The following is a 72,089-nucleotide window of genomic DNA, read 5'->3' as shown; positions in this document are numbered from 1 at the left end:
CTTTGATTGTGCTTCATCAGACACTTGTATGGCATTTTGATTCTTAATATTATTCTAACCCTTTCTACTTTGTGTTCTAATATTTTTAATCTCTAACACTCTTTTTATGAAATAACTTTATGTACCCTAAGATTTTGTTTTAACTTGAAAAATAATTTTACTGATATGATGAATTTAAAAAATAATTGAATTGAATTCTCTTGCTAAATAATTAATTGAAAGATTTAATTATTTAGTCTTAACAAAAAATAATTTATTTTATGTTGATTCAGACTCTTAATATTAGTTCATCTCTTATTTTGAATATTTAATCGTAATATAATTTTATCCACCAAATTTTTTATTTTTAAAGAGTAAAAAGATCAATATGATATTCCACTTTTAGATCTTTATGCTTGTAGAATCATAAGTGGTATTAACTCTTACCAACCTTTTTCTTTATCTTTCTCACACATCTATATTCTTAAGTATTTTCTTACTTGTTCTTTAATAATTGTGTATACTTGTAATATTACATAAAAAATTGGTTAAAAATATTATTTGAATAGGAAAGCAGTTCAAATATAATTTAAAAATATATTATTGTGGGGATATATTTTTCTCTCAATTTCAACTGTTTATGTAGTCCATTTAACATTACTTTTATTTTTTCTTAGTTTGGATATTATGGAGTGGTAATGTATTGCTAATACAGAGGATTCTTATAAAATTGATTTTTATTAAACCTTCCTACATATTTTTAATAAGAATTTTATAGATAAAATTTTATTAATTTTAAAATCTTAAATATTAAAAAAAACTAACATCAAAAGGTATTTAGTCCAAAATATAGGTTATTACAATTAGTCCTTTTTCTATGAGTTCTTTTGTTTAACGTTTTAAAGCTATTTTGGTCTATCAATATTGTATCCGTGCTTATACATTCTCAAATTAAATTAGTAATAGGACAATACAATAATTTCAAATTAAATTAGTAATAGGAAGTAGTATATCCAAAAAGTAATAGGATTACACGGCTAAACATATGTCTCTATCCCGAAAGTAATTATATTAATAGAAAATGTAACGTATTCCTAAAGGTATTATGTTTATACGCTAACATATATTATATGTCTGCGCCCGAAGGTAATTATATCCTTTCAGCATTTGGCTATCTTGAAGAGTTTGTGGGGATAGTATTTTATAAAATATAGAAAAAGAATAAAAAACAATGGTATGAACCCCTATTCAAGTTGAGACATTAGCGAACGATTTCCTGTGCAAACGATGATTCCTCAACCACACTTTATTTTAGACTTGAAATCTCACTTAATTTCAAATTCTAAAATTTTAGCTTTTGGCAATTTTATCCAACGTAGAGTTATTTATCGGAAGATATCTTAAGGATATTTTGGTCTACTAACATTGTATTCGTAGATGTTGCATTGGAACCTTGTCATGTATGATTCCTAACGTATACTATTATGTCCTAAAACTAATAGGATTACAAGGCTAATGTCTAGAATCTCGGTTATATCGTTTTATTGTGAATTATTATGCTTAATATTATAAGATTATTTTTGTAAACCAATATTGTATTCATGCTTTTATAATAATACTAGTCTCTTTGTTCACGTGTTGCACAAGAAATGCATACTGACAGTAATAAACTTTCAATTGCATATACTATTGAACCTGTACACAATACGAAATTAGTTTCTTAAAATAAATATAAAAAAATGCAATATATCATACAAATCAAGTTATGAATAATGTTTTGACATAATATAGGAGGACAAATTGAAGCTAAATATTCCGGAATCACATAGTTATGTGACTAAAGTTGTAAAATAACTTAAAGAATACACTATTATTTATTATGTTATCTGATGTTATGATTAATTTTAGTTAAGCCTTAAGGTATATGAAGTCTAATATATATCTTAAGATAAAGATATATTGATAATGGAGAAAATAAAGATTAAAAGCCATTTAGTCAATAATGTCTTTTATCGAACTTTTTTTAGTCGGACGTTATTTTATTTCAAGTATTACACATTTTTATGTCTAAACATTTTAATTTCTTAGCCACACATTGAAAACACATTTGTGTGATTATACAGAAGAAATCATATTATACAAAACTTATCGCCAGAAAATTATTCAATTCAAATTCTTATTAATCCATCTCTTAGAAAGCACGTGGGTCATCATGTGTCTATAGAATAATATACTTGCTCATATCAAAATTGTTTAGTATGTCCAAATCAATTATCACAGAGAATATTGCGATTGTAACGACTCGGCCGGTCGTTTTGAGCTCTAGCCCGTCATTCAGCGGTTTGAGATACTGAGTAGCTTTACTTCAGGTATTATGACTTGTACGCGTGGTCGGAATTTAATTTCGGGAAGTTCGGAGTTGATTTGGAAAGAAAAATTCTAATTTCGGAATCTTTAAGTTGGAGAAATTGACTATAGGGTGATTTTTAAGTAAATAACCTCGGAATCGAGATTTGAAGGTTCTAACAGGTTCGTATGATTATTTTGGACTTAGGCGTATGTCCGGATCGGGTTTTGGATGACCCGGGAGCGTTTCAGCTCCTATTGTAGAAGTTGGTTCTTGAAATTTTTTGAAGTTCTTTAAATTTGGTTTGGAGCGGTTTTTGGTGTTATCGAGGTCCAAACGGAATTCCGAGACTAGAAATAGTTCTGTAATGTCATTTAATACTTGCACGCAAAATTTGGTGTCAATCCGAGTAGTCTAAGTACGTTTCGGCGAATTTTGAGTAAATAGAAGAACTTGAAGTTCATAAGTGTGAGTCAATTGGTTTTGGGGTGCGATTCTTAGGCTAAATATTATTTCGGGCGTTCCGAGAGTTCGAGCGAGTCCGCTATATAATTCTAAACTTGTTGGTATTTTCGGGCGGGGGCCCAGGGGCCCCGAGTGTCAATAGGACGAGGCTCGGACCAAGTCGGAAGCTTGGAGTAACAGCTGAAGCTCCCAGATCTGTCATAATCGCACATGCGCTTGGCCAGCCGCAGAAGCGAGAAATGGAGGGCAGCCCAGAATCCGCAGATGCGGAAGATTGGGTGCACCTGCGTGAGCGCAGGTGCGAGGAGACATGGTCGCAGGTGCGGCACGCAGGTGCGAGGAGACATGGTCGCAGGTGCGGCTAGGCTCGCAGAAGTGGCCCTCCTTGTCCGCAAATGCGGAGCTCGGCCAGGTGAGGGAAAGGCGCACCTACGAGGCATTTGCCACAGGTGCGGGACCGCAGATGTGGCCTAAAGCACCGCAGGTGCGAAAGTCGTTGGGCAATGAGGGTTCATTTAATATGAAACTTAGGCTATTTTTATCATATTTTCATTCACTCTTGGGCGATTTGAGAGCTTTCAAGGAAGGAGTTTCGACCTAGCTTTGTGACGTAAGTAATTTCTACTTAATGTGAGTTTAATACATAGATTATGGGTAGATTCTAACATGAAATTTGATAGAAATTGTGAAATTTTGATAGAAAACCTAGAAATTAGTATTTTTGGATTTTGACCACGAATTTGGACATGGAATTGGAAATAAATTATATAGTTGAGTTCGTGAGGTTATCTTCAAAAATTTTCGAAATTCGGGCACGTGGGCCGGAGGTTTACTTTATTGATTTTTCGAGCGGAGTTGAAAATTATTATAAATTGATTAATTATGAGTATTGGAGTATATTTTGATTGGGTTGCATCTTAATTGACTAGTTTGGAGTGACGGACACCAGTTTGAGGTGTTAGAGAGGCTTTGGAGCCGGTTATGGAATTTTAAAGCGAGGTAACTCTCATGTCTTATTCTGTGAGGGAAAAACTACCACTAGGTGTTGTAATTAATATTTGCTACTTGTTGCGGGGGCTACGTATGCACGAGGTGATGAGAGTTCGTACGTAGCTATATTCATGTTATTGTCCGGGTAGACTCAGGTTTATGCCATGCCATAAATGTACTATTTGAGTTATCTCTTGCCTATTAGGTTCCTTATAACATGTTAAAATTTGAGACTAGACTTGTGTAGAGCAGTAGACTTGTTATTGTAGAGATCGGGTGAACTTTATGAATTTTCCCGGAATAATTGTACTCCTCTTACGAATTTCCCTCGCGTTACGCGTTCTCATCGAAGGGCTTTCCCCAAAGCTTTCCTACAACTCACTTGTCCTTTCATGACTGGGGTCAAGGACCCGTCAAAGCTTTCTTATTCTAATGGGAGCATATCGTTCGCCTCGGCAGGATAGATACATCTATGGTTCGTGCCGTTCGACCCTCGGTAGTGCGCACACTTTATGGGATCGGGCCGTTCGCCTCAGCAGGATTATGTACCACACTCTCATGGGAGCGGGCCGTTCGCCTCAGAAATATATGTAATAGATGTATCTATGGTTATATACCAGATTATGATGAGATCGGGCCGTACGCCTCGGCATTTTCTGTAAAAATCCTTCTAGGGAATCGTGCGTATTAATTATACAAAGGGTTAGTGAGTTTTCCTGATTTGAATTATGGCGACCCATCTGGTGAGGTCCATTTTATATATATATATATATATATATATATATATATATATATATATATATATATATATATATATATATATATATGTGTGTGTGTGTGTGTGTGTGTGTGTGTGTGTGTGTGTGTGTGTGTGTGTGTGTGTGTGTGTGTGTGTGTGAGGAGGTGACTGTTAATCGAGAGTTGAGTTTATTGTTGAGAGGAAGATTGTATCACATATTTATATTTGTTTAATTTGTGTATTTATTCTGCCCCATATCTGTTTTACTTCTTACTGTATTTTCCTTATAGGACCACTAGTAAACGTCGATGTCGACCCCTCATTACTACTTCTCTGGGGTTAAGCTAGATACTTACTGGGTACACGTTGCTTATATACTCATACCACACTTGCTACACATTTTTGTGCAGGTACATATATGTCTTGAGGCCATGTGAGGGCAGAGGCGTGTATACATGCGGGGTCCTAGGTGAGCTGCATTCCATTTGTCGACCCGCAGCCAGCAGAGTCTCCTTCAGAGTATTTACATTTTTTCTGTCCAATTTGTATTCTTTACAGCTGCTGTATTTTATTTTATATTCCTAATTAATGCTCATGCACTTGTGACACCGGATTTTGGGATGATTATGTGTTGTTCTGTATTGAATTTGTTAAAAGTGTTATTATTTACTCTATAAATCCCATTCTTTACTATGTATATTAAAGGAAAAATATGATTTCAAAAGTAATAAAAACACCTAGTCTCTACAACTAGGTAAGCCTAACACTTTGAGGATTAATGAAATAAAAATATAAATTTAACCAACTATTCAAAAATAAACAACAATCCCCAAAACCCGGAATATCGTGAATCACAAACTACAGAAGGAAAAGTCTAGTGTCTCTATACATCAGAATCTAACAAGGAAGATACAGAAAATAATGGACATGAGGAAGAGTAGAAGGGGACTCCGTGGTCTGCGGACGCGGCAGATATACCTTGAAATCTCCAAAGCTGTCCCGGCTCACTGATAGTGCGGCTGATAAGATACACCTAGATCTGCACACCAAAGACATGTGCAGAGAGTAGCATGAGTACACCACAATGGTACCCAGTAAGTGCCAAGCCTAATCTCGGTCGAGTAGTGACGAGGTCAGGTCAAGACCTTACCGAAATAAATATAATAAATTAAACAGTAAAAGATATAAGTAAGTTTTACGGTAAACAGTTAAAGAAAATTTTTAAAAATTTAACAGTCAAGGGAACCCTCGGCTCAGAACAAGGTATACACAATGTGAAATCTCCCGGGATACCGTCCCGTAGTCCCGAATGAATATGCAGTACAGGGGATCTCCCGAAATACGTCCGTAGTCCCAAAGTAAATATGCAGTACAGGGGAATCTCCTGGAATACGTCCGTAGTCCCAATTTAAATATGCAGTACAGGGGGATCTCCCGAAATACGTCCGTAGTCCCAATTTAAATATACAAGACAGGGAGATATCCCGGAATACATCCGTAGTCCCAATTTAAATATGCAAGACAGGGGGATCTTCCGAAATACCGTTCCGTAGTACCAAAGTAAATATGCAGCGCGAATGATTGAAATACAACTACATCACGAAATTCTTACAATTTAGGCTAGGTACAAGTCAGGGAAGGAGCAGGAAATTCACTAAGCATGCCGCACAGAATTCACACAAACAATTAAGATACGTAGACATGTTGTATTAGACTAAACATGATAGCTACACATATTGGAATAACTCAATTACGAATGAAAATAGATTTGTACTCATAAAAATGGTATAAATCAAAATAACAGGAAAACATGTTGCTGCTCATTAAGAAAATTAGATTTTACCACAACTAGCCCGTGTACGTACTCGTCACATCACGTACACGGCGTTCATATATCACAATAGTTTCAAATATTAAGGGAATTTCCCCCACACAATGTTAGGTAAGCCACTTACCTCGAGTGAAGCTCAATTAATCGGTCACAATACCTTTCCCACGAATATCCGGCTCTGAATGGCCCAAATCTAGCCAAAAGTAATGACATATCATAAATACAACCATAATAGACTCATCTAATTAATGAAATCAACATTTTAAACAAAAATTTCGAAATTCGTCCTAAAAAGTCGAACCGAGCTCACGTATCGGAATCGTGTAAAAATCACAAATTACGAACACTCATTCATTCACGAGTCCAACCATACCAAAATTATCAAAATCCGACTTCGAATCGATATTCAACTCTCAAAACCCATTTTATGAAATTTCTACTATTTTCTCCAATTTTCACCCCAAAGTACTAATCAAATGATGAAATAAGTGATATAATCATGTATTTTAGCCAAAACTGAATTAGAATCACTTACCCCGTTGGTTTTCTTGAAAATCCCTCAAAACATTGTCAAAACCTGAGTTCTCTAGGTCAAAATATGAAAATAAAACCCCAAATCTCGTAATTATAGTGCACCCTCGGATACATATTTCATTGACCGCGAAATTCTCACCGCCCCCGCGAACCTTACCGCGGTCCACGAAAATCCACCGCGGCCGCGAACCTCATTCCGCGGTCCGTGTAATTCCCACCGCGACCGCGAAGGGCATTTCACTGATCGCGGAAAAATTTCGCCCCCACGGAATTCCACTGCTGTCCGCGGAATTTTTGCCGCGGTCCGCGTTCCAAACTTCAGAGACCAATACCTGAACACTAGCAGATCTTTCTAACAGTTGAAGTCACCTTTTCACTATTCGAAACATACCCGAGGCCCTCGGGACCTCAACTAAGCATACCAACCAATCCTAAGACACCATACTAACTTAGTCGAGCCCTCAAACCACATTAAACAAAGCTAAAAATCACAATTCATCCTCCGATTCAAACTTAAAGAACTTGAAACTTCTAAATTCGACAACCGATGCCGAAACTAACCAAACCACGTCCGATTGACCCCAAATTTTGCACACAAGTCATATTAAATATTACAGACCTACTCCAACTTTCGGAATCGGATTCCGACCCCGATATCAAATTTTTCACTACCGGTCCAAAATTCCAAAAATTCGACTTTCGCCAATTCAAGCCTAAATAAGCTACAGACCTCCAAAACATAATCCGGACACGCCCCTAAGTCCAAAATCACTTAACGGAGCTAACAGAATCGACAAAAATTCCATTCTGGGACCTTCTTCACACTGTTCCGACTACGGTCCAAATTCTAAGACTTAAGTTCTCATTTAGGGACTAAGTGTCCCAAAACACTCCGAAACTCAAAATCAATCATCCCGGCAGGTCACAATAACATAAATAGATATGGAGAAAGCAGTTAATAGGGGTTCAGGGCTCTAACTCTCAAAACGACCGGCCAGGTCGTTACAACTATTTAAATTGAAGGAAAATATGATTTCAAAAATAATAAAATGAGAACACAATTAAGTAATTATTGTTGGCTTGCCTGACAGTGATGTACGGCGCCATCACGACCCTTATGGATTTTGGCACATAGAACATTGCGATGTAATTTAGTATATATATGTTTGAAAGTAATTAATTTATTATGTGTAATCATCAATTGAGATTTAGCGTTTCTGAGTTGCAAATTAGTGTATATATTAAAACATCTTTGAAAGTAATTGATTTATTATGAGTAGTCATCAATTGAGATTTAGCGTTCTGAGTTGCAAATTATTGTATACATTAAAAGATCATCATACCTACCAAATCAAATGTTATATCCCAAATTATATTTTTTTTTTGATGAAATTTTGAAGGGTTTACAAAATTGGTCAATATTTGAATTAGAAGGACCCATCTTTGGGTAAAAAGGAAATAATTTCCTAATCATAACAATTTACCCTTATTTATTTACTCCTACATAAATTTATAGATTATTTTGGTATAATAAAAAATCAAATCCTATTTAAAAATTACCTCTAATTTTGAAGCTAAAACAAGATAGGCTGCTAAATATATGTTTTACACGTTTAAGCTTACTCTAACTTTTTATTTCTTTTAGGTATTCTTTCATGTATTTAAACAAGGAATTAGAGTGACATTGGAATATTACGTTATGTTGTGGCTTAAGAAATTCTCCTTCGTGTTTTCCAATGACAAGTGGCTTTAAGAATTTCTATTATTAGTTGGTAACTAATTCCTTTATTTTAGGCACTATAACTTGATTCACGTTATTTTATGATTTTAAAATTTTCTAGTATTAGTAGGTTTCAAGCTCCTATATTTTAGGTACTAAATGCTACAATTTTATCCCAAATTCTATTATTTCTTTTGAAGAAATAATTCAATTTTTAAGGGTATAAAAGTCGATCAATATTTCAGAGATATTTTTGTCGTTCAATATTTACCGATCCAACATTCGTACTTTTATAATAATATAGATATAGATATAGATAGTTAGATAGATAGATAGATATAGATGTAATTATAGATAGATAGATTTATAATAATATAGATATATAAATAGAAATAGATAGTTGTAGATATGAATATATACGTTCTCAATCAAGGAAAAGCCAATTAATTAATCTATCATGGGATCCCCACTATATATTTTTAATTATATCCAAAGTAGAATTCCTCCACTATGTTAGGAGTGGCTAACATTTGTAAAGTGGAGATTGATATACATTCACATATTCTCACGTTTAGAGATTATTGAGAATTACATAACATCTAGCAAATATTATCCTTTTGGGGATTTTGATATTGATTCATCTTGTTCATTTATCAATCATTCTCTACTCAATTAGGGTTTGTATTCATTCCCTTTTACAATTAATATTCAATATATCCCTACTTATTTTTTTAATTTGTGCCGAGTTATTCCACGTATCCTTAGAAATACGTATAAATTCAACACTATGCATTTTTCGGGTAAACAGTTTGGCGCCCACCGTGGGGCTAAGGATAACAGTGGTTATTTGGTACGAATCTCTGCAAAATATACCATTTTACACTTGCTCTTGGAAGTGTCTTTGATTTCAGGTTAAAAACGACGAACTCTCAATTAATGGCCCTACCTATCGACAACGAAGTTGGCCTTCAATATGAGAACAACAACCTGATGACCAGGGACGAAAGGCCACTTGTCGATCCCGTTGGAGCTCGGGCGGTAGATCCAATTGATGTTAATTCACATGTGGCCATCGAGGGGAACCAATATTTTGCCCCCGAAAACAGCATTCATGGTGGAACTCGATCTGCAGTTCGAAATACCCAAAATGTTGGAGAAGACGGGATCAGCCTGCGTATGATTTTCGAAATGTTGCAAGCTCAACAGGTAGCAATAACTCAGTTGCAGAGCCAAACCGAGGCACCGAGCAGGGCCGAGCATGGACCACCCCGAGAAGTAACCCACAAAACGGGGCCAGTTATAGTAAGATCAAATGAACAAGAATCGGGGACTAATCCCAAAATTATTAGAATGCTCGAAGAACTGACAAAACGAATTGAGTCAGGAGAAAAGGGGATTAAAGCAAACGATAAAAAAGTAGAAACTTATAACTCCGGGGTTGATCATATACCGGGGGCACCACTGGTATTGAAAGGCTTAGATTCCAAAAAATTCGTACAAAAGCCTTTCCCCCCGAGCGCGGCTCCCAAACTGATCCCCAAGAAGTTTCGGATTACCGAAATTCCTAAATATAATGGGACGACTGACCCCAATAAACATGTCACCTCTTACACATATGCCATTAAAGAGAACGATCTAGAAGACGACGAGATCGAATCTGTATTATTGAAGAAGTTCGGGGAAACCCTGTCAAAGGGGGCAATGATATGGTATCATAATTTACCGCCTAACTCTATCGATTCTTTTGCTATGCTTGCAGATTCTTTCGTAAAAGCACATGCTGGAGCCATAAAGGTCGAGACCAGGAAGTCAAACCTTTTCAGGATAAGGCAAAAAGATAACGAGATGCTAAGAGAGTTCGTATCTCGTTTCCAAATGGAACGAATGGATCTACCACCGGTCACAGACGATTGGGCTGTTCAAGCTTTTACTCAAGGACTGAACGAACGAAGCTCGATGGCTTCACGACAGTTGAAGCAGAACTTGATCGAGTACCCGGCTGTTACCTGGGCCGGTGTACACAATCGATATCAATCAAAGATTAGAGTCGAAGACGACCAGTTGGGTTCTGGGTCCGTTATTAAAAGGGACATCGACCGAGAACCAAGGTCGAGCAAGGACCGATATCGGCCGTATAACGGGGATCGTAGAGGTAGCGAACCTGTACGCAACTCCGTACGAGGCAAAAGGAGAAGTGATCGAGGCCAAGGGTCTTGGGGCTGATGAACAAGAATGGGTTTGACAGGCATACCGAACCTAAGGAAGCACCACGATTATCAGAATATAACTTCAACATCGATGCATCCGCCATCGTGTCGGCTATCGGAGGCATCAAAGATACTAAGTGGCCTCGACCTCTGCAGTCCAATCCAGCCCAGAGAAATCCCAATCAAACGTGCAAGTATCATGGCATCCATGGCCATAGAACTGAAGACTGCAGGCAGCTGAGAGAGGAGGTGGCCTGGTTATTCAATGAAGGGCACCTTCGAGAATTTTTAAGTGACCGGGCCAAAAACCATTTCAAAAACAGAGATTTCAATAGACAAAACGAACAAGAAGAGCCACAACACATCATCCACATGATTATCGGAGGGATCGATGTGCCTTAGGGGCCGGTGCTTAAACTCACTAAGATGTCGATTGTAAGAGAGAAGTGATCTCGGACTCAGGATTACACACCAAAAGAAATCTTGTCCTTTAGTGACGAAGACGCGGAAGGAATAATGCAACCCCATAACGATGCACTAGTAATATCTGTACTTATGAGTAAAATTTAAGTTAAGCATGTGTTAATTGATCCAGGTAGTTCGACCAACATCATTCGATCAAGAGTCGTAGAGCAACTCGGTCTACAGGACCAGGTCGTGCCCACAACCCTGGTACTAAACGGATTCAATATGGCGTGTAAAACTACTAAGGGCGAGATAATTTTGCCAGTAAACGTGGTCAGGACCATCCAAGAAATGAAGTTCCACGTGATCGAGGGCGATATGAGATATAATGCCCTATTCGGGAGGCCATGGATCCACAACATGAGAGCAGTGCCCTCGACCCTTCACCAGGTTCTGAAATTCCCAACATCGGAGGGAATCAAAATGGTATACGGGGAGAAATCGGCCGCAAAGAAAATGTTTGCTGTTGATGAAGTGATTCCGATATCTTCACTATTATCGACAAAGGGATCAGATTTGAAGGAGGAACGGGATACCAAATAGCAATCAAAAATGTCAGCCTTGACCCAACTAGAGAATCAGAAGACTGACGAAGATGATGACTATGGGATCCCTCGATCCTTCGTAGTCCCAGAAGATTCTGACGCTACCAAATCAACGGTCGAAGAACTAGAGCAAATCACGCTAATTGAACATCTGCCCGAGCGAAAGGTATCCCTGGGCATGGGGTTAGATCCCGAGCTCAGGAAAAATCTTATTCAATTTCTTATAGCTAACATGAACTGTTTCGCTTAGTCCCATCTTGACATGACAAGGATCCCACTAGAAATAATCACTCATAGACTGAGCTTGGATCCGAAATTCCATCTGGTAAAGCAAAAAAGAAGGCCCTAGTCCGAGGTCAAACATGCCTTCATAAAGGACGAGGTAACCAAACTTCTTAAAATAGGATCCATTCGAGAAGTAAAATACCCCGAATGGCTAGCAAATGTGGTGGTAGTCCCTAAGAAGGGAAACAAACTTAGAATATGTATAGATTATAAAGACCTGAACAAAGCATGCCCTAAGGATTCTTTTCCTTTGCCAAATATCGATCGTATGATCGATGCCACGGCCGGCCACGAGACTCTCAGTTTTTTCGATGCCTACTCTGGGTACAACCAGATACAGATGAACCTGGAGGATCAGGAAAAGACCTCGTTTATCACTAAGTACGGTACCTACTGTTATAACGTAATGCCATTCGGTCTAAAAAATGCGGGTGCAACTTATAAACGCCTAGTAAATCGAATGTTCGAAAAAGAAATAGGAAAATCAACATAAGTTTATATTGATGACATGTTAGTTAAATCCCTGCGAGCAGAGGACCATTTAAAACATTTGCAAAAAAAATTCGACATACTGAGGGAGTACAATATGAAGCTCAACCCCGAAAACTGTGCATTTGGGGTTGGCTCGGGCAAGTTTCTTGGTTTCATGGTGTCCAATCGAGGAATCAAGATCAATCCCGATAAAATCAAAGCTATCGAGGATATCACAGTAGTAGAAAATGTAAAGTCCGTGCAGAGACTAACGGGACGGATAGCCGCCCTAGGACGATTTATTTCGAGATCCTCAGATAGGAGCCACCGATTTTTCTCACTACTTAAGAAGAAAGGCAACTTTGCATGGATTCCGGAATGCCAGCACGCTTTAGAAGAACTAAAGCGGTATTTATCGAGCCCGCCGCTGCTTCATGCCCCGAAAATGAACGAACAACTTTACTTGTACTTAGCTATCTCGGAGATAGTGGTAAGTGGAGTTCTGGTTTAAGAAGAACAAGGTACGCAATTCCCTATTTATTATGTCAGTCGGACCTTAGGCGAGGCCGAAACTAGATATCCACACGTAGAAAAATTAGCGCTTGCTTTAATAAGCGCCTCTAGGAAACTAAAACCATATTTCTAGTTTCATCCGATACATGTTGTAACAATTTATCCTCTTCAAAATATTTTGCACAAACTCGATCTTTCGGGTCGATTGACCAAATGGGCCATAGAAATCGGCGGGTATGATATTGAGTATCGACCCCGAACCGCTATCAAATCTCAAATCTTGGCGGACTTCGTGGCTGACTTTATACCGGCCTTCGTACCCGAGATTGAAAAAGAACTACTGATAAAATCGGGTACCTCTTCGGGATTCTAGACCCTCTTTACGGACGGTGCCTCGAACGCGAAGGGGTCCGGACTAGGCATCGTACTAAAATTACCCATAGGTAATGTAGTTAGATAGTCTAGCAGAATTACAAAATTGACTAACAATGAGGCCGAGTGTGAGGCCATGATTACAGGTCTCGAACTAGCTAGGAGCTTGGGAGCGGAAGTCGTAGAGGTTAAGTGTGATTCCCTCCTCGTGGTAAACCAAGTTAATGGGACTTTCGAAGTCCGAGAAGATCGAATGCAGAGGTACTTGGATAAACTCCAGGTGACTCTACATCGATTTAAGGAACGGACTTTGCAACATGTACCCCGAGAACAAAATAGCGAGGCTGACGCTCTTACAAACTTAGGTTCATCAGTCGAAGATGACGAACTCAACTCGGGGATTGTCGTACAAATCATGAGATCGGTAATCGAAGAAGGTCACACCAAGATAAACTCCACAAGTTTAACCTGGGATTGGAGAAACAAATATATAGAGTACTTCAAGAACAGGAAGCTTCCATCAGATCCAAAGGAATCGAGAGCCCTGCACATGAAGGCAGCACGGTTCACCTTGTCCGAAGATGGAACGTTGTTTAGAAGGACGTTCGATGGACCATTGGCAATATGTTTGGGACTAGGAGATACCGATTACATTCTATGGGAAATTCATGAGGGTACTTGTGGAAACCATTTTGATGTCGATTCGCTAGTCCACAAAGTAATCAGAACAGGGCATTATTGGACCGATATGGGCAAGGATGCAGGGGAGTTCATTCGAAAATAGGACAAAATGCCAAAGACATGCTCCCATGATTCATCAACCCGAGGAACTACTCCACTCAGTCCTATCTTCATGGCCTTTCATGAAATAGGGAATAAACATCGTTGGCCCCCTCCCATCGGCCCCAGGAAAGGCTCAGTTTATTTTGTTTATGACATATTATTTCTCTAAATGGGTTAAAGCACATACTTTTGAGAAAGTGAGATAAAAAGAAGTGATAGACTTTATTTGGGACCACATCATATGTCGATTCGGGATGCCATCTGAGATTGTATGTGATAATGGAAAATAATTCATCGGCAGCAAAATAACTAAATTTCTCAAGGATCACAAGATCAAAAGGATCCTATCAATACCGTATCATCCCAGCGGGAACGGACAAGCCGAATCGACCAACAAACCATAATCCAAAATCTTAAGAAGAGGTTGACCGATGCCAAAGGAAAATGGAGAGAAATACTACTCGAGGTCCTATAGGCATACCGCACAACATCGAAATCCAGTACCGGAGCAACACCATTCTCGTTGGTTTATGGCGTCGAAGCCCTGATCACGGCCGAGGTCAGAGAACCTAGCATCAGGTTTCGATATGCAATAGAGGAGTCGAATAACGAGACCATGAATACGAGCCTAGAATTGTTGGACTAAAGACGAGAAGCCGCTCTCGTCCGATTGGCTGCCCAAAAACATCGAATCGAGAGGTACTACAATCGAAGAACCAATCTTTGGCATATTAAAATCGGGGACTTGGTGCTAAGAAAAGTCACCCTCAACATCTGAAATCCGAATGAATGGAAACTGGAAAAGACCGTATCAGGTTCTCTGAGTCGTCGGAAAGGGATCCTACAAGCTCGGTAAGATAAACGGCAAATGACTACCGAGTAATTGGAACGTATCGCACCTAAAACGATACTACTGCTAAGGTACGACCCTCCCATGTTCATTTGTATTTCGAAACTAACCCTTGCAGGTGTTCGATCAGAAACAAAGATGGATTCTTCAACATGAAGCCTTTAGATTTGAAAGCACGCATTGCACTCTTTTTCCCTTGGACCGGTTTTGTCCCTAATGGGTTTTCCGGCGAGGTTTTTAATGAGGCAACCATTGATCGTGCTAACTTAGAACAATTCAACAGTATCCGAGGCCTCTTTACAATCAACCTAGAATACTGTGGGGCATTGCCCTAGAATATATCACGTTCGATGCAAGGAAATTACTTCATGGCAATAGGTTCTCGATAGGAAACATTTGTAAGGGCCAAATGGTCAAAATGAACCATGCCCGCATAGTTTGATCGAGCCCTGGCTCAAAACATGTACGTATGTATAATGACTTATAAAGAGAAATTCTTTCTTTACCGATATCTTATACCTCAGAAAGTTTCTTCTACTTGCGTTATGCAAACAGGCTTAAGGACCGATCATGACCGGAGTTCAAATGATTACCCCCACAAATCGGGGACTACCGTCCGAAAAATCAATGAGATCAAATTATATAAACTCCGAAGATCATAAGCCCAAGAAGGAAATCCCGAACTAAAGAAGGATTTTTATAGGCCACGGCCACCCCCACTCAGGGACTGATACTTCGGGCAAGCTCGAAGTAAAATGGGAAAATAAGCCCAAGACGCAAATCCCGGACTAAAGAGGCTACGACCGAATTAACACGATCGAAGACATCCAAATTCAGTAACAAAACAGGGTCAGAAAGGCTACCCCCCGGCAAAATCATAAAAGGCTTCGATAATATCAAGCCTCAAAAACTCTAATGAGTACAAAATTGTTCGAACTCTCGAACAAGTCCCTATTTCATGCTAAGCATTACAAGTTTCGCAAATACGAATGATAAGAAACTCTTTCAAGCCGGAAAGGGGACAAGGCCATAAACAATCCTTTTTACAAAAACCTAAGGTTTACTTTACTTCGAGTTTGAGCAAACACTCACTCGACCATAAGGCCTAAGGGCTATTTTTTACTTCGAGTTCGAGCAAACACTCACTCGACCATAAGGCCTAAGGGCTGCTTTTTACTTCGAGTTCGAGCAAACACTCACTCGACCATAAAGCCTAAGGGCTATTTTTTTACTTCGATTTCGGGAAAACACTCACTCGACCATAAGGCCTAAGGGCTGTTTTTTACTTCGGGTTCGAGCAAACACTCACTCGACTAAAAAGCCTAAGGGCTGTTTTTTACTTCGAGTTCGAACAAACACTCACTCGACCATAAAACCTAAGGGTTGTTTTTTGCTTTGAGTTTGAGAGACTGTCCTCGCTTAACTAAAAACCAAGGGTTACTTTACTTCGAGTTTGAGCAACAACTCACTCGATCAAAAAACCTAAGTGCTACACTAGTTTGGTTTTGATCAAATTATCTGAACCCCGACCTTAGAATACAACTTCACAATTCTATAAGGCAGAAAGTTTTTTATACATGTCAAAAATCATTTACGAGGGCAGCATGGCCCGATCAAATTTCTCTAGAAAGACAAAAACGGTCTTATAAGAAACATAAAAAATACTAAAGGACTTAGTCCTCTCCGGGAGCAGCATCTTTGCCCTCGAGGCCCCCTTCACTTTTAGATCCTCTCGTACTCCCGGTATCATCATCATCGGGAAAGGCCAACACTCTGGTTTTGGTTTCAAGCTCCTTAGCTTTCTCAATATCGGCTGTAAGATCAAAGCCACGAGCATGGATCTCTTCGAGAGTCTCCTTTCGAGACTACATTTAGCATGCTCGGCAACCCAGTTTGCTTGAGCTTGAGCAGCCTCAGCAACCTCCTTTGCTCTAACCTGAGCAGCTTCGGCATCAAATCGATAAATGGCCACTATTGCATCAGCATTGGCCATGGTTTTCTCGACCTCCAATTTGGCCGCTACAAGTTCTGTGGCCAATATCTCTCGATCAGAATTTGTTGAGCTAAATCGAGACTGGAACTCCTCGATTTTCTTGGCTTGCACCAAGGCTTTCTCTTTGAAGCTACGGAGTTGGGCCTCAGCCGAAGCCAATTGACTTCGGGCAGTCTCCTTTTCTGAGGCGAGGCGATCCATGTTCTTCTTCCATTCCTCGACCTCCGATTTCAATCTACGTCCACTTAAACACGAAGATGCCTGATCACATCGAACTTTTGCTCGACATGCAGGACCGAACTGTTAGCCATCACTCCCGAGTCAATATCATTAAATTCAAAGATTCTTTTTACCTGTTCGGCCAGCTCAGCTTGTTCTTTCCGAGATGCTTTGTGATGACCTGATAGGTCATCTCATGTTTTGAAACCTAATAATGTGATCCGAAGCCTTAAAAATCATATTTTAGTCTTCCTTGATTTACGTACGCAGTCCGGGCTTTTTTCCGAAAAGCTTTTATGTTAAAAACTTGAATTGAGAAAATATGAAATTTTTGCCTTAAAATCTATTTGAGTTGACTTGGGGAGGGAGATTCTTCGCATTTGCGATTATTGGGTCGCCTTTGCGGTCAAGTCAGTGTTCGCATTTGCGAACTTTTCATCGCAAATGCGATGATTGCAGAGGTGTGTCTGTCTTTTCAGTTGTTTTTACCGTTTTATTCGTTCAAACAGTTGTACTTCTTTCAGACATTTACTTGTAGTAAATCCTAAAAGTTTGTGAATTGTGACTCTAGATCCGGGTGGTAGTAATCAATGAAGTTCTTATATTATTCCGCGCTCGCTATATTTTATTTTAGCTTATTTGTTATTATTTACTAAATTGAATATGGATTGGCTTAATAATTCTCTAACGTCGGCTTGCCTAGCAAGTGGAATGCTAGGCGCTATCACGGTCCCGACGGTGGGAATTCCGGGTCGTGACAAGTTGGTATCAGAGCATTAGGTTGCCTAGGTCTCATGATTCACGAGCAGGCTTAGTAGAGTCTGGAGGATCGGTACGGAGATGTCTGTACTTATCTTCCAGAGGCTACGGAGTTTAGGAACAATTTCGCTTCTATTCTTCTCTGTCATGTGATTTTGTTCTCTCATTGCTAATCAAACTCTTCTACTCTTGTTCTCTCGCAGATGGCGAGAACACATACCGCATCCTCAACTGAGCAGTAGCCAGAGCCCCCAGTGGCAGCTCCTAGAGGGGTAGAGGTCGAGGCCAAGGCCGTGCCAGGGGATGAGGCAGGGGCAGGGCTCAGCCCAGAGCTCAAGTAGCAGCACCAACAGAAGAGCCTCAGGTGGTGTTTGATGAGGAAGCTCCAGCCCATACTGTTCCAGCAGGACCAGCTCAGGTCCCGGAGAGGTTCATCGCCACCCTAGTGCTTCAGGATGCTTTGGTCCATTTGGTGGGCCTTATGGAGAGTGTAGCCCAGACTGGCACATTTCCCATAGCACCAACCGTCTCTCAGGCTGGGGGAGGAGCACAAACTCCCACTACTCCTGCTCTGGAGCAGATGGCTCTCCAGTATCAGGCTCCAGCAGCCCCGCCAGTTGGAAAAGTTCAGCCGGTTATTGCGGCAAAGGTCGGTGATAGACCAGCTATGTCTTCTGAGGGCTTATTGAGGTTGGACAAGTTCACCAAGCTCTTTCCAGTTCACTTCAGTGGTGCACCTTCTGAGGACTCACAGGATTATCTTGACCGTTGCCATGAGGTATTGAGGAACATGGGTATAGTTAAGACCAATGGGGTCGATTTTGCTGTGTTTCAGATGAAGGGTTCCGCCAAGAGATGGTGGAAGGATTTTGAATTGACCAGACCAGCGGGGTTACCTGCTCTTACTTGGGACCAGTTCTCTTAGATATTTCTTGAGAAGTTCCTTCCTGTCACACTGAGAGAGGATTTTTGCAGGCAGTTCGAGTGTCTCCAGCAGGGCAGTATGTCCGTCACTCAGTACGAGACCCATTTTGTAGATATGGCCCGTCATGCTATTCTTCTGCTTCCTACAGAGAGATAGAGGGTGAAGAGGTTTATTGAGGGACTCACTCACCCTATCAGGCTACAGATGGCCAGGGAGACCAGAAGTGAGATTACCTTTCAGGCAGCTGCTAATGTTGCGAGGAGGATCGAGATGGTTCTTGCACATGGGCAGAGGTCAGGGGTCTGACAAGAGGCCTCGTTAATCCGGTGGGTTTAGCGGTGCCTCGTCTGGACGTAGGGGTACTTTTGGTAGAGTCCATCCTCCCAGGCCATTTCATTCATCACTCCAGGCATCCCACGGTGCTTCAGGTGGACGTTGCCCTCATATGCCTTATTTCGACCAGCTAGCCTACAGTGCACCACCAGCTCCTATTAGTGCACCTCCGCTCCAGAGTTTTCAGGGTGGCTACTCAGGTCGACAGGGTCAGTTTCAGGGTCAGCAGTTACAGCAGCCGAGGTCCTGTTATACTTATGGTGATCCGAGGCACATTGCTAGATTTTGCCCTCGTGCATCGAGCAATTCACAACATCAGGGTTCTCGTGCCATGGTCCCGGCACCGGGTGCTTCACCGCCCGCTCAGCCAGCTAGAGGTAGGGGTCAGGAAGCTAGAGGTGGTGGTCAGGCCATTAGAGATGGAGGTCAGGCCGCTAGAGGTGGAGGCCAGCCCATAAGAGGTCGTCTTAGAGATGTAGTCCAGAGTGGTGGGGCCCAACCCCGATGTTATGCTTTTCCAGCCAGACCCGAGGCTGAGTCATCTGACGTTGTTATCACAGGTATTGTTTCAGTTGCACTAGAGATGCTTCAGTTCTATTTGATCCGGGTTCTACTTAGTCCTATGTGTCATCCTATTTTGCTTCATATTTGGTTGTGCCTCGTGATTCTTTGAGTGCTCTTGTGTATGTGTCCATACATGTGGGAGATGCTATCATTATAGACCGCATTTATCATTCGTGTGTGGTCACCATTGGGAATCTTGACACTAGTGTAGATCTTCTACTTCTCGATATGGTAGATTTCGATGTTATCTTGGGTATGGATTGGTTGTTACCTTATCACGCTATATTGGATTGTCACGCTAAGACAGTGACCTTAGCCTTGCCGGAGTTTCCTCGATTAGAGTGGAGAGGGACTCTTGTCCATTATACCAGCAGGGTTATCTCTTATATGAAGGCTCGGGGTATGGTCGAGAAGAGGTGTCTAGCTTATTTAGCTTATGTCTATGATTCTAGTAAGGTTTCTACCATGGATTCAATACCAGTTGTCCGTAAGTTTCCAGAGGCATTTCCTGCAGACCTGACGGGGATGCCACCCGTTAGGGATATCGAGTCCTGTATTGACTTAGTTCCGGGCACTCAGACCATTTCTATTCCGCCATATCATATGGCTCCGCCAGAGTTGAAAGAATTGAAGGAGCAGTTGCAAGATTTGCTTGATAAGGGCTTCATTAGACCTAGTGTCTCGCCCTGGAGTACGCCCGTGTTATTTGTAAAGAAGAAAGATGGATCGATGAGGATGTGCATAGATTACCGGCAGTTGAACAAAGTCACCATTGCTGAGGATTGATGACCGATTTGATCAGCTTCAGGGTGCCAAGGTATTTTCGAAGATTGATTTTGAGGTCGGGCTACCATCAGTTGAGGATTAGGGCATCCGATGTCCCTAAGACAGCTTTTCGGACTCGGTACGGGCATTATGAGTTTCTAGTGATGTTCTTTGGGTTGACAAATGCCCCAGCAATATTTATGGATTTGATGAACCAAGTGTTCAAGCCTTACTTGGACTCCTTTGTGATTGTGTTTATTGATGATATCTTGATCTACTCCTGCACTCGAGGGGAGCACGAGCAGCATTTTTGGATTGTACTTCAGACTCTAAGAGACAGCCAGTTATATGCTAAGTTTTCAAAGTGCGAGTTTTGATTGGATTCGGTAGCTTTATTGGGGAACGTTGTATCAGCAGAGGGCATTCAGGTAGACCCTAAGAAGATTGAGGCAGTTCAGAACTGGCCTAGACCCACTTCAGCCATGGAGATCCGGAGTTTTTTGGGATTGACAGGTTATTACCGTCGGTTTGTGGAGGGGTTCTCATCTATAGCAGCCCCGTTGACCAGGTTGACCCAAAAGGGTGCCCCGTTTAGATGGTCAGACGAGTGTGAGGCGAGCTTTCAGAAGCTCAAAACTGCTTTGACTACAGCACCGGTGTTGGTGTTGCCCACAGGTTTAGGATTTTATACGGTATATTGTGATGTATCCCGTGTTGGGCTCAGTACAGTATTGATGCAGGATGGTAGGGTGATTGCATATGCGTCGCGGCAGTTGAAGGTTTATGAGAAGAATTACACTGTCCATGACTTAGAGTTGGCAGCCATTGTTCATGCGCTGAAGATTTGGAGGCACTATCTTTACGACGTGGCGTGTGAGGTTTTCACTGATCATCGGAGCATACAGTATTTGTTCAAGCAAAAGGAGCTCAATTTGAGGCAGAGAAGGTGGTTGGAGCTATTAAAAGACTATGATATCACCATCTTGTACCATCCCGGGAAGGCCAATGTGGTAGCCGATGCCTTGAGTAGAAAGTCAGTGAGTATGGGTAGCCTTCCGTACATTCCAGTCAGTGAGATACCTCTTGCATTATATGTTCAGGCCTTGGCCAATCAGTTAGTGAGATTGGATGTTTCTGAGCCCAGTCGTGTTCTAACTTATACAGTCGCTCGGTCTTCCTTATTTGAGCGCATCAGGGAGCGACAGTATGACGACCCTCATTTGCTTGTCCTTAAGGACATAGTACGGCACGGTGGTACCAAGCAGGTTACTGTTGGAGATGATAGAGTTTTGAGGACGTAGGGTCGTGTTTGTGTGCCTAATATGGAAGGACTTCATGAGTTGATTCTTGAGGAGGCCCATAGTTCCCGGTATTCTATTCATCTGGGCGCCGCCAAGATGTATCACGACTTGCAGCAGTATTATTGGTAGAGGAGGATGAAGAAGGATATAGTTGCATATGTAGCTCGGTATCTAAACTGTCAGCAGGTAAAGTGTGAGAATCAGAGACCTCGTGGTTTGCTTCAGAAGTTAGAGATTCCTAAGTGGAAGTAGGAGCGTATCACTATGGATTTCATTATTGGACTCCCACGGACTCAGAGGAAGTTTGATGCAGTTTGGGTCATTGTGGACAGGCTTACCAAGTCAGCGCACTTCATCCTTGTGGAAGTTACCTATTCTTCAGAGCGGTTGGCAGAGATTTACATCCGCGAGATCGTCCGTCTTCACGGTGTTCCCGTGTCTATCATTTCTGATCGAGGTAAGTAGTTCACCTCACACTTTTGTATGGCAGTACAGTGTGAGTTGGGCACGCAGGTGGAGCTGAGCACAGCATTTCATCCTCAGACGGACGGACAGTCCGAGTCCATTATTCAGATATTGGAGGATATGTTTCGCGCTTGTGTTATAAACTTCGGAGGTTCTTGGGATCAGTTCTTGCAGCTTGTGGAGTTTGCCTACAACAACAGCTACCAGTCGAGCATTCAGATGGCTCCCTATGAGGCATTATACGGTAGGCGGTGCCGATCATAAGTTGGATGGTTCAAGCCAGGGAGGCTCGGTTATTGGGTACAGATTTAGTACAGGATATCTTGGATAAGGTCAAGATTATTCAGGATCGACTTCGCACAGCTCAGTCCAGGCAGAAGAGTTATGCCGACCGTAGAGTTAGTGATGTTCCATTCATGGTCGGAGAGAGAGTATTGCTTCGTGTATCACCCCTGAATGGTGTGATAAAATTCGGAAAGAAGGGAAAGTTGAGCCCTAGGTATATCGGGCCTTTTGAGATTCTTGAGAAAGTGGGAGAGGTGGCTTACAGAATTGCATTGCCACCGGCTTTATCAGCAGTTCATCAGGTATTCCATGTGTCCATGCTCCGAAAGTATCATAGCGATCCATCCCACGTGTTAGATTTCAACTCTGTCCAGTTGGACAAGGATTTGACTTATGAGGAGGAGTCAGTGGCTATTCTAGCCCGGCAGGTCCGTCAGTTGAGATCGAAGAGTTATTCTTCAGTTCGGGTGCAGTGGAGAGGTCAGCTCGTTGAGGCAGCTACCTGGGAGTCCGAGTCGGATATGCGGAGTAGATATTCCCACCTTTTCACTAGTCCAGGTACTTTTCTACGTCCGTTCGAGGACGAACGGTTATTTTAGAAGTGGAGAATGTGATGACCCGATAGGTCATCTCATGTTTTGAAACCTAATTCTGTAATCCAAAGTCTTAAAAATTATGTTTTAGCCTTCCTCGATTTGCATGCGTAGTCCGGGTGTTTTTTCGGAAAGCTTTTATGTTCAAAAAAAAATTGAATTGAGAAAATATGAAATTTTTGCCTTAAAATCTATTTGAGTTGACTTTGGTCAATGTTTTGAGCAAATGGACTCGAATTCATGTTTTGATAGTCTCGGTGGATCCGTATCGTGATTTGGGACTTGGGCGTATGCCCGGAATCGAATTCGGAAGTCCCTCACTCGAGTTAACGCACTTTGTTAAAATTTGAAAGTTGAAGACTTAATGACTTTGAAATGTTTGACCAATATTTGACCTTTTGGATATCGGGTTCGTATTTTGGTTCCGGAACCCGGTATAGGTCCAATACTATATTTATGACTTATCTGTCAAATTTGGTGAGAAACGGAGTTGGTTTGACGTGATTCGGACGTCCAGTTGTGAAATTATAAGTTCATGAGTTTTCTTGAAGATTTCCTTTGATTTGATGCTCAATTCGTAGTTCTAGGTGTTATATTGGCGATTTGATCACGCGAGCAAGTTCGTATGATATTTTTAGACTTGTGTGCATAATTAGTTTAGAGACCCGAGGGCTTGGATGAGTTTCGGATAGGCTACGAAGTGAATTGGACTTAGAACATATGCTGGTGTCTGCAATTTCTAGGAACCGGCCTCTGATCTCGCAAATGCAAGATCAAAGTTCGTATTTGCAAACATTCCCAACTTCTGTCAGGCTCGCATTTGCGAGCCATTCCTTAGCATTTGCAAAGAGTGCCTGGGTTAGCCTAGGTACGCATTTGAGATCATGTGGTCGCATTTGCAGAAGACCAGTATCCGCATTTGCAAGAAAAGCTTCACATTTGCGATGGGAGCTGGGGAGGGAGATTCTTCGCATTTGCTATCATTGGGTCGCCTTTGCGGTCAAGTCAGTGTTCGCATTTGCAAACTTTTCATCGCAAATGCAATGATTGCAGAGGTGTGAGAGTCTTTGCAAATGAGATGGATTTCTTGCATTTGCGGGCTTCGCATTTGCGAAGCCCAGGTCGCAAATGCGACATCTGCAGCTGAACAAAATATGACTTAGACTAGATTTTTGGTCCATTCTTCAAATTTTCAAAACCTAGAACCTTAGAGGCGATTTTTCTAAGACTCCTTCTTCCCCAAATCGTTGGTAAGTGATTCTAACCTATTTCCTTTCAATCTTTCACTACATTTCACAAGTTTTCAACCTAAAATCTAGAGTTTTCATGGTGGAATTGGGGGGTTTGGGTAGAAATTAGGGATTTGGTAAATTGGGAATTTAAACCTCAAATTGAGGTCGGATTCCAAAACAAATCACATAACCAGGCTCGGGGGTGAATGGGTAATCGAGTTTTGGTCCGAATGTTAGGTTTGTACCAAGCGGGCTCGGGTGTTAACTTTTGTTGACTTTTTTAATAATAGCCTAAATTGAATTCTTTACAATCGTGGGTAGTTCATAAGGCTTAATTTGAATCGTTTGGTTGGTAAATTGCTAGATTATATTGGTTCGGAGGCTTGTTTGAAAGAAAAAGTCGTGGTTGAGCTTTGAGTTTGGTCTTCAGAGCGAGGTAAGTGTCGTGGTTAACCTTGACTTGAGGGAATATGACTTGTTTGTCTATTTGCTACATATTTAAATGTTGGGGAACAATGTATATGTGAGGTGGCGAGTACTTATGCGTTGTAGTCGGGTTAAAGCATGCGGGCGGGGCTTGGTTTCTTGCAATTATAGCTTCCTTTGTTCATGTTATCCATGTTTAGACTAGTATTGTTAAATTGATCGTTCTTATCATGTTTACGGATCTTCTGATGATAATTGAGTATTGATTCCGAAGTTGAGGTTGATATTGTGGAACCAAATATTGAAGTAAGGCTTGTACTTGTTATTCTATCTCCCTGTTATTATTTGTTCATTGCATTATGGTAAGGGAGAGTGTTAATGCACGAAGGGTGATGTCGTGCCATATTGTGAGTGTTAATGCACGAAGGGTGATGCAGTGCCATATTGTGAGTATTAATGCTCGAAGGGTGATGCCGTGCCATATTGTGAGTGTTAATGCACGAAGGGTGATGCCGTGCCATATTGTGAGTGTTAATGCACGAAGGGTGATGTCGTGCCATGATATGAGAGTTAATGCACGAAGGGCGATGCCGTGTCTTTTCTATTGATTTTATGGTGAGGTTGAGCGTAAAACCACGAAGGGTGATGCCGTGCATTTTTCTTTTATTGTGTTTACTTGTTCTTATTGGTTCATAGTATATTGGTTGTTCTACCATTCTGTTGTAGTTCTCTATCTCGTATTCCCCTCAGCATGTTCCCCATCCCAATAGTACATGTTTAGCTGTTATTTGTACATATACTATTAAATTACACAGGTTTGTTATGTAGGTATCTTGTCATAGCCTCGTCACTACTTCGTCGAGGTTAGTCTCGACACTTACTAGTACATGGAGTCGGTTGTACTGATACTACACTCTGCACTTCTTGTGCACATTATGGTATTGGTCCCAGCTGATCGAGAGGCGTAGCAGCTCGGACTGGTTCATCGGAGACTCAAGGTAGATCTATTGGCGTTCGCAGACCTTGAAGTTCCCGTCTATCTTTTTAGTTTTTTACTGTTTCTTTCGTTCAAACAGTTGTATTTCTTTCAGACTTTTACTTGTAGTAAATATTAGAAATTCGTGAATTGTGAATCCAGATCCGGGTGGTAGTGATTAATGAAGTTTTTATATTATTCCGCACTCGCTGCATTTCATTTTAGCTTATTTGTTGTTATTTACTGAATTGAATAAGGATTGGCTTAATAATTCTCTAACGTCGGCTTGCCTAGCAAGTGGATTGTTAGGCGCCATCACGGTCCCGACGGTGAGAATTCCGGGTCGTGACATGCTTCTAGCTCATCCCGAAGTCCTTTTACTTCTCCTTCTCTCTACTCACTGAGAAGCTTGAAGGCATCTTTCTCCTCAGTAAACCTTCGAACTTCGGCTTTGTACCGGATCAGCTCCCCTCGGGATTGGACAAACGCATCGTGATGAAGCAGAAAAGCCTACAAAAATAAAAATAAGGGATTATACAAGGAAAGAAAAACACAAGTATGAAAATTGGCAAAGAAAGTATGAACTTACCCGATTCAGGGCCTATTGGGCTTTGTTGAAAAGGCAAGGCGCTCCCACCTCGCTCGAGCTCTTCTTCGGAGCCTCCAAGTCACTCGGACCGGTGACATCTTCTACCCCGATAAAATAACCACGAAAATGGTCCTCCTCTCCATGGGCTCCCTCCCCGTGACAAGTCTCCACAGCTTGAGCGTCACGTATCATCGACTGGGAAACTGAAGGGAAAGAGAGAGGGAATCCTCGATCTCTATTGCCCCGAGTAGGTCTTTTTAGGCGCCGCCTTCGTCTTAGGGAGCCTCAAGCTTGGTTTGCACACCGGCATCCACAGCTTATTCGACGGTCTCTTTGCCCCAAGGTAAAACATCCTCGGTCCCCCTCGGCTCGGTAAATTAGGTCAAAGTCTCCTCCTCGACCTCATCAAGCCTGGATGGAGCAGTATTAACTCCCACCAATACCGAAGTATTTTGAGTATCGGGGCCAACCCGTGCACGGGCCACCAGCCTAGAATCACTTTCTTCTTCTTCTTCTTCTTCTTCTTCATCCCTTGGACTCAGGACCAACTCCATAGTCAAAGGTATTACGTTCACTTTAGGTTTACGGGCCGCCCTCTTCCTGGGCTTTTGGCCCTCCGAGTCCGAGGCCCTTTTTCTCTTAATCACCTTCTCCGGTTTTGAGATAGGCGGTAAAGCTTCTTCATCACCTGATGGGGGTCTCATAACCGCATTTTTTTCGAGGCCTACAAAGAAAGAAAAATAAGTAAAACTTATGCCTGAAAAAATGCTTGAACGGTAAGTAAATCGGTGAGCCAAGAAGAAGGTTTACCATGAGTACGAGCCTCCCACCGGCCCTTTAACAAATCACGCCATGGGCGCTCAACGTATGTTGACGTCGAAACCAGGCTCCTAACCCAGTTCTCGAGATGGGGAACCGCACCCGGTATCCAAGCAACGGTTATGTCAAGAAAAACACTAATAAGAAAGGATGAAGAAGTAAACACAACAAAAACTAAAAACGGGATCACACTAACGGTTCATATTCCATTTCTTGGGAAATGGCATACTCTCATCCGGGATTAGGTCCGAGGTTTTTACTCGAACGAACCGGTCCATCCAACCTCGATCTTTGTCTTCATCTATGCTCGAGGAGAACGCCTTGGTGGCCCAGCGTTGAAGCTTTATCAACCCACCTCGGTAAAGTCGAGGGCTATATAATCTTACGAGGTGGTCGAGGGTGAAGGGAAGCCCGTCGATTTTGCTCACAAAGAAACGAAGCAGTATCACAATCCTCCAGAAAGAAGGGTGAATTTGACTGAGGGTTACCTGGTATTTCTTGCAAAAATCGACGATGACTGAATCGAGGGGACCCAGCATGAAAGGATAAGTGTAAACACTCAGGTATGCTTCCACATGGGTAGTGATTGCCTCCTCCGGTGCCGGTATCACAACCTCTTTATTTTCCCAATGGCAGTTTTTTTTAACCAGGTCAAGAAGGCTTTTTGGTATCGAGCATATATATCTCGATACCGGCTCGCATCGACCAGCAACCGAGGAGGGTTTCTTGACCTTAAAATGGGAATCAATAACGCACCCCCCGGGAACAAGCTCTTCAAGGCGTGGCTCCACCACTATTTTCTCGCCGGCCGGTCGAGATGAGGAAGCAGTCTTTTTCTATGGAACAATTTTAGATATTTTTGCTATCTAAATTTTTATGAACAAAGAAGAAGGGAGAGTGAAGTATTTGGTATTTTGAGAAGAACAAGCGAAGAAATTCCAAAACCTGGAAATAGAGTGCTTTGGGGAAGGCGAAGAACTGTGAAGATTGGAATGAAAAGAGATTTGAAGGTAAAAGTTTGAAATAATGAAGAAGGGGGCTATTTATAGATTTCACGGTGACGGTTCAAAATTGGCAGTGGCCGACCATCGACTGACGAGTATTTAATGCCTTGGTAACTGGATCGACGGGATATTTGTCACATACGTCACAATCGAGCTTGTCGCAGATGTCAGTATGTATTTAGTCAGAGGTTGAAAAATCATATTGTTTCTCACCACCTTCTTTCCGAGAAACGATGAGACTATTTGTATACAGTCAAAATCGAGTTTGTCCTTCGTGCGACTAATCAAGATTGGAGCATGATGGACCAAGGTTCGTCATTATAATATCGAGTTGTGATGTGAAGTTGGAAGGTCGAGCTCGAGACCCAGAGACCGATCAAATACCGAGATCGAGTCAAGGTCGAGCTCGAGATCCAGAGACCGATCAAATACCGAGATCAAGTCAAGGTCGAGCTCGAGACCCAGAGACCGACCAAGATCGAGACCGGGCCAAGGAACAACAAAGCCGTTATAGCCGCATTTGGAGAGAGAATCTAAATTGAAATCACGGCTCGAATCAAGGAAAAGCCAATTAATTAATCTATCATGGGATCCCCACTATGTATTTTTAATTATATCCAAAGTAGGATTCCTCCACTATATTAGGAGTGGCTAACATTTGTAAAGGGGAGATTGATATACATTCACACATTCTCACATTTAGAGATTATTGAGATTTACATAACATCTAGCAAATATTATCCTTTTTGGGCTTTTGATATTGATTCATCTTGTTCATTTATCAATCACTGTCTTATTCAATTAGGGTTTATATTCATTCCTTTTTACAGTCAATATTCAATATATCCCTACTTATTTTTCTAATTTGTGTCGAGTTATACCACGTATCCTTAGAACTACGTATAAATTCAACTTTATCCGTTTTTCGAGTAAACAATCATATATCCTCTCCCATCAGGATTCATAAACAAAATTTCCAATTACAATTGAACAACATGCCTGAATCATGCCCAAAAATTACATTTTTCATAAAAAGGAGACATAAGAAAATAGATCTAATTAAATTGATGATTTAATATCAAGATTCAGTTGACATATTCTTTATTAAAAAAAAAAAAAAAGAAGAAGAGATGTATGAGAGAGGAGCCGACAACAGAATTATAACGGGGCCTTAATACTTTGAAATTAGTGGAAGTAGATGTCCCCATAGTAATATAATTACTCCATATGTCATATGTGATGGGGACACTTTGGTTTGGCCACCCACGTCCATTGCATTTAATGAACGGCCAAAATTCTCAATCTTTGTCGCTCTCAAAAAATCTCTGTGTGGAACGGTTTCTAATAGAGTATTCCACGCATTTTGTCTAAGGCATAATGATTCTCTTTAACCCTTTCTTCAGTTTGTAGGACCAAATGTAGAAAAGCCAACTTGCCAAGACGAGCCTTTAGTCAAAGTTTATTTGGAGCCACTGTTACATGATTTTGAAAACTATACATGTTCTCCACTTGGAAGGAAGAACTAACAGTTTAATCTTTATATATGCTAACAGTGTACCTTTTTTTTTTTTACTTGTGTTGGACTTAACGGGTCAGTGCAAAAATTGAGGTAGCTTATCTTCAGTTGCTCCATAATCTACTATCGGAAATGGATCTAAATTTAACTCAATCCAACTTGGAGTTTAACTGTGTTTGGTAAAATTGGATGGTAATCAAAATTTCAACCAATCCTTGTATGAAAAATTTGCTAGTTAAAAAAGGCTTTGCATCGGAATATCGTATATAACATTAGTAATTTTTATTTTATTAGTAATTTTGGTGGTGGTTGGTGGGGTTGGTTGGTGTTTGGGTTGTGGTGAGGAAAGGAAAAGTCTTAGTGAAGATCGAACCTCATACCTCAAGGATTGATGTGAGGTAACTCTAGTGATAAACTATATATAGTTAATTTAATATAGTAACCATTTTTTAATTTTTGTATTATAATTATGAATTTAGCCTGTTTACTTGGACGAATGCAAATTGAAGATCTAAAGGATCTTTGTTTGCGCAGGTATTTTGTACTTTGTCATATAATATAGTCAATTGGGCATATATAGTGCTGCTCTCTGTGTAAATGCACTACAATTTGCTGCTATTCAGACGTATCCTTATATATCATGCTTTCTATTATGAATTTGAACTCGTAAGTTCAGCTATTAATCCAACTTCGCCTGAATAAACATTGTAACGATTCCTCGTATATCGTATGTGCTATCATTATCATGATAGTACATTTTCATAAAGTTGTTCCATTCAGTGGCAACAACCCCAGTTTCTGGTTTTAACCTGTACTGAAAACTCCATCAGAAAAGCTACCATGTTTCAGCAACTTGCTGTATTTATACACTTCTTAATTAGCTACATGTTTTAATCCCTGCTGGTAAGACTGCATTAAGATAAAAGGCAAGTTATTTGAAAGATGGAGCTAGACTTCAAAGTTCCAATTCAAGTTATATATGAAAGTGATCAAAGATTGACATTGGTTCAGATTTCCAACTTCATGAATTGATCATCAGATGCCTTGAACGTGTAAGACATTGATCTCTGTATAACTAGAAGTGGTGTCTTACGAATCAAAAAGGAAATATAACAAACGATAGTATCATCTTATGTGAGTTATGCTTGAAACTTGTCACATGTCAGAGCCCTTATCAAGATTGGTATATACAATATACAGTATACTGTAATAATCTCTTCAATACAATGCACGTATGTGAGAAAGGAACGGATTCTTTTGTCGGTAGAGTGTGAAAAGTACAGCATTTGACAGTAATAGGATCTACCATCAACTGTGGATTGATGGCAGCATTACTGGAAATGGGAAATCCAAGTGTTTTTTTTAATGTGAGCATTCAATTAATAAATCAGTCAGACTTTTGCATACCTGTCTAGTTGCTCCTTTTGTAGTTGCTAGTTCTTGATGTGGACAATGCTAACCTGCATTGTGATCCATGATACTGGAACAGGATCATTCTTATCTCAAGCCTTTACTACAGTTACTCTAACAAATAGCACTCCGGTTTTAGTAAAGCATATAATAATATAATCTCTGGTAGTACTTAGTAGGCATGATCACAAAATGAATGAATTCAAAGAGGAAACAAGGGAGAATTAAGATTAGGGCAGAAAAGTTTCAGGAAAAAGCCAAGCAAACATATCTTATGCACTCGAGCTAATAATCTCAAGTATAGGATCGAAGACAATGCCAAGAACCATTTATCTAAGAATCATATGAGATAGAAACTGATTTTACCAATCTGCAAGCTGTAAATATTTCCTCTGCTAGTGTCTCCAAAAAGAATCATAGAATAGAGCCATAACATTTGAAGGATTTCACAAAACTGTGTCTCTGTAATTCAATCAACGAAAGTCCAGTTACTTGACATACTAGACACAATTTGCTTTTCTTTCAACTAGTAACACTGTTAGTAGCGAATCTCCTATGATCCTATCCATCCTAGTGCCAGGAAGACATGTTATCTAAACTTTATGGTTAGCTTCTCGTTCGTTCTAAATTTTTATGCCTGACAGGGCACATTAATCCTGGTCTTGGAAGCCTTCCATACTATTGTGAAAAGTAAAACTAAATGAAAATCCACACGATAGCAACTGCATAAGCGCATAGAAGTGAGAACACCCCCTGACACTCAACCATGAACCCCCCAAAAACGCAAGTAAAAATTAGTGTTTACTAATCAACCAACCATTCTTATCCATTGATTTTAGAGAATCTATAATGCTACCAATTCATCATACAAGCTTATATATCATCTGATAAATGGACTTTGGGCCTAACTCAACCCCAAAAACTAGCTTATGAGGTGAGGATTACCCAAGACCATATAAGGAGACCAAGGACCTCAAATCCCACCGATGTGGGACAACTCAACATCCCCTCACGCCCAGACCTGCAAACTATAGCGTGGACAACATAAATGGGGGCCCAACATCGGTAACAATAATTGGGATGGGCCTATAATTGGGATGAGCCTGGCTCTGATACCGTGATAAACCCCAAAAGCTAGCTTATGAGGTGAGGATTACCCAAGACCATATAAGGAGACCAAGGACCTCAAATCCCGCGATGTGGGACAACTCAACATCATCCAAATAAGTGGTTCCTAATTGCTAGAGCAACTTGGCTATTGCAGTCCTCATCGAACATGCTAGAAATTGAAAGGTTGGTGGATACAAACGGGAGTTGGCACATTGAGGAGGTCAATCCTTAAACATCATCAGATTGATGAATGACAAAAGATAACAAAGTTGCAGTCACACTTATCCCCATAAAGCATAAGCATTACACATTCTGTTGGATAGTATGCATGCTTATCTGGGGTCCAATACAGAAAATTTGATTAAGCGGGAAGAGTAGCTGCTTAAATCAGCTTATTGAACTCAAGAATGTTCATTAATTTATCCAATCCAGGGGTGAAACCAGTTAAAATATTCCTGAACAAAGAAACCAGTTAAAATAGTTTGGGAGCAAAGAAGATATGGAGGACTACAAGGAGATAAGAGATAACCTTCATAATTGAAGCAACATGAATTGTCTCTTGACAGAGGAACAAATCAATCAGCAAGACACTAAATCCAGAATGTATGAATATCAATAAGTCTAAGCTTCATTTTGTGCGAGGCTACAGGACTTTCAAAAGAAGTTACTGATATACAGTATCGTCTTAACCTTGGCTACAACCAATAATTGAGAAGTCGCATTACCTATGTTGGCAATAGAGGTAAAGAATTATTATGAGGATAAGGATACTGAAGTCACAGGGATTGAGGAAGGGAGAACCATGCTTAGAATTCAACCAAATACATTCTGCAACAATATCTCAAAAGCAGCAAGAAATCAAAGGCCACCTTGAACAGAAGAGTAATCTACAAAGTCAAAACCACAACTACAAACAGTAGTAGCTCATCATTGATCCTCCAAAATTACAGCACCACTTACCGAGTAAACATGAAAAATCTGGTTAACCAAATCTATTTTAAAAAAATGCAATCTCTTACAAATGAGTTACTTCATTTTATGCCATTCTTTTTATCAGGTTGACCCTTTGGCCAACCCCAGCATACATGCTACACTGCATTTAATTTATAAACCTTGCAGGTATGATACTTTTCCAACATCACTGAAGCCCCATAGTCAATATCATTTTAATGTTACAGACTGCAATATATCTAGGTATAAACAGTCCGAAAAACCACAAGAAGAACACTATGACAGAGGACTTGTAGAACTGTGAAATCAAATTGATTGTCATTTGACCAAAATACATGTATTATCTGGTAATAGTAACATAACAAACCACGATGAATCAGCTACTATTTCCACAATTCAGCTCTTTTTGGTTCCACCACAATTAAACTCAAGTTAATTGGTGATTCTATTGCCATAACATGAATTAGAGCATGAAGATACTTTAATTCTGTTTTCTTTGACAGATGGTGAGATCTTCATCTGAGTTTGAACCCTACTAAGAGGTCCAACTAGAGAACACAAAGAGTTAAAGAAACAACAAGCTCGTAACCTTAAAAAACAAACTTTACGTATTCAAATTTGTCATAATTTACAAAACCATGCCAGACATTACCACACGGCCGCACAATTATTTACAAGCAAAAAAAGCACAGAAAAAAAGGAGTATTCTTTTTTCATCTTTGCATAAGTAGCAAAAAAATTAAGTAAATCAAGAAGAAGGAAGCTTAATGGTGATGGAAGAAGAGTGATCGTGAGAGATGGGTTTGTTGAACATAAGAGGGCGATCCTTGGCCTCATCCTCATCATCATATTCATCGCCGTCGTCGTGAGCGGTGCTAAGGTGGATGCAGGAGCAGCGTTCAAGGGAGGCGAAGAACGCCGACGCCACGCTTGTCCCGACCCAATTAGCCATTCGATCCAACTTGTCGATGGACATGAACCCAGAATTCTCTTCCAAGGATTGATTCTGCGACATTTGTGTAGGCTCTTTTTTGTATCTGTAGCTGCTATAATGCTTGACGAAACAAATTGACGGACTTTAGAGTTTCAATTGAGTACCAAAGGAAGAAGAGTACAAGAGAGAATACGTGTCGCTGTTGTTGCTGCCGCCTGCCTGATAGAGGACGTTTTCACGTGGACAATGACGGCGTGACGCTTAAAATAAAATTACTACAATTATCAAAAGTCAAGATGAAAATAGGAGATATAACTCTACTTTACCTTAACTAGGGAGAAGGAAATTTGCCTATGAACAAATGGGAAATTGTCTAAAATATACCTCCATTAATAGTTGAGTCAAGTGTGCCTTTAAGTTACAAAAGTACTAGCACTGTAACACCCCGTTATTCTTTTTTCAGACTAATTTAACCTAAAAATAGAGTTTATGGACGGGAATAACCAAACTTTTATTTGACTTGGAGGCCAAAAAACGTAGCTAACAGTATATGAGGCCATCAATAGCCTTGTAAATATCATTTACTTGATTAAGAATATATATTGGGTCAAACTTTTGATTAAAGAAGGAAATAAGTGGGTCAACCACACTTCTTAGTGTTCCTTACTTTACAGAGCCATAGAATGGCTTAACGGGGAAAAAACAAACTTTAGATTAAATGAGAAAATAAGTGGGTCAGCCTCACTTCTTAGTATTCCTTACTTTGAAGAGCCTTAAAATAGCTTAAGGAAAAAAAATTAAACCTTATTAGCTTTGGAATCAAATTAAACGGTAAGGATTAACAAAGAAGAACAATTGTTTGATATGTTACTTGGGTCATTATTATTTGAGGAGTTTGAGGAGTTTGAGGATACATAATTGGCGTGAGCAGAGAACCAGAAAACTTAGAAATTTTCCATGTGCAATTCAACAAACAATCAGGTATGTAAATATATAATCTTATCCTTATAGCGTGCCTTGGATTACATTAGGATTGATGTGGATATCAAATTCTTTAGAATGATGACAAGAAGTAAATTGAAAGTAATTTGATAAATTCTAAACCCATTTGAGTTGCTGCCAAGTTTTTGAGATTGAGAACACGATTAGAAATATTAAATAATGGAGAAATTATTTTCATCTAGTAATGGACAAAGCTTTAAGGGTATAGTGAGAATCAGATTTGAACGTTACTAGAGTATTTGGATTATTATTATGGTCATAGGTTTTGGATATTATTTAAGTATGGACATGTAATATTTTTGATATTAACATATGTTTTTTCCTCTCCATATACCAAGTGGTCAAGGATATTGTAGCAGTAAGCTTGACAGAAAAATACAAATATTTTTTTTTCACATTATGCACTGATTATATTGAGTAATTCATGACTTAGAAATTAGTTCAATTGGTGGTGATTTTAACTTGTTGAGTATGTCTTGATGATTCTAGCTCAAATATTTATAGATCGTGAGTTGTTGAACTCCCGAGAAGTTTGAAAGGATGAATTAGAGCTAAGACTTGAGGTGAGTTGAGGTTTACTTTCCTAGTAGGGAATTCTATTAGAACCCTTGTGCTTCATATGTAAATTAAAGCTAAGTCATGTATTCTCGTGATCCAATACTCAGTTCACTTATTCTTACTCAATACGATATTATATGTGACATGAATATATGCTTATGTGTATTACCAATTGTTATATACCTTTATTTGTGATATTCACATTCAGTTAAGTATTCAGTTTCAACATTAATTCATACATCAATGTGATCACATTCAGTAGGGAGAAGTGGCCAACCTCCCCCAGCGTGAGTGCCATGGTGTCAGGGTTACCTACCCCATGCTCGCAGGTACCAACTATTTATTGGGGAGATAGGCCGACACTCCCCCGTACGTGTTCCGAGATGCTCACGTACGCAGGGCCATTATGCGTAACAATTTTTAGCAAAGTTATGTCTTATATATATATATATATATATATATATATATATATAAAACTCAGTTTCTATTTCATATATCAGTTATGGACTCAATTTCTACGTTAAGTTTCAGTTTCAGCTTACAGTTTAGCGTATAGTTTCAGTTTCCAGCTTATGACTTAGGTTGTAAAATTTATATAATTTTTTCATATATGCGTTTTCTTTCTTATTTTTCCCAGAAGGTCTCGCTCTGCCTTTTTAGGAGGTAGCCTACGAGACTTACTGGGTATCCTTTGGTGGTACTTAGCCCGTTTGAGCCTGCTACGTCGTGTGTCAGTTATTGAGGATGCAGGTAACGAGGGACGTGGCTAGAGGAGATATTCTAGATTCAGTTTACAAACTCTGTTGATTCATCCCAGTGGTAGCGGACCTTTTTAAGACTATTATTTATAAAAATAATTATGTTTATTTTGTTTCCGGGGGGTGCCTCGTAGGCTATGTATTTTAATTTTTTTTAATTCTAGAGACTCATGACTTGTTAGTGGGTCAGTATTAAAATATTTTGGAATTTATTATTTATTTATTATATTTTATCAGTCAGCTTAAGAACTGCAATTTGATTAGAATTAATATTTAAGCACGTTAATTTCTTTGCTATTGAACTTGAAGTTTGATACAAATAGTACAAGGTTCACTCAACGAGTGGTAAGGGTTGAGTGCCAATCACGTCACACCCCAGCTTGGGGCGTGACAAGCACGTAGAGCAATAGTCGGATCTAAGTAACATATAAAATATTTGATTAGTACCTAAGGCTGCCACGTGTTACCACGTAACTATTTATTAATGGAGGATATATTTAGATTATTTCAGAAAGTTCATAGATAAATTTGATTATTTTTTCTTTATTTTTCTTTCACTTGTCGTCTTTCATCTTTCAAAAAATACAATTTCGTACAGGTTTAGTTAATTATCTCAGACTTATTACTAATTATTTATTAATAATAATATCTGCAATATTGATCTTCAAATCAAAAGTGTCAAAATTAAGAGTTTAGATGCAAGCAGAAGCTGCCATTGATGTAGCGATTGAGCTTACAAGGAACAGACGAGAGAGAAGAAGAAGAGAGACCAGTGGAAGCTTCTGGAGAGAGAATAAATTTGGTAAAGAGAAATATGATATGTATTCTACCTCTGCAGAGGGGAGGGAAACTGTTTCCTGCTTCTTGGATTTCCAACTAATAGGACTATCACCTAATAAGAAAATGTGTCCACTCACTGATCGTCGAGAATTAGGGCATGCAGCCCAGTCTGAGTCACAGAAAGCCTTCATAGTGCAATCTGGGTTATTGGAAAAGAAAATGCCCAAGGTTGGATCATTCTTAAGACACCTTAAGACATGGAGGGCAGCTTTAAGATGAGGTTCTTTAGGTGTTTGCATGAATTGACTTAAGTGCTGAATCCTATAGGCAATGTCTAACATTGTATTGGTGAGGAAGTTAAGTTTCCCAACTAACTTTCTATAGTGAGTAGGATCCGCCAGCAGGTTCCCTCTTATTCCTTCAACTTGACAGTACAGTCAAGAGGAGAAGAGACTATAGTATACTGATTGTCATACTCTCTCAACAGATCTGCAGTGAGCTTCCTCTGTGAAATGAGGACCCCATTATCTTTGTAGAACACTTACAGTCCCAGGAAATAGTGCAACTTCCCTAAATCCTTGATTTTGAACTGATCATGGAGGAAAATCTTTAGTGCCTTAATTTCTTCTACATCTGTACCTGTAAGAATCACATCATCAACATAGATAGCCACAAATACAATTGAAAAGCCATCCTTTTTACAGAACAATGAGTAATCATTTTCTGAATGTCTAAAACCCCTGGTGCATAATGCTTCAGTCAGCTTAGCATACCACTGTCTACTTGCTTGTTTCAGTCTATACAAGGACTTGTTTAACTTGCAAACTAGACCAGGAACCTCAATCTGCAGTCCCTGTGGTACCTCCATATACACCTCTTCATGTAGATCTCCATGTAAGAATGCGTTGTCCACATCTAGTTGGAATAGGTTCCAGCCCCTTTTAACTGCTATGCTAATCAGGGTCCTAACAGTTGTCATCTTGATAACTGGAGAGAATATTTCAGTATAGTCTATTCCTGCTTGTTGTGTGTATCCTTTTACCACAAGTCTTGCCTTGAATCTCTCAACAATCCCATTTACTTTGTGTTTGATTTTATACAACCATATGCATCCTATGGCTTTCCTACTTTCAGGCAATGTCACTAAATCCTATTTGTGGTTAGCATACAAAGCCTCAAATTCTTGTGTCATGGCTGCTTGCCATGCAGGGTTTAAGGCTGCTTCCTCATAAGAACATGGCTTAGATTCATGAGTAATGTTTCTCATCATATGCTGACTATCCTTGTTTAGAGCAGTAAAACAAATATGTTGATGATCTGAAAGGGGAAAATTGAGCAAGACAGTGTGTGATGTATTGTTCTTTGGATTTGGAAGGGAATACACATATTCACTTAGGTAGCTTGGTGTTTTGACTGTTCTGGATGGTCGTGTAGGACTTGGGAATGAGGAAGTGTCAGTGGTATGTTGGTCTGAAGTATTTGAAAGGATAGGTGAATTTTCATAAACACCTGCATCAATAGGTGAATGGTTGCTTTGATCAACTAGTGAGGAAATATCTTGATCACCTGGTAAAGAAGTGTTGGTGACAAAATTTGGTGAAGTCCCAGTTGGTGACTGACTATTACTCAAGGCATCATTTCTATGACCTTCGCACGCAAGATCAGAATGAAAAGATGGCAAAACACAAGGAAGAGAAGTGTGATCAAAAGACACTAGAAAAGGGAAAACATGTTCGTGGAATTATACATCTCTAGAAATGTGTATTCTTTTAGTGGCTAAGTTTAGTACCTTGTAACCTTTTGTGCCAAAGGGGTAACCTACAAAAACATGAGGCTCAGTTCTGGGTTCAAATTTGTCTTTATGAGTTTTAAGAGTGGTAGGATAACATAGGCATCCAAAACTTTTAAGGTGTGAATAATTGGGTTTCTTCTTGTAAAACATTTCAAAAGGTGATTTGTTATTCAGGATTGTAGAGGGTAGTCTGTTAATCAAGTATGTGGTTGTGCCGATGCATTCTCCCTAATATTTGATAGGTAACTTGGACTGATACAGTAAGGCTCTTGCATTTTCCAACAAATATCTGTGTTTTCTTTCCACCACATCATTTTGTTGAGGTGTGTATGGACAGGTTTTCTGATGTATAATTCCTTTGGAATGAAAAAATGATGAAGTTTCATTGTTGACAAACTCCAGTCCATTGTCAGACCTCATGGACTTAATGGAAGAATTAAACTGGTTTTCTATCATACACACAAAGGTTCTTAGAACTTAAGTGTATTACTTTTACAACTTATAAGATATGTCCAGGTTGACCTACTAAAGTCATCAACTATGGTAAAAAAATATTTATAATTGTCATGTGTGATTGTGTGGTATGCCCCCCCAGAGGTCTATGTGTAATAGTTCAAAAACATTGGTAGATGATGTATTTTTCTGTGAAAATGGTAGTCTTGTTTGTCTGGCCATAGGGCAAATTGAACATAAGAATGGTTGTTTGGGTGCAAAATTTACAGGTATGGATGATATTCCCCTCATTTTCACAAAAGGTACATGACCCAATCTGTTGTGCCACAAATAGTCAACACAATTTCCATAAGATGAAGAATTAGAAAAGGATGCACACATATTAGTAGAACAAGAAGATGTACAAGAACCTTTCTTATTGCTTGAAAGTGGAACATTTACAGATGATGATGAAAGACAATTAACAGGACAAGTTTCTAAGTTGTCATTATTTATAGTGAGTGATTTATGTGGTTGTGCATTGTTTTTTGAATTGCTAGTAGAAGCAGAACATGAATTTGAAATGAGATAAGTGGGGACAGTAGCTGAACCAAGGAACTGGCATTTTGAGCAGAGGAAGTACAGACCATTCCTTGCTCTACCAATCTCCAGAGGCCTCTTCATTAAAGGGGCCTGTAAAATGCATGAAATATCAGAAAATTGGACAACTGACTGAAGGTATGATGTTAAACAATGAACTGAGATCAAATTGAACTTAAAACTAGGAACAAACAACACTTTGTGTGAAGTCAGCTTAGGGCTAAGGACTGCATCACCAATTTCTGTCACTCTAACTTTGTATCCATTTGGTAAGGTTACTAGGAAAGGATAAGGTAGAATTCTAATGTTGGTTAATAGGGCTTTGTTATAGGACATATGATTAGAAGCTCCAGAATCTAAAATCCAATATTCAGCAGATGATTTGAAGCATTTACATGAAAGATTACCAATAATTTCTTTACGAGTAGAGCAAGCCAATATACCTGCAAAGTTTGCTGCCCCACTAGTGATGTTATTTGAGACTTCAACTGCATTTCCACCATGGAAGTTCTCCAACAGATGCAGTAACTGATTATATTGCTCCTTTGTCAGGTTTTGAATCCCCATGCTTTGATTTCCAGCACCAACTTCACTGCATCCTCCAGGAACTATCCCTCTAGGTCCTCCATGCACACTTGCAGCAGATGCCACACTTTTTCCTTTAGTGAATTTGAAGTCCTGGGAAAATTCGTGTAGTTTGTAGCATTTATCTTTAGTGTGTCCTTGCTTCTTGCAGTTGTCGCAAAACAGGCGTGACCTATTGGATGGATAACTGCCTCTGTATGAGTTGTTTCCTATAGTGTTCCTCTGTTGAGCATAATTTGTCCTAAAAGCTGGACTTGCAAGACCACTGACATTCATTGAAGCAGTCTCCATCATCAGATGGTTGCTTGGCCTAACTTCCCTTTGTTTTTCTTCCTGGATTAGGATAGAAAAGGCTTGTGCAACACTGGGCAACAGATTCATCATCAAAATGCTTCCTCTCACAACTGTGTAGACCTCGTTTAAACCCATTAGAAGCCTAATTAGCCTTATGTCTTGTTCAGCCTTGTGCATATTTGCCTTGGCATCACAAGTACACTGGCACTTACATTGTGCATGTGCATTTAATGTGTTTAACTCTTCCCAAAGCTTCTTCATTTTTGTATAATATCCTGTAATGTCTAGGGTTCCCTGACTTAGGTCGTTAATTTTCCTTTCAAGCTGGTACAATTTCGCTCCATTCGTCTGATCGTACCTATCCTCCAGTTCCTGCCACAATTCTTTTGCATCGACCACATACTGTAAGCTATCTGCCAAATCCTTTGAAAGTGAGTTGAGAATCCACGATGTCACCATGTCGTCGCATTTTTCCCACTACTCAAATATCGGATGGGCAGAATCTGGCTTCTTACATTTTTCGGTGATGAAACCGACCTTATTCTTCACTGAAAGGGCTCTGAGGACGCCTCTTCTCCAGGATCTATAACCAGTTCCGTCAAATACCACTGGCACTAGTGTCGATCCGACACTCTCTGAAGGATGCATGTATAAAGGATTGGTCGAATCCAATGTATCTTTGTTTACATTTGGTGAATTAGTTGAATCCGAAGTATCGCCATCTACCGCTATGATATAAGATGAGTTAATCGACAAATCTGAAAAACTTTGGGTGAAAATTAGGGTTTCCTAATTTTGACTTGCAACTTCAAAACAAACAGAGATTAGTGATGAAAGAGATGAGCCTGAACGAGAATTGAGTTAACACTGAGCCTTAGCTCTGATACCATGTCAAAATTAAGAATTTAGATGCAAGCAGAAGCTGCCATTGATGTAGCGATTGAGCTTACAAGGAACATACGAAAGAGAAGAAAAGAGACCAGTGGAAGCTTCCGGAGAGAGAATAAATTTGGTAAAGAGAAATCTGATATGTATTTCTATATTGTGTTATACATATACACATATGGAAAGAATACTTCACCAACTATGTTAGCTAATTACAAAAGTACCCTCAACTATGCATATAGCTATATACATAAATACAGCTACAAGTCACTGTCATGCAATACTCTCAATAAAAAGAAAGTATTTATAAGTTATAACAAAAACCTTTCACGTTTAAAATAAGGATTCAAAATTTATATAATTATTTTTCTATAGAATATGATAATATATGTCATTTTAAGTTTCAAATTAAATTTTCTTTATGTAAAATGATAAAATTTATTAATAAGTTACTATGTCATATTATAGGATAATAGTAATAAGGTCGTAAAATTTAAGTTTATAGCTAACAAATGGAGACAAGTTTTAAGGGTGATTGTATATCTTCTGTATTGTACTTTCCATCCTATCAATGTGATGCACTCTAATAGGTACATACTCCATAGTTTAAAAAGAAAAAAAATTAAAATTTATGGTCCAAAATAAGTTATAAATAATTATTCTATGACTATAAGTTACCTTGAAAATTAAGAAGTTTAAAATTAAATTATTTTTATATAAATTTATCAATTTTTTTGGGTCAGACAAAAAAAAAAAAAAAAAAAAGGTATATCACATCTTGAGAGTTTGAGAGAGAGGGAAAACTTTTTATCTGGATAACTTGTTCATGAACCATGGGATCCTTGTATGGTGGATTCACACATAAATTGGAAGTCCTAAAGAGTTAAAGGTCCCAATTGACTTATTTGAAACCCAACATAATTTGGATTTTGGGAACAAAGATTTACAAGCTCGTCTACAATTCACTCGAAGCTAAATCTGGCCAGACTTCCGACGGGAACTCCTCCGTTCTCTCAAACTCTCCTCGATGGAGAGTCACAGTATCAGTAACTGTGACTCAGTAGACGACGTCGTTTCGCAGTTACCACTTCAGCTGATCAAATCGGAGATCATACCTCCGGCACCGAACCGATCAAAATCTCCATCCGAATTCGAGCCAGCAATTGACTGGCAGCCGAACTTCGTTGGCTACTCATGGATCGCCTACGGTGCCTCGTCTCTCCTCGTCATACGTCAATTCCCTAACCCTCTCTCACAAACTGAGACTGTAACAGGCACAGTTTTTCAGCAGGTTCTCGAGCTGTCAATCGACGGCTCTGGCACTGTCTCCGCCGTCGCTTGGTCTCCAGTGACGCCTTCTTCTGGAGACCTTGCCGCCGCACTTGATAACTGCATTGGATTGTTCTCTTACAATTCTGACGCTTCTCATAGTAAGTTTCAGTTTTCTGATCTCGCTCTCGAATGTATATACTAATATGCTATGTCGTTGATTGCTTTGTTACACTTTATTAATCTAATAAAGGAACGATCTTTTTCCTTTCTTTACCTATCCAGCACTGTCTTGTTGCCTTTTTGAATAACAGCGTTACTTACTTATCTAAAATTGTGTATACTAGTCTGGTACAAGTTCGTTGCTTTTGTTTTGATGAATATTTAAGATATATCCCCTGTAATTTGATACAAAACTGCTGTCATTCTGGATCTCCGGATCAAGCAATATGAGTGGTACAGTCAATGCACGAGTTGCAGTGTAATGCATTGGAGAATGGCCATACTATTTTTACTTTAGGAGCAAATGTTTTGGCTTGTTGTCCTCTGGCATCAATTTAAGTTACCTGTATTATGGTCCTTGGGTTGGAGTTGTAGAAGACAATTCTCTGATCACAACGCAAAACTGACTAGAGAACTAGAGAGTAAAAGTCAATAAATTTAATCAACCACGTCTCAATCACAAGTTAGTTAGGGTGGGCTTACTGAAATCCTTGTGTTCATTTTGCTTTATTTTAGCCTATTTCATTTCAACAGTCCAACACTGAATTATTTAAGGCCAATTAGGGGTTCTTGCAAATTAGAGGTTAAAGCTAGATGAAAATCAATGCCTAATAAGAATGGCTCAGTGGGATGTCCAACTTGGTGAAAGGGTGCTTTTTTCTTTAGTAGGTTACATAGTTAGAGCCGTGTATCATCTAAATGTACTTGGAAATAAAAAGAATACTCTTGCATTAGTTGGATCCTATGCGCTAAACTCAAAAGCTCATTAGGAGGTGATCTGGTTCTGACTGGATATGAATATGGGAACTTTAAGCAATTGTTTTGCTAACATAAATTACTACTATTGGTTAATTGGATATTAAATCTCTCTCTCTCTCCCCTCCCTTCCATCCCTCTTAGATGTATAAATTTATTTACTCATATTCAGGTTCTTTTTGTTGGAGCCAGACCTCAACACTAGTACAATCTACAAAGGTGGAGTCAATCATATGGACGGGATCAGGAGATGGGATAGTTTCAGGTGGCATTGAATTGATATTGTGGAGAAAGAAGGAGAGGTCATGGGAAATGGCTTGGAGATTTAAATCAGAACTGCCTCAGACTCTGATTTCTGCTACTTGGTCAATTGAAGGACCTTTGGCTGCTGCACCTTCACATAGTTTGCACTTTGAAGGTTCGGGTTCTCGAATACATGCAGGACACAAATGTGTTTTGGTATGTCAAAGAGATGCAAACTCCGGACATTTAGAAGCTATGCTACACCATCCGTTACCAGTTTCTATGATTCAGTGGAGACCATCTTTAGTTACACAGTCAACTAGAGATGGCAGCTATTCTAGGAGGTTGGTGTTTATTAACATGCTGTTTAGATGGAGCTGTAAGGCTCTGGAATGAGATTGATGATGGGAGGGTTAGAAAAGTTGGCAAGGATAGTAATGATCACAAACTGAGTAAATTCTCTTTTCGTGTTGTCGCTGTAGTTGAGGTAAACCAAGCATTAAATGGAATGCTGGGCTTGGATGTGTCTGTAAGATGGGCAACAGATATTAATGGTATAATAACTGTCAATGGGGAAGCTGTGACATATTCCTCATCAGATGAACACCAACAAAGCAATGCTGGTAGGTGTGAATGGTTGATTGCCGTAGGTCCTCAAACGACACTGACCTTTTGGGCTATTCATTGTCTTGATGATTTTTCTCCAGTGAGAGCCCCAAGGGTGACATTGTGGAAAAGAAAAGAGTTGAACAGTCCTAACGAGGTGCCAAGGGGATTGCTCTTAAATAAAGTCCTTATCATGAGAAATCAGGTCTTTGGTCCACCAACAGTGTGTTCTTTTATTAGTCTATTACCAAGTAACTCTCTAGCCTGGACGCAGTTATACTCTTCAAAATTCCCCAAAGGTGAAGAGGTATCTTCAGAACTGAGTAGCACAGACGAGTCGCCTCCAAATAAATGTCAGACTGAATGTTTACTATCATTATGTGCAAGGGGACTTTCAAATGCAGACAGTCACTGCAGTAAAATTCTGCAAGTTGCAATTCATCCTTGTTTATCTGAGTTGGAATTTGCTGCCTCCCTGGACACTGATGGAAAGCTCCTCTTTTGGTTGTTTTCTTCTGCTTCAAATACTATTGTGGGCCTCCCAACTTTGAGCCCATCTTGGGAGCTGTTTGGAAAAGGCGCGATTGCACTCCCTCAACAACCCAAGTATACAAGCTTAAGATGGGCACCCACTCTGTTAAGTGAAGAACGTATTCTTATCATTGGACATGCAGATGGAATAGATTTATCAGTAGTTAAGGCTGTGAAAACTGAAGAATTGGAAATAGTTTGTGACAAAATATGTACTATACCACTTACCGCTGGAAGTCATGGACAGGGGCCGGATAGCGTCTTTTCAATTCCGTTGCCTTCCACTTGTAACAAAACTATTATAAATAGCTTTTTGCTGTTTGCTGTGTGGGAAAAAGGCTTTCAGGCATTATCGTGGAAAATTGACCTTCATCACTATGATTTGTCTGAAACACGCTGTGGTTGCAGTTTTGACAGTGCAAACACCTTGCAGAACAATATATGGAAATTTGAGAGTAGTTATTCTGGTTATACATACCTTGTTTCTGTTGAACCTTGTTCATCAGTTTTGCCAGAACCTCATGACAATAATAAGATTTCAAGTTATGCTGTGATCTGTCCCACAAACTCTGGTTTAACTGAAGAAATTTTTGCTAATAATTTATATAGCAACTACTTTGCTTATCATATGGTCACTGGTTGTCTTGATGGTAGCTTGCTATTATGGAGAAGTGTGCCTGCTGGGAGCTCGAATTCTCAATGGTTTCTTGTTGGTAGGATTGCTTTGCAGCAGGGTCCTATTTTGGCTATATCTGCAAGTGTCTGTGGCAGAAAAATTGCAACTATCTCAAAAGGTCACTTAAGTACTTCTGCTATTCATATATGGGAATGTGCGCGAATTGAGGACGCTGGCAGCTTTATACTAGAAGACACTTTATATTTTGATGCAGAGGTTGTTGCTTCAAATTGGTTGACGATAGGGAATGGTCAGTTTTTACTTGGAGTTTGCTCAAGAGGTAAGGTGCAGGTTTATACTCAAAAGCGGTGTGGAGGTCAATGCAATTTGGAACCGGAAAAATCATTTGAAGGCAACATCTGGGTATGTCTTGCAGCAAGTGATACTAACCCTACCATTCAAGACTTCTTTTGGGGACCCAAAGCCATGATAGTGGTTGTTCATGATGAATATATTTCTCTGTTTAGCAAGTTCTCATACTTTATGAACAAGAAACTTCTGCCCCAACTTGGTGGAAAAGTTTGCAAGGAAAGTTCTGTCTGTCACTATGGTTCTAATAAAGTGCCAATATTTTATGGTCATGAAAATTATGATTATGCACAGTATCAGGCTAATTTCCCCTTGAAAATGGAAGTGGTCAATGAGACTTCACTGTTTAGTAGCTTGACAAAATCTAAAGAAGGCTTTACTTCTGTTAAAAATGGGATCTGGAGCATTTTAGAGATAGCAGAACTTGTAGGGGGATCTCTTCCTCTTGTTCACCCGGAGGCAATTCTTGTAAACTTACTTTCAGGTATTTATGAATTGGTTGATGCTCTTTCCGCTTCCCCCACTCCCTAACTCAAATACCCAAGTCCTCTTCTTCTTTAATGGAAGACATTTTAATACGATTTAGGCAAAACATTTGTTGTGTTCTTACGAATTAATTTGTGGTTGGCTGCTTTAAGGAACTTACATGTGCATCTAGGAAGTAAATTCTATTATATCTGAACTTCTAAACCAAATAATTAGCAGATTCTTGACAAACTAAAAACTGAAGTGCACTCTTTTCTCTTCAGCTAGTAAAGTCAAATATTTCTTGTATAAGCATACAATTTGAACAAATTTCTCCAACGTTAATCTACTTTTCGTGATACTTATAGGCTCCGAATTTTGTCTCTCATCAGCAGAAATTGTCTTGTAATAATCATCCCGTTTTGACCAATGGATCTTATTGTTTATCTTATTATACTTTCCTTTGAACTAGGTAACATATGTCCGTGTCCTGCTTGCCTTACAAATGAACAGGTTTATTGTCCAATTAATATTTTTCTATGATGGTATCCTATGTGCTCTCTTTGAAAACCAAATATCTTAGTTTTGTGTAAAAGTTAAGTTTCTGAAAGTAATGACACATGGACTTTTATTTTAAAGTTAAAATCTTGTTTCTCGACTGTTTTCTGAAGAATTGATTTGCTCTGGGGAAAAAAAGTTTAAAAAAAGGCGGTAAAGGTGCATTTTTTGAGAGAAGGGTAAATCTATTAATAGATAATAGTAAAGATGCATTTTTAAGTTGGTTTTGCCGTTTTGGTTAAATACTAGTTAAATGCCTCGAGTATCGTCCTTAGGAGGACAAGAAGTCACTTGATGAGCTCGTTAGGGATAAATAAACTAGGAGGAGAAATTTAATTTATTGTTGTTTGGTTTTAATACGTACTATCTGGCCCTCCTGATGTGGGAAGATCAGAATTTCTTTGTGATTTATACCTCATTCTTAGCTTTTTGTCCTATTGTAAGACGTGACAGAGTTCAGCAGCAATGCTATTCTTTAGTTATGGCAACTGGTATTCCATCTTTCCTGCTGCCAAAACCTGGTCTTATGAAGTAAAGAAAACTTGATAAGGAATTGAGCTTGTTTTTTAAGTTTATTACTTGTCTTCATTTTTAATTCTTAGGCTCTCCTAGTGAACTCACGATGGTGATATTCAGTGTTGAGAATTTAAACCAAAGCTGGTTAAAATACATTAAACTTTGTTAAATTGTTTCAGCTGTGTGCAATTTGGTTCTTCAGCATGAATGAATTGATGCCCAGCCATAATTATGAGGTTGTGAAAGTCAGGAACATGCCTAAATAGGAGCATCTAATGCTTACTGCTGCCAAAATTGATTTAGATTTATATTGGGCTGTTTGACTTATAAAAGTGCTCTTCCGAATAAGTGGAACGTTCTAATATTTGTACATTTTTGGAGCACTTTTGAGATCCCAACTACCCTAGTTGATTGGATGCTCTTCATGGAGAAGCAGGTGACACTTAATGCTCTTTTGGTTTCACTAATGCAACATTTAATGGTACTTCTTTAACAAATGCGAAAATGAGTATTAGTAATATTTGGATAGGAGTACCTAAATTAACAAAACTCCCCTTAAAGTAAGGTGATTTATTATAGTAAATAAGATAAAACTTTTTATTTTACAAAACTAATATTCATGATAATTTCAGATATTCTTAGTAAATCTTTAATATATATAAAAAATTAAAGCAAAGCCTGTACAATCATACTAATTATACAACTAGTATTTGACCTTGGTAATGCAATTCCTACCTAAAAAACCTTGCATTATTTTTCACTGCATAACAATCTTCATATTTTTATCCCTGTAACTTACGCCATGAACCTAATGACCCACGAAAGTTTTTTTGTACAAGGTAAATAATCCCATAAAGTTTCCTTAAAATCAGAAAGCAATCGTGTTCATTTGCTCCGGGAGATGTTGGCTCAGACTTGCTTTCAGGAAACATTTGTATGATTGCAAAGTACGGGAAACTTTTTATCTTCTACCCACATCATTTGCCTGTACTGGGTTTTGTTTCTCTATTTGTTATTCTTGGATGTAACTATCCTCTAAATCCTTACCCTGTCGGTTGTGTATTGAATATTTTGTTGTACCTTCTTTTTCAGCTTTATGTTTTACTTGTCTGAAAATACTGCCAGGTTTGTGTGTCATCAGAAGATTGTTGCCAATTTGTTTCTCATCTGCTTATGTTGCCACTCATGAAATTCCAGTCATTTTACTTAGACTTATAATACTTGCTAATTTGAGTTTGACCTTAGGGTTGTGCGTTCCAAATGTGTATAGGTAATTGGAAACGTGCATATGTAGCTCTGCAGTGTCTCAGTAAACACGTAGCTTCCTCAAAATTATCGGCGGAAATATGCTGCCTTCGAGCCTTCAGTGGTTTAATATTTCCCATTTCGTTGTCAAACTATCTTGAAGGACATGTCTTGTTAAGCACTGGGGAGAAGTCATTTCAGTGGGGTGGACCTTCAGAGGTTCAAAAAGGTTTCCTCCAAGCTTCCTCAAGCTGGGGATATGCTGCATCTGATAATGCGCTCTCTATCTCTCCTGCAAGATCTGAAATTACTGACTTTCTAGAAGCCTTTGATAAACTTCATAATTTTGCAACTATATCTTCCACTGAAATGATGCAAATTCGTGCTGCTATTCATCTTCTAGATGAAGTTAGCAATATGCAGTCAACTTCTGCCTATAATAGCCTTGATGGACCTGGTCGAAGGTAAAGTCTAAGTTAGAAGATTAGAATAAATTATCTTTCCATGCGTGTGAACGTATCTTCATGGCAATTGCCAAGTTTGTAAAGGCTCAAACATTCTTTTTATGATCAACCTTTATGTTAAGTTCTTGAGCTTCTGTGTTCTGTCAATTTTTGTGTATTGTGATAATCAACTAGAGAAGTGTAGTTTTTGGCAGACAAGAAAAACATATTCCAATTTTGCTTTAGATATAGACACTAAGTTTTGAAGTGGGTGAAGAACCGTAAGGTCTTACGTCCGAATCTCAGTGGAGACAAAATACACTAGGTGATTTCTTCCCATCAGCCTAAGCCTTGGTGGGAGAGTTACCTGGTACATGTGCTAGTGGGAGGTAGCAGGTAGAATAGTCGAGGTGTACACAAGCTGGTCCGGACACCACTGTCATTCAAAAAACATTAAAAGTTTCAATGAGAGTATTGCATCACTCTTCCCTATGCTTGGGATTAGAGTAGAGTTGGCAAAAACTGTAAATGGTGACATAAATGGATAACACAACCCCCCCCCCCCCCCACACACACACACACACACACAAGGCTCAGAATTTTTGTGGGTATTATTCAGCTATAGTTGCTTCTAATTAAATTATCATTCATTGATGCTACTTGTCTTTTCTTCCTAGGTTTTGGGTTTCAGTGAGGTTTCAGCAGCTATATTTTGTTCAACGATTTCGCAGACTGCCATCAGAAGGTGAGCTGGTTGTATACTCGGGGCTGATTGGATGGGCTTTCCATTCTGATTGCCAAGAGAATTTGTTTGATTCTCTGTTATCTAAGGAACCATCTTGGCAAGAAATGCGCGATATGGGTGTTGGATTATGGTATACAAGTATGGCACAACTGCGAGTGAAGGTACTTTTTTTTCCATTAAGATTTTGAATTTGGTTGTAGCATGACAAATGAGGTTTTGGGAAAGTGAGTTATCCACCACTAGAGCAAGTGGGAAAGTGAAACTGTTGACTCCTGGAGGGGGATTTGGGGTTAGGATTTACGATATAAAACAAATCAGCTGTATAATTTGGTTATTTTTTGGGAGGTACTGTGTAGTTGTATATTCTGTAAACAATTCAACATCTCCAAGCCAACATCCTGATGTAGACTACCAATATGCAGTTTTAGGGACTAAAGTGGTCCAAGTATATTGCCCTACAAGTCTACATTTCTTAATGTTCCCGCCCTTCTCAAACTAGTCTACCCAATTTTGAATCCTTCCTCTTTCGCTGTTCAAGAATGAGACTTTGAAGATTAAATTTTCTTTTTTGTGTTTATCATTTGCCTGTCCATGCTCTTCCTATTTTATCAAGCGTACAATTCTTTACCTTCATTATCAATTATTAATGTAACAAAAATAATGATGATATGTCTTTTATTTTCTTGATAAGTAATTAAAGATTTCATAAATTTATGCACTAAGCCAGTGCATCAGGCATAATTACAGGTTGTGCAAACCCTCTATTGTGTCTAGCATTCCATCTACATCATGTTCAATTACCAAATTGCACCAAAAAGCTACCAAAAAAAAAAAAAATCTCTGTTTAAGGCTGTGAATGTTTCTTGTTGTGCCTTCAAAAAATTTCTGTTGTTTCTTTCAAGCCAGACAGTCCACCAAATGGCCTGAGGTATGTATTCCAAGTTCTTAGAGATTTCTTACTAGGCCCCTCTCTGCTCCAACGTTGCAAGAGTTCAACAATGGATTTTGGCATGGTCCAACTCATGCCCAGAATTACTAGAAACATGTTCCACAGCTGCCTAGTGAGTAGTGACCCAACAATGCAAGAAGAGGTCGAAAACTTCTTCCGGATACTCTTGAAGATGTGTCTTGACTTTGTATAGTTGTGATTCTGCCTATATCGTCCAACTTCTATTTAATTTCATTCTTACATTCAGTTCGGTGGAAATGCTCCATTTGTCCCAAAACAGATAATGTGAGGTCACATCACTTGAATTTTTCTTTCAACTGTATAAATTTTGGGTGATAGTTCTCCGCAAGTATGAATGCTCTTCGTCATAAGTTTGCCATTTTTGGTTGTGATAAGGGAATGTGGCTCTTTGTTCTGGAAAATTCTTGCAATTTTTCCCCAGATTTTCTGGTGCATAAATATAATTAGGAATACTTTTTGGTTCTAAGTTGTGTGTTTATGTTGGTGATCCATCCTCTCCCTTCTTTGTGATTAAGGTTACTCATGTTTGCTGGGTCTAATTTGTGAGGGGGTTGGAGAGTTCAGGTTCTGTTCTACTCTTTTTTCTATTTAACCGAAATGGAGGAGAAGACTCCTTTCCTTGTTAACTTGTATTATGTATTAAGGAACTCTTATCCTTAAATATTGATGGATTTTTTGGTGTGCTGCAGAAGATAATATAATCTCATGCCTTACAAAAAAATGATATAATCTCATGTCTCAGGGTTTTTCTTGTTTGTAAGGTGTCTTCAATGATAGAAGAAGCTTTTCTTCTTGATTAAGTGATAGTGCGGTGAGGTAACGAATTTTAACTACCTTATTACCTCCTCCATCCAATTTAAGTGGCACTCTTCTCATATTTTGATGTGAATATTTTCTCCTATTAATGATATTATCCTAAAGCAGTTTTTGCAAATTGCAAGAATTTAATTCATTTTACTATTAAAACCAGACTTCGATACAATGTTCTCTCCATATGACTAGCTTTTCAATAATCACTATGGTGTTTTCTTCCCCTATTAATATAGTAGCCAAGTCAAATTCAAATCTCTAATTCTTTTTTGAAGTTTAGCCTATTGTAAGAAGTTCCTCATTTTGAGTATATCATGGCTTATGAGTAAACCTCTTTCTCTCCGCTGTAAAATGAGTCGGGTGCTAATCTTCTTTTACTACTTTCACGTGGATTGGAACTGCGGGACCAGTAGTAAAGAGGCCAATCTTTAGTCCCCGGGCTTTGGTTCAACAGAAAAGGTAGTATAACACAGGATGTATGGTTGGCATATGTCACGAGTTTGAATCCTGGTTGGCGAACTAACTCAAATATTTAAGTGGAAAAGGATAGAGTGGCGCACCCATTATCCACGAAGTTTTAATGCAGGAAACAACAGATTTCTCAGTTATCAAAAAATAGAAAAGGGGCCATCTTTTTTCAGTTTCAGCTTCCCCCCCCCCCCCAAAACTGTGATTGAATGTAGCGATTTAAATTGATTAGGTCCTATAATAGAGTGTTATCTCAAAATCTCCAACTGAATCTGCAGCTACTCTTGCTCTTTCCTCTGAAGGGGGTGAAAGAAACAGGAACAACTAATGTCTTATATCCTTAGCTTTCATTTTCCCTCTGTATTTGGCATCGCAACTCTGACTCAGGTGGGTTTTCTGCAGATGGAAAAGCTGGCAAGACAGCAATATTTGAAGAATAGAGATCCCAAGGCATGTGCACTTCTGTATATTGCATTGAATAGGCTTCATGTTTTAGCGGGCCTTTTCAAGATTAGCAAAGACGAGAAAGACAAACCTCTGGTGGCATTTCTTTCACGCAATTTTCAGGTAATTTTTAAACGTCTGCTACTTTATTTGTATGCCTGATACAAATATTTTCAAAGAAATGTTACCGAGTTTTGGCCAATTATTTATGAGTGAGTTTTGACCCATTTATCTTGAATTGTTTCTTAAATTTTCTTTTCCAGTATCTAAATTTGGAAAGTAGGAACATGTTGTAAAGCGTATTGTTGTTATAAAATGATTTTGTGTACTGTCTTTCCATGCCCTACATTTGGGATAATTCTTATGAAAATGTTAAAGCAAATCTGACAGCGTGTTAAATTAAGTGCATAAACTTTACTTTTATATTTCTCGTACCTTCACTTAAATTTACATCTCTTTTCTTTTCTTTTTTCTGGTTAAATAAGCAAAAGATTTCATTACTATTAACTTATCTTTTCCGAGCCGAGGGTCTACCGGAAACAGCCTCTCTGCCTTCTTGAAGGTATGGGTAAGGTAAGGGTGGCAAGTGGGCCGGTCCAGGCCCGGGATCGCGGACCATCCGGTCTTCTGGGCCTAAACGGTCCGTAACCGGTTTAGAACCGAGACCATGGGGGTGGGCCGGTCTTCTGGACCGGTTCCTGAAAAAAAAGCCCGCGAGACCGGGACCTGACCGGTCCTTGGCGGGCCTAAACGGTCCCAACGACCATAATTTAAAAAAAAAAAATTGGACCGTTGGCTATTTAAAAATCTGGCCGTTGGCCTTTAAAAAATAGCCGTTGGCTATTTATAAAATAGCCATTTAACCCCCCCAACTTTGTTTTAACCCTAAACTTTTTATAATTACACTTTTTCCCTTTTTTCAACTATAAATACCCCCTCAATCTTTCATTTTTCTTACAAAATCATCAATCTATCACAATCTCTCTCTAAAATTCTTCTATAATTGCTATTATTGCTTACTTTATTGTTACAATTTGTGAAAAAATTGTGAAGTTGTTGAATTGAAGTCTTCAAGTCTTCAACGATAATCAATTTTCAACAAGTTATTCGTCAATTCGGTAAACTCGTTCCAACTCTTAAGTTTTAATATTATAGTTTTGTTTGTTTTATTTACTTTGTAATGCTTGATTAATTAAGATGGCCTATTCCTTAAAAAACTGTTTAGTAAAAATAAGAGAAAATCCAAGAGTGGCGAATCTAGTAGTCACTCTGTTCCTCCTCTATTTCCCCCAATTCCCCGAAACAAACCCCATATCCGTCCTACACCTGCTATTCTTGATAGTGATAATAGTTTATTATAATTTACCGAGAGTCAATTTTGCTATAATATTGCACCCGGTGAACAATTAGACCATGAATATATGAATGCTCTTTATGGTAACCCAACTATTGATGAAAATGATGATGAAGAAATAGATTTTGATGAAACTCAACCGGATGATGATACACCCACTAGTCCTGCTCCTGAAGTAGACTTAGAGAATATTTTAAAAGATGCGATGAATTTGGCCTAAGAGAAAGAAAGGTTCCTAAACCTTGTCCAACTAGATGGAATTACATGTATGAAAGTTTGGTTGTTGCATATAAATATAGAAACCCTATAAACTCAACGTTTAATGCACATGTATTATGAAACTTGTATTTTGGCACATCTTGATTAGTTTCTTTTTCTTCTCAATGGTGGTATTAGCACCTTGTTGTGCTCATTCCATAGGGGGAGGAAGACTAAGAAAGATATTGCCATGTTTTTTTAATGCTATAATAAAATTATAACGCATTGCTTTGAATATCTCTTTACAATATTTTTGTCTTTAAATTTGAATTAAACAATTTATGTCACAATTCTATAATAAAATTTACAATGAATTGCCTTAGATATTTTTATTAACATCTTTTTTTCTCTAATTTCTATAAAATTTAAAAAAAAAGTATCCCTCGGGCCCACTTGGGCCACTTAGCCCGCGGGCCGGGATCGTTTAGCCCGGGACCATTAGTTCGTGGGCGCGGTCCCGGGCCGGTTCCTACAAAAAGACCACGAAGACTGGGATTGCGAAGCCCGTTTAAATTGGGACCGGCCCGGGCCCGGAACCGTGAAGACCGGCCCATGAAGCCCACTCAGGCCCGGGACCGGCCCACTTGCCACCCTTAGGGTAAGGTCTGCGTACACTCTACCTTCCCCAAACCCCACTAGTGGGATTATACTGGGTTGTTGTATTTCATTACTATTAACTTGCCTTCTCACATATTCTTCTTGTACGTTTTTTACAAGATTCAAATTGGTGGTTTCATGAGTACTCTTAAATGTCTTAATTGATGAAGAGAAGCACATTTTTTTTTTTATTAATTCATTTGCACATTACCTCTGTTTTAAAATGTTGAGTTCTCGATGTGAAACTGTTACTCTTCTTTGTTAATTTGTTTGTAATCCAAGTTTTAGTCTTCTGTATTTTATTATTGAGCATCGTTACTCAACGTTTAGTTGCTTAGAAGTTTCACCCATTTCCTTTGTTTAGGAAGATAAAAATAAGGGAGCTGCTTTAAAGAATGCATACGTGTTACTGGGAAAACATCAGTTGGAGCTTGCAATTGCTTTCTTTTTGCTTGGAGGAGATACCACATCTGCTGTCACTGTTTGTGTGAAGAATCTTGGGGATGAGCAGCTCGCGCTTGTAATTTGCCGACTTGTTGAAGGTTATGGTGGAACGCTAGAGCATTACCTTATTTCGAAAATGCTTCTTCCATCTGCTCTTGCCAAAGGTGACTACTGGCTTGTAAGCGTACTGGAGGTATTCAGCTAGAAGTTTAGAGTTTAGAGAGAGTGATGTTTTTTTTCCCTTAAGGGATTGTGTTGGTTGCATCTTGTTCCCTTGTTTATATACTCATTTAAAGTTCTTCATTTGCAGTGGATATTAGGAAAACCCTCACATGCTTTTCTTAGAATGCTTGCTTTCCCAACGGGTTCCTTGAACGATAAGTCAATATTCTCATCCCGTCAACCTGCCTTCTTAGATCCAAGCGTTGGTGACTTTTGCTTAATGTTAGCAGCCAAAACTACCATGAAGAATGCTATTGGGGAGCAAAATGCTGCTGCCTTGAGTAGATGGGCGATCTTGATGAGGGCCACTGCCTTAAGCAGATGCGGTCTACCTGTAAGTTCATCTAACTCTTTTGGTTTCCCTAAATTTTGGGGATTCACAAGCTTTTTTTTTTTTTTTTTTTGGGGGGGGGGGGGGTGGGGTCTTTTGAGGACTCCGAGATTGTAAAGTTGATATGATCCTCTTTGAGATCTGAAATCCAGAAGGACCAGAACTGATCTAACTTTGATTAGAACACAACTTACTTGTTTAGGTCTAGGTGAAATATTTTTCTTGATGAAATCATTGCTATTTGGTCACCTGAACCTATTAATTTACACCAAATGAATTAAATGACTTACATCATTGGAGGTTGAAATTTATTTTCCATTATAACTCTTTCCACTACTACTCCATATAACTTGTTTTTACCAATATGTAAGCATTATTTTTCTCTTCGCGATACAGAATTATCAGAAAACACCACCCAATGGCCTAACCTCATACTTTAACTGTCACATTCCACCAACTTCATGTCCTCTCAAACACTTGGAAATTATTTTATTGTAAAGCAGATTCGTACAACAAAATTCGGCTGAGGTCCTTTTTAATGTAATTTAAGTTTTGGAAAATCATTGATCTAGATTAGTTCTCTTTTTCAAGTCAATACATAGCTTGCAGCATTCATGTGTTAACATATTAGATATTTATAGAACTAAAAAGAACATATTAGATATGTATAAAGTGATTCTCTAGCGCAACCCCAGTCTAGAACGTCTTTTGCATGTCAAGTACTACTTGGATAAACTCAATTTAGATTATGCTTTTGAAATCGGAAAAGGGCCCAAACTACCCTTGAAGTATCGGATTTGGTACAAAAATGCCCTCCGTCCACCTATATGAATAAAAATGTCCCTAACGTTTTCTTTTTGGCTCAAGTTTGACCTTAAAACTAACAGTCCCTGAAAATAAAATAATTGAATATTTATTTATTACGTGGCGTAAAATGATTGGCCCAAAATTAAGCCCTTCCCATTTTCTTTTTAAAAAACCCACCCATAACTTGATTTTGACCCACCCGCCTAAGAAAGGGCTAAACAGTTAAACTTGTCTTGCGCTATTCTTGTCTCCCTTTCTCTGAAGAAGATGAACATGAAGTGATGCAACAAATTTTACTTCAATTTTAATCCAAAATAACTCTTTTACTTCAATTTTGCGGACTTATGCAACAAATTCTTCAAACAAGAAGTGATGTGTTATGCCCCTAGCCTCTATTGTGGTTGTTAATTGAAGAAGATTTTTCTATGTAAGAAAGCTTCAATGAGAGTCAAAAATTCAATGCAGTGAGTCTTAATAATGTCTTATATGTGATGATTGTTTTGCCGGTATGGGCTATCTGTATGACTGGAACTATTAATAATGGAGATTTTTTAACCCTTGAAGAGGAGAATCCATTGTTCTTCTTTGCCGATTCTACTTTTCTCTGATTCTTCTGATTCCAATAAGAATTAATTTGGGAAGATAATGCATGTAATTGTGTGTGTCGGTGACATAACGGGAGAGCGAAGACAAGCAAAATTGAAAGAAAAATACAAAATAGGAGGTTCTGCCGGTAATATCGCCGGAGCCGAAGGTGGCGGCTGAAATTTACGCAGAAGACGAGTTTGTTAAAAAAAAATTGGGGCGGGTCATTAATGGGGCAGGTGGGTTTGTGTATCTGGGATGGGGTTTAAGTTAGGCCATTAAAGTGCTAACATGTGGATAATAAATAAACTTTTTTTTATTTAAAAGAAAGAGCCGTCAGAAATAGGGGTAAGGTTGAGCCTGAAAAATAACGACAGGGGTATTTTTATTCAAATAGATGGACGGAGGACATTTTTGTACCAAATCCGATACTTTAAGGACAGTTTTGACCCTTTTCCGTTTTGAAATCAAGGCTGATCTCAAAGAAAAATGACTTTTATGTCAAACTAAATTTTGGTAAATGATCAACCTAAATCCTACTAAAGCAGATTAAGTTCCCAAAAACCACATCAGAGCTGATGGTAGGATGGCCTACCACTATGGCTGAGCTTTTTTTGCTGATTAGTGTTTGCATTATAAGTGCTGCTATCTTGCAACTGATGCGAGTCATGTGACTGTTTAGCATCAAAGTAAGACACGTCGAGTTATATCATACCCTTTCTTCTATAAGTCAGTTTAGGAGGTATACCTTAATGTCATCGAATGCCAGGGGACCCTCTCAGCCAGCCTGTTCGTGTGTATGGATGTACTATTGTATGTTCTTAATTAGATTTTTTTCGTCGAATGACTAAGAGTTTTCCTATCTTTTATCGCATTTTCTATGTAAGCTTGATGCTTTGGAATGCCTTGCATCTTCTGTGAGCATCATTGGTGGTTCAACTGGAGGAAGTGTGCCTGATAATGTGGACTCTGGATACCAGCATGAAATGCTGAGTGCAATGCTTAATGAAACTTCATCAAACTGGCTATCATTGGATGTGGCTTTACGGATAGAATCACACATGAGATCAGACTTGTCTATGCAATACTTGTCAAAGATGTTAAGGAGACATCCAAGCTGGGTAAACCATGATATGACTTGTCTTCAGGGACACATGGATACTTTATCAGAGAATGAAGAATACAAGCTTTCAGTTGGAGCTTTTCAAGATGAATTGATGACGACAATTGCATCCTTTCAACTGAAGTTCTCCTTAATTCCTCTACATCTTATGTACTTGGTATCTCTACTTATTTATGGAATAAATATTAGGTTTATGGCTTTTGTTTTCCAGGGACTGATTGTCAGGTTTTTCTTTTTTCCTCTTTCAGATTTTTTTGTCATTTTGCAACTGTGGTTTGGCGTATACAGGATGCTACTTGTTGCAAGACTACATAAATAAATATCTGTCGATGGAGCAAGGCCATGAACTTGAGGGTTGCTCATTGTATGCTTTCCTTCCCAAGCTATTTCTTGAACTATCTGGAGAATTATTTTATATTTCTGCAAAATACATCATTATGTGTAGCATGGACTGTTTCTGTTTGAAGTCATTCGCCCTTAGGAGTAATGGAGCTGATGAAAATATTTATCACGCCGTTTTAGAGCTGTATAAAAGGAGGTTGTCTTGGTCATTATGGTGTCTTAGAGCCACGATGCAGTTTTCTTCAGTTTCTTCTGCAGAAAATTTTGTGGGGACACATTTCACTGTCCTTGATTTATCAGAGTATTTGTTACTGTTTGCATCTGCTTTGGTACAAAGAAATTACAGTGTTCTTCTCCGGATTGTGAAGCCTCTCTTGATGGCAAGAACTTCAGACGAGACAGGCATAAAGGATATACAAAAACTGCTTTGTGAGACTCGAGAAATGGTGGCTCATGATTTACCTATTCATGATGCTGGATCTTCTGTTCGGAACAAGAATCAAATGTCACAGGCACAATTTGGGGATGTTATGTTGTCTGTTCCGGAAGAGAGATGGCATGTCATGGTTGCTTCTTTTTGGGGATATGTATCTAGTTTTTTAAAACACAAGCTAAATGTGCTATCTCGGAAACATGAGGAAAGCGGTTTGTTTCTACCTCCAGGCAGACATTCCAGTGTATCCACTTCATTAAATTGTGTAAATGGCAGCGATGTCTCAACCCACAACGGGATGGTTCCAGAACTTCTGGCGAAGTTAATAAAGATCATATGTACTCACATCTCTTCTTACTGTGTGAATCAGTTTGCATCCGTCCTGCTGGAGAGGGATCCAGGTGCAACTGCTCTTTTCTGGTCTGAAGATTATCCGTCCCAACATAAAGCGCCAGATGCTAAACTTTGTCATAGAAATAACGATCTGGATAAGTTGACTGGTGAAGATGAATTATCAGCATTTGAGGCATTATGGGATATTTGTTCTGAGCTTAAGAAAGCTAATCAGGGATTTGTGCTTCAAGACCAGAAATTTTTACAGCATACTTTGCTAAAGTCCTTCAAAGGATGGAATGAAATGTACCCCAGCATTGTAAGAGAGTGTGAAGTTGAGGAAACTTATGACAGAGAAGATAGGTTTGGTAGTCCAAGAAGTGCAGCTGGATCTCCTCTTGCTTGTTTGTCACCAAATAATCATCCTTTCCAAAGTTCTGGGGGAAAAGATACGAACCATACAAAGAAGGTTTTGCCTTTTCGTAGTCCGATAGAGATATATAAGAGAAGTGGAGAACTTTTGGAGGTAATTCTTCTCCTAAACCTTTTGTATTGAATTGCACTTTATATTTCTTAGGGATAACAGGTACATTTAATGGCAAATAGTTCTTTCTTGAAGCTAATGAATGCAATTCTCCTGTATTTGAGCAGACTTTGTGCATCAACTCCATTGATCAACATGAAGCTGCTCTTGCTAGCAATCGGAAGGTGAGACTGTGCTTTGGGGCTTATTTAACGGTCTATATTGTATGCATCTGAATTTGACGTTTTCCCAGTGTTTCGGATGCATCTGATACATCATTTTGGTCGTAACATGAAATAAACTTGTGGCTTTAGGGATAATGTCACTTTACAATTATTAACATCCAGCTCTAAGTTTCATACTTAAAAGAATGACTTGAATGCATGAGTAAACTGGGATAAGTTGAAATGTTTGGGGTGAGGTAAATCGAGATGTTAAACTGATTTGGCTGGCATGTTTGTGAAACTTTGAGAGCATGGTACTTCATGGTTGTTATGAACTTTGAGAGGTCTACTTATGATATGAGATAAGCATAAGTGAATCTAAAGATGAGTGACGTGGTATCTTTCATGTTTGCTGTATCCAACTTGTTATATGCTGTGGGAATATCAGCGGTACAAATTCTAGGGTGTCTCAAATATATCCCAAGTGTCACTTCAATAGGAGAAATTTGTATCTGATGCTTCACGCTTTCCATGAACTCTGATCTTTTGCAACTTCATCATTTCAATGCGCATAGTTGTTAAATAGGGCTAGTAAGTGGAAAGTATTGAGAGATTTATTGATGAATAAATGTCAGTTGGCTGCCTTCTGATAGTGTCTTATTACTCGGGAAGTATTTTGCCTGTTAGACATTCACAGTAAATTCCTATTCTGGTCTTTAGACTCTGCGCATTACAGTTGGCCATAAAGTAAATATGGTCTGTATTTTATTTGTTTCACATTTAATTTCCCAGTAGTCTTCTATATTTGTAAAGTCAATGACATCTTTCCTGATCACTCAATCTACTTCTATCTGATTCAGGGCTTATTATTCTTCAATTGGGAAGATGGACTTCCTTGTGCGAACAGATCTGATAATGTCTGGGCAGAAGCTGATTGGCCACATAATGGATGGGCGGGATTCGAATCTACACCAATTCCTACTTGCGTCTCTCCTGGAGTGGGTCTGGGGAGTAAAAAGGGCACACACCTCGGGTTAGGTGGAGCAACTGTTGGCGCAGGGTTTCTGGCAAGACCTACATTTGGGCTTCCAGGTTATGCCAATACGGCTGGATCCAGTCTCGGCTGGGGAGTTCAAGAGGATTTTGATGAATTTCTTGACCCTCCTGCCACCGTAGAAAATGTTAGGACAAGGGCATTCTCAACTCACCCTTCAAGGCCTTTTTTCTTGGTTGGCTCGAGCAATACACACATATATTTGTGGGAGGTAAAGCATCACGATCAACAGATTAGTTAGATCTTTTTGCAGTTGCAACAGTAAGGGCTAATTTGCATCTTGAACAAGTTTGACACCTAAAAGGAATGTTGCATATTTTCTGTACTTGCAAATTAGTAAGTATGAGCTAAAAACTTCGTAGTTCTTACATGAGATTGAAAACTTGTTTATTCGTCACATACTTGTGTTATTGTGGTTTCTTAAGATATGGTATTTAGAATAAATTATGATATCTGCAGTTTGGCAAAGATAGAGCTACCGCGACATATGGAGTACTTCCTGCTGCAAATGTCCCTCCACCATATGCTCTTGCTTCTGTATCTGCCGTGAAGTTTGATCATTGTGGTCACAGATTTGTGTCTGCTGCTTCAGATGGTACTGTGTGTACGTGGCAGCTTGAAGTTGGAGGCAGGAGTAACGTTCGGCCAACAGAATCCTCTCTTTGCTTTAATAATTATACATCGTAAGCACTCAAATCGTGTTAACTTTATGTTAGGTGGAACTGAGCGTTAGTATCTCCACAAAATTGTATCCATGCTGAAAAGTTAGATTTTTGGATATCCTCTCTTTGAACTTTAGTGCCTCATTGCTACTTAATAACATTCGGCGGCCTTAGCCTTCTCTTTTTCTTAATTACCATACACCATAAGCAGTGAAAATTGTTTGAACTTCCTGTTTAGGTATTATAATACACCGAAACTGAGTATTAGTATCTCCTCAAAATTGTCTCGAAGCTGAACTGATATATTATTAAAGGAAAAGCTTTCTTATTTTTTTGGTGCCTTTCCAGTACCTAACACCACCCTGTAACCCCCAGAAGGCCCTATGCTGTCTTTGGAGGGTGACGGGGGGCTGGAAGTGTTTGAAATTGTTTCCATTTTTTCTTTAATTGCCCTTGCTCTTTCATTGTGTCATTTGTAACAGCAAGGGCACCATGAATATCAGTTCCAACTTCCAACTAGTAACACTGTCGGAGTGATTTGAAAGATGAAGCAGTTACACTTATCTTCCTTTTTTCTGTTTCTCCTGTTCCTTGCTATACAGTGGTTAAGTTTTTGTTATAGTTTCCATCTTTTGCTTTCTTATAAAGCCTGCTGTGCCTTGTAATGGCTGCAGGGATGTCACATATGTTACGTCAAGTGGTTCAATCATAGCTGCCGCAGGGTATAGCTCCAGTGGTGTTAACGTTGTCATATGGGACACACTTGCTCCACCAGCAACATCTCGGGCCTCCATAATGTGTCACGAAGGTTCTTTCTGATGACATTTTTTCCTTCTTGTGAAGGAATGGCAGTTCCTAATATTAATTCTAGCAAAAAGACGAAATGCAGAACTAAGATATTTCAATTATTCTTAAATGTCAGTATCAAAATGATAGGAACAAGGATAGGAATAACAAATAAACTAGAAAAGCAAGTAAAGAGAGTTTAGCGAAGACCCAGATCTAAAGCATAAGGTAGAACATTTAATTTAAGATTAAACGCCCTAGATATTGGCAATAAAATGAACCTAATCTATAAGAGAACCCTCACGTAGAAGAATTCTACTCGATAGCAAAAAGATAAAGCTCGTGTCTAGGAAAATGTGTGACCTTCATGAGAAGAAAATTCTACATGTATATGGATTATTGGTGGATTCGAAGGATTGAGAGACATGGATATTTCATTTGTCAAGAGCTAAAGGGCGGATTCTCAATGACCATCTTTTTTGGCAAGAAAATATGTACAAGCCACTTAAAGTCTACATGTAGTGCTTTTCTTCAGAACCTTAGCAAAACTTGGATAATGGTCTCTGTTTAGTTCATCAGCCGTTATAAGCTTTTAACTTGCTAAGATTATTGACCTGTGCTTGTTTTCAGGAGGTGCGCGCTCTCTTGCAGTGTTTGATAATGATATAGGAAGTGGTTCTGTTTCCCCTCTCATTGTGACGGGTGGGAAAGGTGGTGATGTTGGACTTCATGATTTCCGGTACATAGCTACTGGAAAGACAAAAAGGCAGAAGCATACAGAAATTGGTGATCATGGTGTCAACTCCATGGTTGACATGCAGAAGAAAACCGGTGATCAGAATCGTAATGGGATGCTCTGGTATATTCCGAAGGCTCACACAGGTACTGGAACATGGCTGAAAACGCTGTACATAGTTGATTGGCAATACATAATGAGATCTTTCTCTAATTCTACTTTATCTCGTGCAGGGAGTGTTACCAAAATATCTACCATACCACATACCAGCTTTTTCTTGACGGGAAGTAAAGATGGAGATGTAAAACTTTGGGATGCCAAAAATGCGAAACTAGTATTTCATTGGCCAAAATTGCATGAAAGACACACCTTCTTGCAGCCAAGCTCCCGTGGTTTTGGTGGTGTGGTACAGGTAACGTTTTTTATCAGATGTGTGAATAGTTGGAAGAAAAATCACTGAGATCCTGAGCTTGCAAAACTAAAGGGATTTTTTTTTCCTGCGTTTTCAGGCAGCTGTTACAGATATTCAAATTGTTTCTCATGGTTTTCTTACATGTGGTGGAGATGGTGCCGTAAAACTTGTGATGCTCAATGATCTCTTAAGGCCGTGAACAAGTCATGGGTTAATGGCAGAGCAAAGAACTATTTGTTGCATGAATTGTTGTCTGCAGTGGTTTCTCCTTTGATTTTTCTTTGAGATCCACTTATATAAGCTCTAAAGTTGGTAACTTGACTTGATGATGAAAGGATAGCCTAGTGATAAAGACCCTGCACCTCCAACCATAAGTTGGCAGTGTGAGTCTCCAAGGGAATAAAGCGAAAAAGGGCCATTATTGGGATCCTGGATAGGGAGTTCTCTGGGGTTGGGGTGTGGGGGGAGGGGTTACATTTTGGGAAAAAGGTTATACAAAAGAAAAAAGTTGGTACTTGACTTGTACCCAGGAATTCTTATCGGTGAAGTACCAGCTTATTGTGGTCTAAACTTTCCGTGCTGCTGTTCTCATGCGAGTATTAGTATGCAGGAAAAGACTATTTTGCAGGGGCCTATAGCGCGAACACCCGACTTACTACCAAAGGTAAGTTCAACTAGATAGCATCGCAGGATAGAGTGCTCAGTCTTTCAGTCTTGTTAATTATGTAGGCTGTTTTTTTTACCTCTTCAACTGATGTGTGTATATATAGAGAATTCTGTCGCTTATATATCAGTCAAGGTTTTTGTAAATTGCCAAAATAGCAATAGGGATTCATTTTTTCCAATTCTTTTTCCCCCTCCTTTTATATTGTCTGTAAACGTTGTCAAATTGCTAAATTGTGAGGATTGGCGTAATATTGTGTTCCTTATATGGCAGATTTGGTATTTCCCTCATGCTTTGAGCTTGTATATTGCTGTAGTGTTAATTAAACGGCAGGTACTGTTGTCTGTTCTTCGATACCGTCTCATAAGTTTACCTTTCACGCACTAAACCTCTTACCCTGGAGAAATCTGATACTGTTTAAATAAGAGCACCTTTCTTCTGTGCCCTTTTGAATCAACACATAAATTTCACTGGAGCGATATCAGAGTCCGGAACTAAAATATTATAAATTGACTCAGAGAGACAAAAATAGGTGGAAAAAAATGTTGTTGACCATATTATGTATAACGCATCTAAAACATGCGCTATGCCTTAACAGTCAGTTACCCCGTTAAGGTATAGCACATGTAATATATATACTATACACAGTATTTGCAGCCATAATAATTCACTGCATAACGCATCAATTATATGGGCTATGTACAAAGAGCTTCTATTTTCTTGTATTGTAATGAGAATGACATAAGTTTGAGTCTAAAAGTCCACATCAAAGGATTCAGAAAAATATGTGTGATCGCGTATTCATAAAAGGTTGGCATATTTAAAAGGTTGACTTTAATAAGATGGTGTCATTTTACTTTTCATACACGTTTATCTTCCCCCAAAACCCCCAACCCCAAAATAATCTTTTCTTGTTATTTTTCTTTAACTGCCGTTCCATCGGAATTAGAGGGGGAGAATAATGTCCTGAGAAGATCCAGAACTTAAATCAGTGGTTCTTGAATTACATTGCACCTACTACTATTATGTGATAATAATGCTAACTTAACATATGTAAAGTTAAAAAAACTGCTAACAGTAGTACTTTTGCACTCATTTCAATACACTGAATTTAGACGGGTGTATTTGGATGGAGGAATTTAATTTTAATAATGCAACTTGAGAAACACTCAAGAATTTTTATATAGATAGAGAATAAGATAATCAAATTGAAAAATACGAAATATCAACTCATTATGATGTTGAAAATATAATTAAGTAAATAAAAGTGTGCTTATTTCTAACATCTTAAGTCACACACTTCAATATACTATCAGAGTAGAGTGAGGTACTGAGTTCAGTACCACCACCATTCAATATCAAAAAGAATTTTCACGTGCTTGACTCATTAAAAAAAAAATTAAGCCCGCACTTTAGTAATCTCTCGACAAATTTACGATCAACAAGATTGTCATCCACAGTTAAAACATGGGGTTCCTCATACGAAACTGTTGAAGAAGATGCACAAAAATCCATTCTTTGATGATGATGATGATGATGATGATGATGATAATAATAATAATAATAATAATAATAATAATAATAATAATAATAATAATAATAATAATAATAATAATAATAATAATAATAAAAGAAAAAAGAAGAACATGCAAGAAAGAAGAGAAGAATCAAGAATGGAAGTGTAAAGAAAAAGCAATGTGGTTTGTGGGTATTTAAAAGAAAAGAAAGATACTTGAAATTTCTTGGGAAGATGAAGAAAAAGATTTTGAAGATAGGGGTTGAGGGTACGTTTATACATAGCGCATATAATTGATGTGCTATGTAGTCAATTATTATAGCTGTAAATATTGAGTATAGCATATATATTACATGCGTTATACCTTAACGGGATAACTGACTGTTAATGTACCGCGCATGTTTTAGATGCATTATACATAATATGGTGTTCAACACTTTTTTCACCTATTTTTGTCTTTTGAATAAAAATTTATGGAGTAATATTTTTGTTCCGGACTCCTTATATCATTCATTTCTCAATCAAAACTCTGGTCAATTGGCTTGTGATTTGCCTGAGTACGAATCTATAAACTAGAAAAATGATCTAACAGAGTCAAACCTAGCCTTTCTTTTAAAAATTGCGGGATTTTTTCCTTTGAGTCAGGGGTTTCAGAGTCGTAAATCCACCGACCAGATTTGACAGGTTCCCAACCAGTGGACTCTCGACCTGTAGTCTAATGTCTCTATGGTAATACGTCTAGGTTGTAGGTTAATACTTAATACTTAAAATGAGCTAAAGAAAATTTAATTCGTTTCTTTTTTGTTGTTTCTATTACTGTATACGGTTAAAACCGATCCTCGATCATGAAGATCGATCGAGGATGGCATTTCAGTCAAGGGGTATCTTCATGGAGAACCCGAACGAATTCCGAGATGGGGGCGTCGAGCTCGGGGCGTCCGAATCGACCGAGGTAACATCGACCGATACAGGTCCCGAAGATCGATGCCCGAAAGTGATCACCAAGCTCGAAACCAAGGCCGAGGTTCCGATCCGACACCGAGCTCGAGTCGGTATCGAGCTCACAGATAAAAAGCTGTTACAACCGCACCAAAGGAGAGAATCTTGGCAGGAATTAAGGAGGAGACACACCATCATGGGTCCTTCACTAGTAATATTATTCCATTATGTTGCTATAGATAAAGTAGTGATCCTTGGCTATAAAAGGCAAGATAGATTATAATAGAAGACATCTTCCCTGGGATTAAGAATTCATTGTGTTTATCTTTTTAAAGCTCACTAAGTATCTTTGTTCATCATTTTCTATTTTGTACCATAAATACGTGTATTGTTATCTTCAGATCAAAAGAATCTACTTACCCTTAGAACCATACATAAATTCAACGTTATCCGATTTTTCGGGTAAACAGTTTGGCGCCCACCGTGGGGCTAAGGATAACAAGGGATTATTTGATACAAATATACAGTACACTCCAGCTTACAACTTCATACCAACAATGGCTCTGCCAATCGACCTCGAAGCCGGCCTTCAAGATGAAACCAACAACTTGGTGCCCGTGGCCGAAAGGCTACCCAACAACGGCAACGAGGCTCGAATCGAGGAACCCGAAATTCGAGCCGAAGTACCAGTAGATATCAATTCACGAATAGCTCTAGAAGCGAATCAGCGTTCCGAGCAGGAAAGAAGCGTTCGAGTGGCGCTCGACCCATAGCTCGAGACACCCATAGCACGGGGAAAATCGGGATCAGCTTGCGTATGATTTTCGAAATGCTACAAGCCTAACAAGTAGCGATAGCTCAGTTGCAGAGCCAAACTCATATGCAAAGTAATCCAAACTCCAATCCACTTCTTCGAGAAGTAACCCCCAGAACGGAGCCCGACACAGTGAAATCGAACGAGCGAGAATCAGGAACCGCTCCTGAAATTGCTAAATTGCTTGAGGAACTCACAAAACGAGTCAAAGACAACGACAAAAAATTCGAAACATATGATGCTAGGATCGATCATCCCGGGGGCTCCGCCCATGATGAAAGGGCTGGATTCGAAGAAATTCATACAAAAGCCTTTTCCATCGAGCGCGACCCCGAAACCGATCCCAAAAAAGTTCCGTATGTACGTAATTTCCAAATATAACGGTACGACCGATCCTAACGAACATCTCACCTCCTATACATATGCCATCAAAGGCAACGATTTGGAAGACGATGAGATCGAGTCCGTATTATTGAAAAAGTTCAGAGAAACCCTCGCAAAAGGTGCAATGATCTGGTATCACAACTTGCCACCAAATTCTATTGATTCTTTTTCCATGTTAGCAAATTCGTTCGTAAAAGCACATGCTGGTGCCATAAAGGTCGCAACGAGAAAATCGGATCTATTCAAAGTAAAACAAAGGGGTGACGAAATACTTAGGGAATTCGTATCCCGGTTTCAAATGGAACGCATGGATTTGCCACCAGTCACAGACGACTGGGCCGTACAAGCTTTCACCCAAGGGTTGAACGGACTGAGTTCGACAGCATCACATCGGCTGAAACAAAGCTTGATCGAATACCCTGCAATAACTTGAGTGGATATACACAATCGGTATCAATCGAAAATCAGGGTCGAAGATGATCAATTGGGATTTCCGTATGAACCCACGCGTCATAACCGCGCAACCACTAAAATTCTAAAGGAAACCAACAGAGATCAAACAGAGACCGATACCAGCCGTACGTCACAGATCGGGTGAACCACGGTTCGGCACATGAGACAGTTAGGAATAACCGCAGGTATGATCGGGGGCAAAATTCCTGGGGACTTATGAGCAAGAGAGGCTTTGATAAATATGATGATCCTATAAAAGTTCCTCGATTATCGGAATATAACTTCAACATCGATGCATCCGTCATCGTATCGGCTATCGGACGCATCAAAGATACCAGATGGCCTCGACCCATGCAGACCGATCCGGCCCAAAGAAATCCCAATCAAATATGCGAGTATCATGGCACCCATGGTCACAAAACGGAAGAATGCAGACAATTAAGAGAGGAAGTAGCCTGCTTGTTCAACAAAGGGCACCTTAGGGAATTTTTGAGTGATAGGGCGAAGAACCATTTTAAAAACAAGGACTTCGGTAAGCAAAACGAAGAAGAAGAACCACAACACATCATTCACATGATCATCGGCGGCGTCGATACCCCTCAGGGACCTATGCTCAAACGCACTAAAACGTCGATTGTGAGGGAAAAGCGATCTCGAATTCAAGATTACACTCCCTCGGGGACTTTATCGTTCAATGATGATGATGCAGAGGGAATCATCCAACCCCATAACGATGCACTGGTAATATCCATACTCATGAATAAAATTAAAATTAAGTGTGTGTTAATTGATCCAGGTAGCTCGGCCAATATCATCAGATCGAAAGTCGTAAAATAGCTCGGCCTACAAAACCGGGTCGTATCTGCAACTTTGGTTTTAAACGGATGCCAAAGGCGAGATAACCCTACCGATAAACGTCGTCGGAACAATTCAGGAAACAAAGTTTCATGTGATCGAAGGCGATACGAGATATAACGCCCTTTTCGGAAGGCCGTGGATCCACAACATGAGAGCTGTACCTTCGACCCTACACCAGGTCCTCAAATTCCCAACACCGACATGTGTCAAAATAGTGTACGGAGAACAACCAGCCACAAAGGAAATGTTCTCCGTCGAGGAAGCAAAACCAACATCTTCATCTTTGCCGATGAATGGATCGGGTTCAAAAGGAGGCACAGTCGAAGACCGGAACGCCAAATAGCAACCAAAGACATCAGCCTCGACCCAGCCAGATAAGCAGAGCATCGAAGAAGATAATGATCAGTGGATCCCTCGATCCTTCGTGACCCCCGATGACTCCGATGCCACCAAATCAACTATTGAGGAATTGGAGCAAATCATTTTGATCGAACACTGGCCCGAACGAAAGGTATACCTGGGAAGGGGTTTGAGCCCCTAACTCAGGAAGAAAATCATTCAATTTCTTATCGATAACATCGATTTCTTTGCTTGGTCCCATTTAGATATAACAGGAATCCCGCCGGACATAACGACACATCGACTAAGTGTGTCCCCTAGATTTAGACCGGTGAAGCAAAAAAGAAGACCCCAATCGGAGGTGAAGCACGCATTCATAAAAGATGAGGTAACTAAACTGCTCAAAATATGATCCATTAGAGAGGTAAAATACCCCGAATGGTTGTCCAATGTGGTCGTAGTGCCTAAAAAGGGAAACAAACTTAGAATGTGTATAGACTAAAAGGACTTGAACAAAGCATGCCCCAAAGATTCTTATCCACTGCCCAACATCGATCACTTGATCGATGCCACGGCCGGCCTCAAGATCCTTACTTTTCTCGATGCCTATTCCGGGTATAATCAAATCCAGATGAACCGGGAAGACTAGGAAAATACTTCGTTTGTGACCAGATATGGAATATATTGTTATAACGTAATGCCCTTCGGGCTAAAAAATGCAGGAGCTACTTATCAACGCCTAGTAAATAGAATGTTCGAAGAACAAATAGGTAAATCAATGGAAGTCTATATTGATGACATGCTAGTCAAGTCCCTGCACGCAGAGGACCATTTGACCCATTTGGAGGAAATATTCGATATTCTGAGAAAATACAACATGAGGCTTAACCCCAAAAAATGTGCTTTCGGAGTCGGCTCGGGTAAGTTCCTCGACTTCATGGTGTCAAATCGGGGAATCGAGATTAACCCAGACAAAATCAAGGCCATTGAAGACATCACCATCGTGAACAGCGTGAAAGCTGTACAAAGGTTAATAGGAAGAATAGCAGCCTTAGGCCGATTCATTTTGAGATCATCAGATCGAAGCCACAAATTTTTCTCTCTACTCAAAAAGAAGAACGACTTCGCTTGGACACCGAAATACCAACTAGCGTTACAAGAAATGAAATGATATCTATCGAACCCACCACTGTTGCACACTCCAAAAATCGACGAAAAACTTTACTTGTACTTGGCAGTATCAGAAGTCGCCATAAGCAGTGTCCTGGTTCGAGAAGAGGAAGGTCTCGAGCTAGCTAAAAATTTGGGAGCGGAGGTCGTTGAGGCCAATTGCGACTCTTTGCTGGTGGTGAGTCAAGTAAACAAAACCTTCGAAGTCCGAGAAGGCAGAATGCAAAGATATTTGGACAAACTGCTTATCACTTTGAACCATTTCAAACAATGGAGTCTACGAGATGTTCCACGAGAACAGAATAACGAGGCCGATGCGCTTGCTAATTTGGGATCATCGGTCGAGGTGAATGATTTGAACTCGGAAACTGTCGTTCAACTTTCAAGATCTATAAACGAAGAAGGGCACGCCGAAATAAATTCTACTAGCTTAACCTGGGATTGGAGAAACAAGTATATTGAATACTTAAAAAATGGAAAGCTCCCTTCAGACCACAAAGAGTCCAGGACCCTTCGAACTAAAGCTGCTCGATTTACTTTGACTGCGGACGGAACGTTA

At 39.3% G+C, this 72,089-nt stretch overlaps 1 protein-coding gene across 2 annotated transcripts; it reads left to right on the top strand.

The window, feature by feature from the left end:
* The first annotated feature begins 42,764 nt into the window (after positions 1-42,764).
* Positions 42,765-65,347, top strand: LOC107791785 (uncharacterized). Of its 2 annotated transcripts, none has more exons than XM_075238392.1 (16): positions 42,765-43,381; positions 44,371-47,047; positions 49,373-49,811; positions 50,468-50,696; positions 53,186-53,350; positions 55,801-56,073; positions 56,191-56,436; positions 58,713-59,105; positions 59,197-60,582; positions 60,708-60,764; positions 61,604-62,008; positions 62,257-62,480; positions 63,134-63,267; positions 63,876-64,127; positions 64,215-64,393; positions 64,491-65,347. In XM_075238392.1, exons 2-16 carry the CDS (start codon positions 44,767-44,769, stop codon positions 64,590-64,592), a joined length of 6,765 nt encoding a protein of 2,254 aa, XP_075094493.1. In that variant the 5' UTR covers positions 42,765-43,381; positions 44,371-44,766; the 3' UTR covers positions 64,593-65,347. The 2 variants fall into 2 exon arrangements, with proteins under 2 accessions (XP_075094493.1, XP_075094494.1); XM_075238393.1 differs by having other exon boundaries at positions 42,787-43,381; positions 44,391-47,047.
* The last annotated feature ends 6,742 nt before the right edge of the window (positions 65,348-72,089 follow it).

This window comes from Nicotiana tabacum, chromosome 19 (assembly GCF_000715075.1).
Source record: "Nicotiana tabacum cultivar K326 chromosome 19, ASM71507v2, whole genome shotgun sequence".
NCBI lineage: Eukaryota > Viridiplantae > Streptophyta > Magnoliopsida > Solanales > Solanaceae > Nicotiana > Nicotiana tabacum.
This window is presented reverse-complemented; position numbering and strand designations above follow the sequence as displayed.

Bases quoted from the DNA above. Each gene is read 5' to 3' on its own strand.
- LOC107791785 (XM_075238392.1), top strand. From the start codon at position 44,767: ATGGCAGCTATTCTAGGAGGTTGGTGTTTATTAACATGCTGTTTAGAT. The intron at 49,812-50,467 runs GTAAAGTCTAAG...TTTTCTTCCTAG, and splicing joins CTTGATGGACCTGGTCGAAG to GTTTTGGGTTTCAGTGAGGT. The intron at 63,268-63,875 runs GTTCTTTCTGAT...GCTTGTTTTCAG, and splicing joins CTCCATAATGTGTCACGAAG to GAGGTGCGCGCTCTCTTGCA.